The sequence below is a fragment of the Stegodyphus dumicola genome, chromosome 6 (genome assembly GCF_044657685.1).
Source record: "Stegodyphus dumicola isolate Sdum_Otavi_A_Nest chromosome 6, ASM4465768v1".
Taxonomy (NCBI): domain Eukaryota; kingdom Metazoa; phylum Arthropoda; class Arachnida; order Araneae; family Eresidae; genus Stegodyphus; species Stegodyphus dumicola.
Window position 1 is genome coordinate 159057388 of NC_140773.1, and position 72089 is coordinate 159129476.

Consider the following 72089-nt stretch of genomic DNA (forward strand, 5'->3'; position numbering starts at 1 on the left):
GCGCCTCGCGCCGGTTATTACTTCAGTTCATTTCACAACATCCTCCCCCCCCCCTTGAGACTCAGGTTGAGTCTCAAACTCATAACAAACATTATTTAAAAGATCAAGTCTTTTTGGAACTTTTACAAGTCGTCCAGAGGAGGAATATTGTTGCATCACCATTTTATCAGGTGCAATTCCCCTTTTTAACGTACACCAAGCACTAGAATTAGATTCCTCTGCACCCAGTTTCTTATCAGGAATTATGTTTCTATCATTGGACTGTATCTCCAGAGGAAAGATGCGTTGTATTGGTCGTATAACTATTCCATGCCGGGTCTTAAGTTTAACCGTACGAATCTTTCCATCACGTCCAGGGATCAATTCTGTAATTCGGGCTAAAGGCCAAAATAAACGTTTTTTGTTATCATCCCCCATCAGTACTATTTCTCCTACTACAGGTTCCCGAGATCGCTTTTCATTATGCTTTTGATCCAGTTGACTAAGGTATTCTTTTCTAAATCGTTGTCTCAGATCATTTAACAATTTAGTTCTATACTTTAATCTCTTATTAAGACTTGACGAATTTAATTCATCAAGATCATCAACATTGGAATTTCTGTTCTCGATAAGAAACATGGCGGGTGTCAGAGGTACTAATTCTTGCGGATCTTCAGAAACATAAGTTAAGGGTCTAGAATTAATTATAGTTTCACAATCACAAATAATAGTATAAAGTTCTTCAGATGATAACACTGATTTACCTAAAGTACGTTTTAACAATTCTTTTACTGTACGAACCAACCTCTCCCACCAGCCACCCCACCAAGCTGCAGTAGGTGGAATAAATTTCCAGATTATACTTTCAGTTCCCGTTTCCTTTACTACTTTAGTCCAATTTAGTTTTGATAAATCATTAGACGCACCCCGAAAATTTGTCCCGTTATCACTATAGATTATTCTAGGGCGTCCGCGCCTAGCAACAAATCGTCGAAGCGCCAGGAGAAACGCATCAGTAGAAAGAGAATTTACGAGTTCAAGGTGAATGGCACGGTACACAGCGCAGGTGAACAGCGCGATCCACACCTTTCCTCCATTTTTTAAAAACAGCGGTCCGGCCAAATCAATCCCTGTGATTTCAAATGGCGCACAATCCGTAACTCGGTCTGGCGGCAGAGGTGTCGGTTCGCTTGACATGGCCTTAGTTTTAAATCTTTTACAAACGATACAGTTAAAGAGGACATTTTTAATGGTCTTTCTAGCTCTGACTATCCAAAATCTTTCTCGTAATATGCATTGCATCATCTGAAGACCAGCATGACAGTTCTTATTATGCACATTTCTGATTAATAACTTAGTAAAATCACATTTTTCTGGTAACAGTATTGGATACAGAAAAGATTCATAGTCATCTCTATTTAGTATTCTCGTTTTAACTCTTAGAATACCATCATCATCAATGAGCGTTTCAATAAAATTATAAGATTTCTTATCAGTCAGATAATAATTTTGAACCAAACGAATTAAATTTTTCTCAGAATTTTCAATTTCATACTGTGAAAGTTCAATCTTTCCATTCTTTTCAGAACCACCTTTACAATTATTTACAAATCTAAATATCCATGCAAATACTCTAGTCATTTTATCATAATTGGATACACTGATTCGATGCCAAGGGGGTGCGTCTTTTGATAGATCAATATTCACTCTTTTTATCGTTTTTCTCTCCAATTCTACTTCTTCATGCAAATAAATAATCTCACCAGTGGGCCAGTTTTCAGGGCTTTCTCGTAACCACAAGGGGCCTTCCCACCATCTAGACCGAAGCATTTGCTTCGCAAAACATCCGCGCGACAACAAGTCGGCAATATTTAGTTTCCCTGGGATATGTCTCCATGAATGACCTCGCGTCAACTCTCGAATCTCTTTAACCCTATTTTCGACGAAAACGGACCAATTTCCTTGCTCTGTTATCCACCAAAGGGCAGTGGTTGAATCAGACCAGAAGGTAACTTTTAAATCGGGCAAACTGAGAGCTTTGATAATAGAATTTGCAAGTCTAGAACCTATACAACAGGCCATTAATTCTAAGCGAGGAATGCTTAAAGATTTCAAAGGCGATACTCTAGACTTCGGCCGTACGAGATTTATTTTTACTTCAGAATTAAATATTGATCGAACAAAGACGCACGCTGCATACGCCCCCTTGCAAGCATCCACAAATACATGTAGTTCAGACGTGTCATTGATAAACAAGTATCGAGGCAAAGTAACATCTTTCAAAACATTAAGTTCTTTAAACCAGTTCAAAAATATATTTACATCATTCGGAGACAATTCATCATCCCATGCAATTTTCACTTTCCACAATTTTTGCAACAACAGTTTTGGAAGCAATGTAGTTGGCGTTAATAAACCAATAGGATCAAAAATTGTCTGCACAATTGCCAAAATTGTCCTCTTTGTGATTTTTGTATCACAGGTCAATGTATTTGTGTCTGTGCAGCACCTCAGCGTATCATTATCCAAATTCCAAATTACCCCCAAAACGGAAGTATCCCCTGAATGTTTGTCAACATTTGTACCAGCCACATTGCTTTCAAAACCGCGCAAGTTAAAACATCCATTTGACATGATTAATTTGGAATGTTCAATAAAAGTAAACTATTCATCAATACTAAAAACACTAGATAAACAATTATCCACATAAAATGACGATTTCAGTTTTTGAGCAACTTCACTATATTGACGTGGACAGTTTTCTAATAGATGCATTATAGATGCGTTCAACAAGTAGGGGCTCGAAGAAACTCCAAACACAACTCTGCAATGCCTATAAATTAATTGCTCTTCATTGCATGGGAAAAAAAATCTGAGAAAATCTCTATCTTTAGATGCGACGGATAACATTAAAAAAGCCTTTTCAATATCGGCACTAATACCAATCGGATACATTCTAAAACGATCTATAATATCAGGTATTAATTCAATAAGATTTATTCCTTTACACAAACATTCGTTCAAAGAGAGTCTCCCTTTCTCAGATGCAGAAGCGTCAAAAACAGGACGAATTTTCGTGGTTTCACTTCCTAATTTGATTACAGGCCTATGCGGCAAATAATGACATTCATTATTCAATTCGTTTTCTGGTACGCGTTCAATAATATTCAACCTTTCCCATTCCTTGAACACATTTTGATAATCATCGAAAAATTTACTACATCTGAGTTTATAGATCATCTTTTGATACCTTTTCCAGGATAATTCTTTATTATCGGTTAAATGTGTCGTATCACATTTCCACGGAAGTTCTACTTCATATCTTCCATCTGGAAGAATTTTCATTTTGTTCTCAAATTCAGATAAATTAAAACTTTCATTCATTTTAACAGTTTCGTTTGGAGCGCATATTCCTATTTTTTCAGGTTCCCATAACTCATTCAGAGGAATTCTCCTGACATGCATTGAAAATGTTTTCAAAATATTATCCTTTTCACCTGAATTTCGTTTGCCAAATACCGTCCACCCAAGTTTCGTTTCGACAGCCGTTACCCCGGACTGTAATTCAATAGAATTTCCCGTCAATAATTTTCCTATAACATCTGCTCCGATTAAAAGGTTAATTTCAATTTCCTTTCGCAATGGATCAGAAAATTCGATTTCTTTTTCTTTTAATTCATTCAAAATCTCTTTATCTTTAACCTTAGGAATAAAACCGCAAATCTTTTTTCAAACAGTGCATGTATAACTGTCTCCTCCCGAAGTGGAGATGCTTTAAGCTGACTCATCATATTTTCACTAACGTAGCTACTTTGGCTTCCGCTATCAATTATGCAGCGAATAATTTTCTCGCGACCTTGACACCGAATTCGAACGCAAAGCGTTTGCAAAATTACAGTTTCGCTTCTGCTACAGTTAGAAAGAGAACTCTCTTTTGAAACATTTATCTGATCATTATTTTTTAGCTTTTGATTACACATTACATCAAAATGATTACAACTTTTGCAAATAGAACAACTTAACTTACCTTTGAAAGGACAAAATTTACTAATATGACTCGCTCTTTTCAGACAAGAAAAACAAGCACCTTTTTTCAACAACAATTGTTGTTTTTCAGCTAAAGTCATTTTTTTTGCAGAGTAACATTTTTCACTAAAATGTTTCTTTTCACAAAAATTACAGTTCGGAACACTCTTACCTGAATTCTCAAGACTTACTAGAGCTGATGCTGTTACGGGATCATTTTGCTTTACCTGTTCGTGGTTATAATCTTTCTTTCGATGGTTCTGTTGGGAAGCGAAACCAGTTCTTGCGAGGAGAACCATCTCTTCCCCCTTAACTTCCTGTTTTAAGAAATTCATTAAATATTTCAAAGATCGATTCCCTTTAGTTTCAATGGAGTCGTGATTTCTGCTTCTTTCCCATGCCATCAGTACTTCTTCTGGTAAGCAACTTTCCACTAAGAGGGTCAAAAAATCCCCATATTTTTCTTGGGTTCTTCCCAAACTTTCCAACGCTCGCAATTTTCCTTCTAGTTCATCATACAGGGAGGGTAGATCCGTTTTTGCTCTTCCGGTTACAGCGTTCTTCATCACTAGGCTTAACAAGTCTCTCACATAGATTTGCACAAGTAAATCTTCGCGTCCAAAGCGCTCTTTTAGTTGTTCGGATTAGGATAATTAGCTGCCGTTGCCGGGAAGCTAAGGACTAGGCGTTCTGCTTTCGATTTGGGTTCCATGGCCTGCAATAAATACTGCATTTTATCTTCATCGGCGATACTTTTGTCATCGTGGATTTTCTGGAACTGACTCCAAAAAGTCAGGTAATCTTTAGCTTCACCACTGAATTTTTTAAGCTCAATTTTAGGCAATTTAAATTTCCTAGATTCGGAATTATTTGAAGGAGAAGAGGCTTGTATTTCCGCATCTATTTGAGCACACTGTTCTAGAAACTTATCTCGATAATTCTCCGCTTCTTGAAAATCATCACTAAATAATTTTTCTCCATCTTCAGTCTGCAGAATTTGCTGCGATATAGCACTCTGGCATACGTCAAGTCTCTGGAATTTATCACAAAGTTGACACTTCAAAATCGAAAGTATTTTCAAATCTCTTACTTCTTTAGTTAATTCACTTTCGGTTTTCCTTGAGGTTTGCGAAAACGCAATTCTAAGTCCTTTTCTTTGAGCCTTTAAAGCGATCAAATCCATCTTCAAAGTATATTCAAAATCGAAATTCAATAACAAAAGTTCAATCGGAAAATTCTAATTCAAAGCACCCGGTCCCGCCGAGGGTACCACTATGTTACGAAGAACACAGAAAATATATAAATCAAATATATTTAAAACAGTTCGTTCAGTTGCGGGCCTGCCTCTATCCGAGGCTGGGTGCATTATGAATAAAGACAAAAAAATTCTTAATAAATCATTCTTTATTTCCATCAAAACAGTATCACTCTTCCGAGCTCAGCTTTCGTTCGTCCACACTCAAAAAGATTCGAAAACATTCAGCACGCAGGCTGACGTCACAAAACAGCAGCGCCTCGCGCCGGTTATTACTTCAGTTCATTTCACAACAACTAGTATTTAATTACAGTTACATATATTATATTAATTTAAGAATGTAATTTTCTGATAAATTTAATTTTTTTTTATGAAAATAGAACAAAATTTTTAAAAAGTAATCATGTTTGTAAAACTACTTAAAACATATTTCCTGCTCACACACTAAAAATAAATTTAAAGGACCTATAGTTAAAAATACATCAAGATTTACTACTACAATAAAGGATAATAATGGGATCAAAACGATTCATCGAATATTTAAATTAATATTTAACTTCTTAAAAATGTCTAAAAATACAGAATATATTTATCTTACTATAAAGAAAAAACAAAATCATTTATTATTTGGATCATACCATCCAGTTTTTAACATTGGCGCCAAATATCCGATTTGGCGACAATACATCAGAATCAAAACATAGAATGTTACTTTAAATCACCAATCGTACAGTAAAATTAAAGAAAAGAAAAAGGCACATCACATTTCTAACTGAGCACAAAGTTTACATGAAATGTATGATACAAATTTTACAAACGGTATAAACTTTTCACGATAACAAAAGAAACAACATGAAACAACGATATTTTACTGCACAAACACATACACATTCCGCAGTTGATTTTGTACTTATAAAATTAGTTGATAGTCAATAAGTGACAGTTAAATGAAAATACATATTTTAAAGTACCAAGAAGAGTAATTTTTCTAACATTCTATGGAAAAATACGAAGCTGAACTTACCTCACAAAGATACGCTCCTGGGCCCGGGATCCATTGACCTCGACGAGAATTAACTATCCATTTTCTTCGTCTTTCTTCATTTCTAGGGAAACGAAACATCCTAAAGTTATTTTTAGACTGATTCGAACAATTTGGTGCAGCACAACCACCCATTTTTCTGAAAATCGATCCACAAATATGTCAAGAAACCAGTGCTAATCCAATAGCGAATACCAACAAGTTAGCTTCAAAATGGATGATGATTCAGCTCCCCTTTATAGTAGCCTTAGCCTGTACATATCTAGTTGGCCTTGGTTGAACTATTCTATTCTAACCTCCTTGGATTTTTTGCTCATCGGGGCAAAAAGACTTAGCGGGTGCAACAAAAGACATCTGTCTACTTTGTCCGTCTGAAGACTCTATAGTAAGTGCACCAAGTAACTAACCCGGGAGTGTTTATGATTCTGTTATTTGGAAAATTTTCTTGGTGGACCTGGCATTCTGGAAAAATCTCTAAAACCGTCTTTTGAAATTAGCGTTATATGAAGCTTATAATGTTTTCATGAGTTTGTTAACGCTTTTTTATTGGAAACAACGGTATAACGGATTCTGATTTCAAATTTTCCACTCTGTCATTCTGAAAACCGTGTAAATTACAAAATGAATGAAGAACCGCCGTATGTAGTACTTGAAACAACGTAAGTGTTATTTTCTTTTCATAATAATTTAATTAAGTTGCTATAGTTTTATCTTCTGAAAGAGAAAAAAAAAAAAAAAAAAAGAATTATCTGAGAGATCGGGATATGTGAATATTTTACAGAATGTTCTTAGCAGTTGTTAAATCTGTTAAGCTATTCATTATTTAAAGGTTCTTAAATTACTAGTTCAAAATATGTAATACCAGTCTTTGATAGTAAAAGAGGGTATAGTGTAGAATTGGGTGCAAAGTGCAAATAGCTGATGTGTACAGGGACAAAGTCAAGGCAGTGTGCAATGCCAAGTTTGTACAATTCTCTGATATTTTTTTCAAGTGAAAATTGATCGATGTGTACATGGACAACTAGTTTGTGCAATTCTTTGACTTCTTATTTTGGTTTTGTGTAATGACCATCTTGAAATTGGGCCTTCATGACACCTGTCTTGGTGTCAAAAAAGAATCGCCCCCCCAAAAAAAAAGAACAAGAAGCACCTAATTGTAAACTTTTAAAGCAATAAATAAATTCTTAAATTAAAATTGAACTTTGGTTACATCATAATGAGTGTATATGAAGTCCTTGTGAGTGCTAATATTTTTAAGTTTATTACATAATTAATATGTGAAAAATTAATTGTGTAGAAATTTATTAGGGAAGTGCTTGCGTGTTATCATTATAATGTAATTTGTAACAACTGTCATATACGAACCGGGATTACGAAAAATTTCTTGTCAAATATTTTTGCTGAGAAATTCCATGATTTTACTTATCTAAGTTTTTTGTGTACATTTCAAACTTAAAGTCTAAAGTGTCTGAAAAAACGTGGTTTTCGTATGTGCATGCTAAGAGTCTGAAATAAAAACAAACAATTTAGATAAGCATGAAGTTTCTCATCAAAAATGTTTGATGACAAATTTTAAAAATAATAATAAATTCCAAACAATTTCAACACAAATAAAAAAAAATTAAAGCCATGCAACAATTAAAATAACTGTCTACAAAATTAAAATAATAAAAAAGCAAAACGTTAATTTCAAACAAAAACTTATAAGGACAGACATATCACATATAGTAAAAATCCTTTCCTTATTTCAATATAATGGATATTGAACCTTGTAGGAAGAACAAAGCTAAATTTTCAGTATGAACAAAATACTTTTATTTGAATTTTAAAACAGAACCAAAAAAATAAATGCTGCAGCTCTTAACTATCAAAATTTTAAATTCTTAACTACTACAGTTAAAACTCTTATAACTGTTATTATATTAAAATCTTAAACTCTCTAAACAAAATATATAAAAATCTTCTGAATCTTCTTGTTGCCACACCGTAAAATGAAATTTCTTGTCCTATTATTTATATTTCACGTTCTCTTTAAGTCACGATCTTTACACATATGTAAATGTCGTCACGATCTTTACACAATTTACTTTCATTAATAAAACTATGCCAATCACACAAAGCATGTGAACCAAAATGCCATGACTTAGCTATATCAGACATGTTTCTACGATTCAAAATTTCAATGAAAAATGAATTACTGCAGGAAATGCAGATTCAAACCTCAAACTTCATTCAGAGCTACATTCTGTACCCTAAACAATTGTTCTGCAAATCCTCCCAAAACACAATTTTTCTTATGAATCTTCATATTAGAGCCAGACTTCTCATATGTCAAGTTTTGGCTTCAAAAATCCTGTATCCCATAAAAACTGCAAAAAATACGCTTATGTCAGCATGGTGCTTCATTAATAACTCCAACAGCATATCTTCTCGCATTAAATTTAGCTTGAATACACTCTAAAACTTGTGGCTGATATCTCTCCACAACTTCCTTCATGGAATTGTACACCATTATTCAACACGTAACCAAAAAACCACCTCGACAAAATAAAGACCATTATTCAACATGTAACTAAAAAAACACCTGTACAAAATAAAGTGAGGACACTAGTTTGTGTATTGAAACAAATTTCTAATTGAATTTTAATAGTGCTTTTTTAACAAATATTTTTAATAAAATAGATTTAATAGTAGCCATTTAAATCTATAATGACTAAGGGTATCTAATTAGCTAATTTAATTATTTGTAACTAACTGGTCACCCTTAAAAGTTATCTTTGCATAATAAAGTGAGTTATTGCCTTTCATTAATCGCTATTGTGGTCATATACAGCACAAAAATGTAAAACTTAATTCTAACTGGGTTACAACCAGGGCTGTGGAATCTGTAGGAAAAATGGCGGATTCCGACTCCTGGAATTTTAAAGACTCCGACTTCCTCATATGTATATATATATATATATATATATGTGTGTGTAAAACATTAAATGATCTAAAATTCGTTAAATTTGAAAGCAAGTTTTCTAATACTTGGGCAATAGCTGCAAAGTAAGATAATAATAATTTATTTACTCAAATATTGATTATATTATCTCCTAATATAAATTTAATAGAATTTATCAAAAAGAGGGAACCCACATGTAGGATGTTTAATACTAAAAATAGTGTTTTAAAGGAACTTGAATGTAAATCATGAAAAAAACTTCTTAAGGGGACTTGAATTTAAATCATGAATAACAAAATTTCAGGCTTATATTTAGTTGAAAAAAATAAGTAATTATCGCTATTGATCAGAAAACAGTTGATTATTGCTAAGTTGTTGTTTCATTTATCACTAAGTTGTTTGTTTCATTTATCGCCAAGTTGTTGTTTCATTTGTGGTAACCTGAGTAGTTGAATGCTATGGAAATTCTATTATGATGTAACTGTTTGCATGATTGCAGTGAATTTGAGTGATGGGGAAGAGATTTGTAAAGGCTTGTTTGTGTGTCAGATTTTGGATAAGAAGTATGGGTACAACTCTAATATACGCCCTAATTTCACCAAATGTGGCGATATGTGTTCTGCGCTGGTTTTTGGCGCGATTGCGTGTTCTATGGCAACCCTGTTGACGTTGAAAAATCTTTCGCTGGAGCTCGTTGGTTCGCCTCTGTGTCTGAGAAGATGGGAGGGAAAGATAAATTGGTAGTTGTTGAATTAAAGTTCGGCAAAAGGAAATATGATTGTGGCTATCCTGTTGAGAGGTAGTGGGTATTTGGAAGTGTGGAAAGAGGGTCTGGGAGATTATTTTTAATGGCAGTGCATGATAGAAGTAGGGATTTGTAATTTTATTTATTTGTGAACCATAGTATAAATTTTCTGGATAGTGTGTCTGGCTGTAATGTAAATACGATAGTGATTACGTGGAGGCATGTTAAAGGTGGTATGAAATTTATATTTCTGCTATTTGAAAACGCATTAATTCATGGTAAGTGCATTTTATTTTATCCTTATTCTTATTTTGTAGAATGCTATGTTTATTGGTTCTTTAGTATGAATTTCTGTTGTTATTGTTGTTTTTTTTTTTTTAAATTGTTTGAAATTTATTTTAGTTTATTTTGTTGTTTAGTGTCTAGACTGTACAATTCGTAGATGTTTTTTAAAGTTGAAAGAGAATGCTGTGTACATGGTATTATTTGAAATTTATTGTTGTTATGTTATTTTATTAACGCGAGGAGTGCGTAGATCGTAGATTCCTTCCTTGCCTAAATTGTGCAATTCGTAGAATTTTTTAAAGTTTGAACAGGATGCTGTGTACATGGTATTCTTTGAAATTTGTTGTTGTTATGTTAATTTATTAAAGCGAGGTGTGCGTAGTTTGTAGATTCGTTCATTGCCTATATGTGCCATTCGTAGATGTTTTTTTAAGTTAAAACATGTCGCTGTGTACATGGATTCTTGTCAAATATTTTTGGTTAGAAACTTTACGTTTCTGCTATCTAAATTTTTTGTTTTTGTTTCAGATTTTTAGCTAAATTGTGTGTTCAAAACGTAGTTTTTGCGTGTGCGAAAACCGCGTTTTTGGAGACATTTTAGGCTAAAAGTTAAAAATGTAGACAAAAAATTTAGATAGTAATATGGCATCGTGAAGTTTCTCGCCAAAAATATTTGGCGACTTGAGGGCGCATATCAGAGTAGTTCCGAAGTATGTTGTTATTTTGTGGTTTACATGGTAAAATGGCTGAATGTGGTGAGATTAATTTGAAGTTTCTGTACGTTTGAAATGAAAGACAAAAGCATTATTTGACTGGTGTCTAAATGAAGGTTTACGTAGTAGCCGTTATAAGTGTCCTGTTTGTAGGAAGGAAATGTGCATGGTCGAACGTCGGAGGATACCAGCACTATGGAGGATATTTTGACTCTTATTTTTGGGAATTTGTGTGACGACAGCAGCATACAGATTCTAGTTTAGATAACTTTAGGAAGTTTTTGGATGCTGTTAAGGAATTTTGTTCGACTGAAGACACGGAAATTTGTAAATAAGGTAAGTGGATATTTCCTTTGTGTAGTGCTAAGATGTATTTCCTTTTTTATGTTATTTCACTGTTTGATTTAAAATGTGGTTTGTTGTGATTATATATTGTTAGGGATTTGGTATTTAATTAGTTAATGTTAGTAGAATTATAAATAAAATTGTTTTATTCATGCAGTGCAGCGCGTGACGAATATTAAAAGAAAGCTAAGCCGAAAAATTAAAAATGCAAGAGTGCATGCATTTAACATTTAATAAATAAATATCTCTTTTTGATTTTGAGAAAATACCGGAAAATTCTCGTGCAATTAAAAAGCTTATATAAGTGGCATGAAAACCTCCCAATTCATTATTTAGTTATTGTTTTAAGAGTTTGTTTAGAAAACTGCTCTTATTGACTGCAGCGAATTCATAGATTAGCTTTCTCTAGCTGTTTTGAATTAAATTCTGTTTCTCTAGCTGTTTTGAATTAAATTTTGTTGTTTGAGTAGTTAAAAGATAACTACTGTGAGCTATTCTAATACTGTACAAATATCTGAGGAAATTGAAGTATTTTGTTTTATTTGTTGTGATAATAATAAATTTTGTTCATTTTTCATCGGACTTGTGCATTCAATTGAAACGAACCCGTATGCACACAACAATATTTTTTGTTGGCTGCTCCTTTGACTTTTTAAATGAATAAAGATCGATGTGTACATGGATAAAGGGAGTGTGCAGTGCCTAGTTTGTGAAATTCTTTGATTTTTTTAAAAAGGAAAAATAGGTTGATGTGTACATGGATTGCCTAGTTTGTGAAATTCTTTGATTTTTTTTAAAGGAAAAATAGGTTGATGTGTACATGGATACCAAGTTTGTACAATTCTTTGACTTGTTATTTTGGATTTGTATAGCGATTTTATGCGCAAAAAATCGCCGCTACAAAAGAAAGAAACTACAGAAAGCTACTACAGAAAGTCAAAATAGCAGGCAATTGAATTTATTCAGTTCCCATTTGTTGATGGGTCCTTAATTTTCTCATTAATGGTCCTTAAAAGTACTTGATTTCCATGTGCAAGATATGTGTACGAACCCTGTAGTAGTCTGCATTTATTCCTTTGACTGCAGAGGAGATTTTACAGATAAGCTTTCCTGTTTTGCTTGTATACCATCTTTCTTGCCACACACTTATCAGTTGCTTTTGAAATAAGTTTTTTCTCATTTTATCAAGAGTAGACATCTCAGTGTCTGGAACAACTTTTCATTTTCAGAACCTCAGAAATTATACTTGGGTAAGGGTTACATTGCAGCTTTTCAAGTTAGCATCTAGGAAAGAGACAAGATCACAAGAGCTATCATCTGAGTTGTCTTGTTGATGACTGACAATCTTTTCATGAAAAGTCATCTGATACATTTCTTATAGCTCTATATTTCTCAGAATCGTCAAATCTCATAAAGGCCTCAGATAATCATAAGCTTATTTTCCATTAAGATGAATCAAACGTGCTTCTTGAGACATATAGTTTTTGAATAGTCTGCTGAAATAAATGTATCTGTATAAAGTTTTAATGTTAAAATTAATGTTTTTTGCATTTAAAAGTTTATTTATTTATTTATTTTCAGGATGGGAACAATAGAGTTTGAACTTTATTGGAAACATGCTCCTAAAACCTGTAGAAATTTTGCTGAACTTGCAAAACTGGGATATTATAATAATGTTATTTTTCATCGGATAGTATCAGATTTCATGATTCAAGGTGGTGACCCTACAGGAACAGGTAGGGTGCAGGATTAACTTGCTTTTATGCATAATATTTTTTTGGGGGGGTCAAAAATGTTTTAAAGGCATTTTAAATTTTACTGGATAGAGTTTTGTATTCAAAATAGTATTTGATTCTGTATTTTCTGGCTTTATTATGAACTAAATCAACAAAAAGTACTGTTTTTCAAAACAGAAAACAGGTACTTGCATATTAATCTCACATTTTAATTTCTCTCCAAGATTTTTGGAATATACCAAGCTGTGGCAGTCGTGAGCATCACAATTCTTCAGCTTTAACAAGCAGTAGTGACATTTTCCTGTGCATTCTTTTATATTATATTTAAAAAAAAATCATAATGTTTTTGTACTTTGTTATTATCCGCCGAACCTTCTAGAAAAGTCACCAGTTGAAGGTGATTCATTTTTTGGGGGGGCCTACCTAAGACACCAAAGACAACAGCTATTTTAAAAAATGGTACTGCGCTAATATTTACATAAAACAGCAACAAATTAACAAAATTATAAATGTAAGAACTTCCACAATAAAGCACTTACCTTTCCCCCTCCCTCTCTTCTTCCCATGTACACATCCATGTGTGTTACTTAAAAAGACATTCGGTAATTACAGAACTTTGGAAACAGCTATTAACACAATTGCATAAGAATAGTTGATATCCTATTTTGGAGCTGCACAATTACTGTAATCATATACAGTCAACAGAACTCTTCAAAACACAGGGGAAAGATACAATCTCAATTGTATCTTTCCCCGGTGTTTTGAAGAGTTCTGTGTGATATTTGAAATGTTCAAGGTTTAAGCTTATCTCTAGATTTAAGATTGAAATTTATGTGTTTTCAGGTTGGAGATATAAATTAGTTTTCATTTAGTGAGAGATAGCCTGTTAAAGATTTTGTTGTGGATGTGCATAATTAATCGTGATTCTACCAAAACACCAGGGAAGATATCTTTCTTTGATGTCTTTTAGATTTTAAAAGTTTTGATTATGTAAGTACAAAGTTAGAGTAGTAGTTTTTTTTTTTTTTTTTTTTGTCACGGTACCAAGAGAAAAGATAGTTACATGTAAAGAGATAAAAGTTGAGTGAAAAATAATTTTTTTTCCTATGTAACAATTTTTTTTTTTTTTTTTTTTTTTTTTTTTTAAAGGTAATAAACACATTTATTGAAAATTCCCACACATTATAACTTAAGATAGCTGGCCAGACTACCCCTACAAAATCTTTAAAAGTTACTCATAGTTTTTTTTTCATATCAATCTCATATTTAACATTAATCCATTAATACAAAAATCATCGTGAAACACTTCACAGTTCTTAATCATTTTAAGCAGGAACTCAAGAATATTAAACTCATTTAAAAAAACTAATTTAGAATAAAACATATTGAACATAGCACTTAAACATTAAAACAAAGATTCACTTCCTCCAATTAGTTCAATTGACTTCTGACTATTAAACATTAAATAAAAAATTACTATCTCAGCTGGAAATTTGGTAAAAATATTCAATTTTTATCTACTTAACATGTCAACTCTTGCCTTAGTATTAAACATTTCCAAATTAAAATAGATTATGTGTCAAAATAAAAAGTCACTCACGAAATCAGCGTACCACATTTGAGAGACTCAGGGAGCTGCCCAAATCCATTGATCCAATTTCAAATCACCGAAACAATAACTACTAAATCTTCATCGTTGTTTTCCGGAACCGGAGCCTTTTCATAGTTCATAGTTTTCAAATTCCTCCGTTAAGCAGCACATTAACTCAATCAACTTCCCGTTTTCCAAGTTCCACTGGAGATAAGAGAAGGGGGTCGAAACTGGAGACAAAAGACCAAAGCAGACCTCAGGCGATGACGACTTTCCATATTTCCATCTTTTCGAAAGCAAAAATAGATACTCCAGCACGAACGAGCAGTTCAGACTGTTCCACAAATGGGAAGAGAAATCTCAGCGACGAAATTGAAAATAATAGGCCGCAAGAATCGCCGCCGTCAAACATGTCGAGCACCCACACTCTCTCGGACCCTCCATACCCAGAAATCTCGGAGATAAAAACTTAACTGTATACCGCGGTCGACCACCGAAGAACCGCCATGTTTTTCCTCCGCACCATCTCAGCACCTTCTGACCGCAGCCGGCCCCATAGGGGCCGCCGTCCAGGTAGCAAACCCCTAAGGCTCCAAAAACCTCTTAAAAGTCTTCTCTAAAAATCGCTTTTTTTTTTCAAGTCCAAAAGGAGAGAACCCCTGCCTTCCGTGCAACAGCTTAAGAAACCTCAGTTTAACTCTCCAAGAAACGCCTCAAAATTACTATTGGTTCAAACAACACTAAAATTAAAAATTTAGCCAATCTTAAGGAAACTTAGAATCCCTTTCGCCAACTAGAAGAAAGGTCATAAATCGCCACTGAAATTCTCAGAAATTCAGAACTTTCTACAAGAAGACAGACCCTTTCTTTCCCACGCAACAGAAGAATGTTTCCAACCTATAACTCTGTCAAAAAATCGCTGCCCCTTAGAACTATTCGCCTCTGAACGAGAAAAACACGTGTTTTCAACCCCCGCGAAAAAGGGGAAAATGCAGCTGGACAGTGACCTCTAACCTCCAAGGTAGCCGAATCATGAGAAACGGAAATACACCCACGCCCTTTTAACTGTAACACAATTCTGCCAAGCTTAAAGGGAGCTTTGCCGTAAAGTTTAACAATATTAAATATTATACATTAATTTAAAAATAAAGATAATACAAATTCACAGTAAAATAATACGCAAAAATCATACACAACAAAAATACATAAGAATTTTCCATAACGAAATTATGTCTGTTTATAGAATTAAAGAGAAAGTATTATCACATAAAACGAAGACACACAACATTAAACAACTTACATTGAAAGAAATGTTTAATAAAGTAAACAAATAAATATTAAGCTTTTTTTTTGTAAATTTTGATACCCTTCAGATCATAATTGTTCTTTATTTCATAAATTACGGTTTCATATTTTTAATTTTAGAATTTCTGCATGCCATCTTATGCGATTTAAACTGATGATCTATAATCCGAAAAAATCGATAATCCGGAATCGCCGAAGTCCCGACGAGTCCGGATTAACGACTTTTGATTGTACCATAAGAGTTAAATAAAGCTAGTCAGATATGTCATTTTATATGTATCTTTTATGTCCTCGAGTGTAGCATCCAGTGGGTATCAAATTGGTATTCCCCATTACATTTTGGCAAACAGAAGGATGCATGAAATCTTCATTTGTCCTTGAGTGCTGAAAACCATAGCTATGCCCTTGTTAAGTACAAGATTATTTTAGTTTTTTTTAGTGTTTTCTCAAGGAATCATGTAAACACTATAATTTAATATTTTACTGAGGAGTGATTCAGGCAAGTAGTAAGTTTGATAAAATTAGTTCATGCTCCATTGCTAAACCTCACAAAATTTGGGAGTGATTAATACTAAAAAAATATTTGCAGATCAAAATATGATGACTCTTCCATACTTAACCATTTCTGATATTTATGCTTAATTTTAATAGACTTTCATGTGTGTCCTATTAGTTTCATCGGGGTAATCAGTATATATTATTTTAATGGTATCTATGTTCTTTCCTGTTGACTATTTTTTGACCCCCCCCCCCCCAAAAAAAAAAACTATCATTAAACAGTATGATTTATCGCATTAATGGAAAAGTGCGAGATCACAACACATCGGTAAGAGCTCTGCCGTAGTTTTATGTAACTATGATTAATCCTTTGTAAGCCAGTTTATTTTTTTAAAGAAGAATTAACAAATATTCTCTGTTTTTCTCACACATTTTGAAAAAAAATGATTAAAATTTGGGGCTGGGATTTTATGGAACAGTAAATAATGAAGTACGTTCAAATTTACAGAATCCTGGCCATAAAAAAAAAGTGTGTGTTAATGGGCATGATATGGCATTTTATATGAGAATGGATAAACAATGACAGTGCAATAGTTTATCAAGTGCATATCCATATGAAAATCTGATTTATGTCAGGTAGTATAGCTTGTGTATCTTTATTATGTAACTAAGTAAACTGATTTCCATTTCTTTAAACGTTCACTGGCATGATTAGTGTAAGTTTGGTAGGATTTGTGCCAGCATTTTTGATTTACAGGTATTTACATAACTACTGTTTTAACTTAGGTATGTCCATTATGGAATTTTGTCTACAATTCTGGTCCTGTGTGCACTATGTTTTTCTTTTTTAACTTCCTCCTGTATTTCTTTTTATTTCATTTGTAAATTTACATTTATGTAATATATAAAGCTTGTAAATTCATGTATCATATTTTGATGCTTTCTTCTGTTTGTAAGCAATTTAAATTTTTCATAATAAAATATGAATATAAGTACTTTATTGTTGCATCTGTAATTTCAGAATTGTTCATAAGTATTTTGTGTAAATATCATAATCAAGTGTTATTATGAAGATGTTTTGTAAAAGTTACTCTTTTAAATATAATATTGAACAATTAGTGAAATCAATAACACTATTTATGACTTAGCTTATGAATAATTGTATTGTACAAAAGTGTTTTTAACTGTAATAAAGTTATGGATTTTAGGAAAATATTAGTGTAATTAAATAATAAATAAATTTTGTGTTTTTATTCCACTAAAAATTCAGTGTTGTAAATCCATAAATCGTAAACATAATTATTTATTTGTTAGATGGTGCTACAAAAAACACAAATTTTAAATATGAAATTAAAGACAAATAATTAAAAATACATAAAAGAAAATGATTCCATTAATTAATTTAACAATATATTATATTTCTAATTCCATTAAATTTAAAACTCTTCCAGTTTTACATAACAGAAGAGCTGTTTTTGTGAATCATTCAGCCGTATACATTACAAATGTCACATAGTCATGGACCAAAAAATATTAGTCATGTACTTTTAGTAATGGATTTCTGTCATGCTTCTGCAAGAGAATGGGGATAAATTTGTGGTGCAGTACTCTTAAATTTTGATAGCTTCATAATTCAATAACATTAATTTCATAAAATACAAAATTCTATAGCTCTCCTATTTGAACATGTGATAAAATGACCATAAAAAAATGGTTAAAACAATAACCAATTTTAAAGACACTGTCTAAAAAATAAACTAAATTATTAAAAGTAGATGTTTAATAAATTTTAAGAAGTTATTTTAACTTACTAAGAGCAGTAGATAGCATATTACATCATTACCATATTCTCATTTGAAAATGAATAAATAGCTCAATTTTATTTGCATTAAATAACTACTCTAATAATGTACTCTGGGAAGTAGATTTTTTTTACTTATTTATATTTATTTATAATTTTTCACAAATATTTTAAGACAATTTATTGTACACAAATTGTAATGAATGTAAAAAATGTAACAGATACTAAATTTAGGATGATTTGCCATTTATTGTATACATTCTTTCTGGACACATAAAATTATAAAATCTGTATCTTGTTAATTGAAAAATCTTAGCCATTTTCTTAAATTTCTTATGATATTTTAATAGAAATTTTGATTTATTTTACAATTATTGAGATTATACTTCATAATTAAAAAAACAAGAAATAAAATAATGAAAGGGGAAAATTGAGTTCATCTGTTTATTGTGATTTTTATATATCTCTTGGTACTTGAGATTGTAGGAAATTTTCTTCTTTTAAACTATCATTCTTTAAAAGCTGAAGCTAAGAAGTAAGGTGAATTGCAATTCAAACTTTAAAATATTTTTAAAAAACAAACATGTTTTAGAATTTTATTTTCAGAATTGTTTGTAGTTTCAAAATTAAATTTGTACATGAAAATATTTTCATCTACTTATTTTAATTTTAAAAAGGTGACCCAAAATCCTTATTATTTGTTCATTTTTAACTTTGGTGCTTGGAAGACAGGAAGTTATGTAAAAGATGAATGTTAAATTGCTAATTTGTATTAAGTTATCTCATTCTTATGTCTTATTATCATTATTATTGTATTATTATTTGGCTGATAAACTGCATTTATTGCAGTTTTTAATCTTAAGTATTTCATATTCATATGAGTATGTATATTATAGGTAGAGGTGGAAGTTCTATATATGGAAAAAATTTTGAAGATGAAATACATAGTGATTTAAAGCATTCAGGTAAATATTTGATTGTGATTAGAGTATTTCATTGTCATGCTATTTAAGAAAATGGTATGGTATGGTATATTAGATTACGGCAAAGCACTCAAGGGCTATCTGCCTTAAGGGAAGGATGCCTTCGTGGAGGACTTTTTAAGGGAAACTGGCTCGTATACACGTTACACATGGGGAAAACCACGAAAACACCCATGCAGCCAGCCTGTTCGTGAGATTCGAACCTCGGAACGAACTACCAGTGTTCAGCGACGTTACCGCTCGGCCGCTGGTGAGCCCTATTTAAAAAAATGAAATTTTTTCAAAAGATGCTTATAAATGGATAGATAAACGTAATAAAACATAAGTAGATTATTCAAATCAAGACACTCAGAAAAGTTCAGAAATTACAATCTATTTGTTGAAAGCTTTATATTCAACTTATGTAAAAACTCATAGGACTATCGGATAATAAAAAATGAAAAGAAATCTTTGGTAATCAACAGAAGCAAATAGTTCTTCAGGATAAATGATCCAAAAGCTAAAAAAAGCAGATTCATATAATTTTTCAACAGTATCAGGGAATTGGCAGCATACTTGTTTTTTCTAATATGAAAAGTACCAGTTTAAACACTTAATATCTCAAGTTTTGCCCAACTAGGCACTCGCAAGACCCCTGGAAGGGTCTTTCTTCTAGGCAGTTAGTGTGAGGAAACAATACCTGTAAAATCTCATAGTGAAGCTCTGATGTCCCCACACTGTCGCCTGTCGCATGTTTACACATAGCTGGGTGAGTCGTTTCTCATGATACAGTGCATTGATAGTCATGCAGTGATAAAAGCATAAAACAATACATGATCATTCACCAGGTGGTGTCAGTGAAGACTCATCCATGTCTGAAATTAAGAATTGTGATTCTCCACATTTTTTATTATGAAAATATATCCAGTTGGCAGGTGTAAAACATTAATAAAAATGTTACTGGTGATCTAAAGTCTGGATTTTAGATCATTCTGAAGGCTGGATGTCTGGACTTTGTAGTGTATTTATATTTTCTTTTGCAGTGCCCCTTAATATAGCAACATTTGCATTTTTGTTGTAACAGTAGAAATTAAGCAAGCACATAGAAGGAAAAAAAATACCACATGCTTCTGAATAAGGAACCAAAAATTGTTATTTGTGTAGTAAACTTAAATCATTACTCATGCATCAATCAGAAGTAAACTGAAGTACCTGAATTCATGATTAATGCATTATATATTAAATATTATAAATTTTAGAATAAATACAATCTTATGACAAAAGAAACTAATAGAGCTAGCAGCTAAAGATTAAACAAACAATTAATTTAAGCCATTTTTGTGAAATAGAAGTACTTTTAGGATGAACTAATATATAAAGCAAGTAAATATTATAAAATTTCCCACCTGTTGACCAACTGTGGCAAGATTTAAATTCATGATTTGACATTTTAATTGCTGTCCATTCTAAAACATAGAACACAGTTGAAATCAATACAAATTCATTCACTTCTAATAGTTTATCATCAAAGAAATATTCCTTCTGTAATAAAATAGTTGCATGTACTTTTATGAAAATGGTTAAATTTCCAAAATTTGTTTAATGCATCTCTATTTTCAAATTTATTTAAATGATCAAAGGACTAATAGAAAAATAAAAAGTTTTATAGTTCCTTAGCAAAAGCTCTCAAGTCTTCAAGAATAACATAAAATCTCTCAAATGTTTTTTAATTAAAATTCATTTCACCATTCTTTGGAAGAAAATTATGTATATAGCGTAGCAACTTCACTAAATTCGTCGAATTTTTCTTTTCCTCTCCCCCCACCAATAATCCCTGCTTGGCAGTAATTAAAAATTCACAATCTTCTGTATTACTGTGAAATTAGTTCTTGCCATAAACAGCCGTAGTTTCCTAAAACACTTTGAGTAAGTGTTTTTAAGATGTCTTTGTCTGAGTATGCATCAGATATAGACATCTTAATGATGTCTTTGTCTGAGTATGAATTAAATATAGTCATATTCAACAAATTTTTGTTATATTTTTCTATAGTTCCTTCTTTTTCAAAAGAAAATCATTTAAACATTTATTAATCTTAAAAGAGAGAGTTAACTGTGCAGAGAAAACTGCAAATCTTTTTGAATCACCAAACTTTTACTTCAGAGAAGTATATATTTGACTCAAGTAGCTGCTAATTAGTAACTGTTTCAAGCTTTGAATCACTATAGTCGAAAAGGTCACTAGGTGTCTTTATATTCTAAGCCCACATTTCAAGATGCAGCAACACTTATCACCTTAGCATTTTGAAGATGAGTTGTTATGATTATGTCTTGGAATGTATAGGAATCAGTTTGGACTTCTGCATTATTTTTCGAGCATTTGTTTTAAAAACAGTGGAAAACATTTTTATAGAATCTGTTCTAAGAGTGGTGGAAGGAATTCTTGGAAACTTCAGTAGTCATTAACTTCTAGGACCTCATGACCTTTGGTAAAAAATTACCAGGAGTTGGCCTTTTTCTTTTTCTTCATTGCCCCCCCTTTTTTTTTCTTACATAAAAGTGAAAATTTTTTCTCTTGCAAGTTTCTTTTAAAACTTGATTTTGAAACTAATTCATTTTACAAAATTTCAGTGAATTAAATAAAGCCCTAAGTTAACTTATGCGATAAAGACCAGTTAATAATATTCTCTGTCTCAATCAAAGAAAACCTTCTGCAGAACAAACATTCTGTAAAAAGTTCTTTATGTCAAAGAAATTCACTGCTCAATTTCGATGAAATGAATTTATCAAGAACAGATTAAATAGCAATTTCAATCATGCCAATGCTATTTTTAAATTTTAAAACTGATACTTTAACAATGTGATTAAACTGCCAACTAAAACATTCAAATTTCACATACTTTTGCATAATCAAGTTTGGTTATTTTTCTTGTCCCAAATGTATACAGTAAAGCAGTAAAGGTGACATGAATTCCCTTCAAGTGCAACTATGAGTGTGAACTCTTGATCTCTAGGTTACTTTATCAAGAAACAGAAAAGCAGCTTAGGCTTCTCATGCTGAAACAATTTGAAGCAGAATTTTCTTAAGATACTTCTTCAGGGCCTTCCTTTTTTGATTTTAGACATTTCTACTAAGTTGCTTTCTGCTTTTAATTTTCAATCATTTGAAGTTAAGTATACCTTCATTCTATTACACTGAATTTTAAAGGATTATACAAGTAAATTAGAAATATGCAATTAAATCTATATTGTATGGTATATGTAATGGATATATGTTTCATTATAAATCATTGTTATATTTAGCTGTTTATAATTCGCTGAAAATTGATGTTGAAAATGATAGTTATTTAAATTATTCTATTTTTTTTAATCTTAAATCACTACTGCATTGTTTTTAAATTTTTATGTTTTACTCTATGTTAATACTGCCATTTACAGGTGCTGGTATTCTTTCTATGGCTAATTCCGGTCCTGATACCAATGGCAGCCAATTTTTCATAACCTTAGCACCGTGTCAATGGCTTGATGGCAAACATTCTATATTTGGCAGAGTGAACAGTGGCATGCATGTAGTCCAAAGGATTTCAAAAGTTCCTACTGACAGCAATGATCGTCCTTTGGAAGATGTTAAAATTTTGAAATCATATGTAAAAAATTCATATTAAAGATCTTGCTATCTTAATTTGTTTTTAAATGTTATTTACAAAATACTTTTATATTTTTTAAATTTACATGCAGAACAAATATTTTGTCCCCTTTTTTTTTTTTCCATTATTGCCAGCATACAGTTACAACCAAATGGGAAACATGCTAATGTAAAATTTAAAATTGGCCGAAAAGTGACCTTAGTTTGGCAACTTTAAATAAAATTCTATGATGAAGGAACTGTACCCAATCGTTCTCAAAATCTATACTTTTATTATAAATCCACACTAAATAAAGTTTTTTTTTTTTTTTTTTTTTTTTTTTTTTTTTTTTTCCCCCCCCCTAAATTTTGAGTAAAGTTACACGAATTCAATAATGAAGAAACCAATAGGTTAAATAGTATTTTGCAGACATAATCTATGCATCTGCAATATAATGTTCTTTACCATTAAGCAGTGTGTTTAATTTTTCCCCCATATAAGAAGCATATTTAAATTTCTTGAAAGAATCAAATGTTGATAACTGTCCTGTTAATGATTTTCTACAATAAATTGCAATTTGTTAAAATAATAATAGTAACACTTTTATTATGAATTTACTTCAGATATTTACTTTTTATAGCAAATTGTTTAATTTTTTGAAGAAAAGCCTTTTTATATTATATTTATGTATTGTAGAACTATTAATGCATTTCTTAGTTTGAAGTATTATTTTTAAATAAATATTATTATGAAGTAAACAAAAAACAAAGCAAATTTAATTATGAAAGCAATGAATAGCACAAAATTAAAGTAAAATAAAAACAAAACTAAAATTCTCTATTTGCAAATTTGTTGTGGCTCTTTTATATTATTTGTAAATCAAAGTTGCCAACTGTCCTAGTTAAACTGGAATACTCCAGATGATCAATCTCTGGGTTTCTTGGTAAATTTCTAGATCTCCAAGTTTTTAATATAATGTGTCTGAATTTCTAATCATTTGTTTCAAATATAAATTGAGAAGAAATACTGATAACTAAATGTTAAAAGAAAAGAAAATGCTATTTTACTAAGCTAATAACTGTTATTTATGCTGTTAACTAAATGTTGATGGAAAAGAAAATTTGATGATAAATACTTAAAAATATTTAGGATGATGATATTGTCATTTGTTGATGAAATATAATTCATCCTCAATTTTTCCTCAAGTGATTTTCCGAGTAATTTTTCTCATTAATTTTAACTCGATCTAAAATATTTTGGGGCATAAAAAAGATTTGTGAAAGCTTTTATGAAAACTTAAACGATATTTAACCTTTTAAGCGGCAAGGCTGAATACATATATGGCCTAAAATATTTTTTGTGATATCTGTAAGAACGTATATAATATGTCAAAAAAATTGAGGCAATATATCAAACGAAAAAAAATCCAGGTATGAAATACCAGGAGAGTTTTTACATTAAAATAAAAAATAAAAATTTTTTTTAATTGTTCTTATAGTAGTTTTCGGAAAATTTGTGCTTTCTTAGTGAAAACCCTGGCCGCTCAGAGGGTTAATAGGTAAATATTGGTATTTAATTTTGCTTTAAATTTGTAAATAGTACTCTTATTAATTTGATGGCCATGATTATGTACACATTAACTGTTAATTTTATTTTCACTGTGTTAAACATTTTCTTGTCTTCTTGGGTTTTCATAAGTGTATGAAATTAAAGAAAAAAATAATAGTACAGAACCGAATGAAATTTTACTTCAGTATGTTTTACATTAAAATTGTGTTATATCTACTTTAAAAAATCTAATCATACATTTAACTTTAAATCAAATTTGTCAATTTGGAGTTCATTTGATGTTGTGATATGAAAATTTCCCAGTTTCTCATGTTTCAAAGTTAGCAGCTATATTGTAAATCAGAAAAAATAGTTGTAAAATTCAGTATATTACAACGGTTTTTAGTTGTATTATAATATCTTTTTATTGAGTTTTATTTATTTTAGAACAAAAATTTTATTTACTAATATTTATAGAATTTAAATGTTCATTTTACAATACTTCCTCCCCAAAGCAGATTCTGTACATATAAAATTCATTGCACATATTGTACTTATTTATTTTAAATATATTTAATGCAATGTCAAGAGCAAATGTGTTGATTTTATGTGTAGGGGTTGTATTAATTGGCAGTTATACATTTTTCAAGACTAGTTTTGATTTATTAGCAATATGATCTGTTTTAGATGAAAAATACGAGGGCTATCCAGAAAGTAGATTACGTTTTGGAATAAAAAAATAAACAAAGTATAGGAAACAAATTTTATTATATACAGATGAAAGCCACACTCAAATACTACTTTTCTACATAGTCACCATACAAATTAAGGCATTTATCGTAGCGATGTACGAGCTTGGAAATTCCTTCGTCGAAAAATTCGGTCGCCTGCGCCTTCAACCACTTCGTTACTTCTTCTTGCCTTCCATCTTGCACAAAACTTGTGGTAACCAAGCTTTTCGCTGATGATTTCGTGCAACAAACTTCGCGAAATTTGTGGAAAACTCAAAGAAAGTTCCGTTATTGTGAAATTTCGATTTTCACAGACTTTAGCATCGACTTTTTCGAGAAGTTCGGCGGTCACTATGCTGGGTCTCCCACTTCGATCTTCTTCGTGAACATTGGTTCGGCCATTTTGAAATCTTATGACCCACTGACGCACTCCACCTTCAGTGATAATGTTGTCCCCATACACTTCACGAAGCTGCCGATAGATTTCTATCGGTTTACAGTTTTTTGCAGTCAGAAACCTTATTACTGAGCGCACCTCGCAGCTCGCGGGATTTTCAATTAACGCAGACATTTCAAACCGTCACAGTATCTGAACAGAGCACAGCACGAACCTCTCACTAGCACGGCTAGATGCAGACTGAGCTGCGCAACGCTCTGACCCCAAGATGGCCGCGCTAGCCACGCCCCTAGCGGACACAGACGGAAACGTAATCTACTTCCTGGATGGCCCTCGTATTATTTGATATGTAATTCATCTACTAAAAAATATTTAGGTTGTCTATATTGTTGTTTTTGTATAATCTGTAGATATCACAAAAAACATTTAACAATATTTAATTAGAATACAAATATGCTTATAATTTAAAATTGGAGGAGAATGTCAATTCAAGGTTCTCCCCCTTTTCAGATTTTATATTTAATATTATACCTATTTAAAATTTAGGGTATGTATATGAGAAACAATACTAATGAAAAACTAATCATTAATTTATTAATACTATTATTATCAGAAAACTTATATTAAGAACTATTTTCTTTATTTAATTGGTTCTTTTAAGAATTTATCTATTCCATTATTCTATTTATTTTTTACACCCTTAAATATTAATAGCATATAGTTTTATATATAAACTAAGTTTAATATTATTTTACTTAAAATATAAAATGTAGCAAAATAACAGTTTAAAGTAATTAACTTCGTTGCATATAAATAGGTTTTAAGATCTCCTGAATAGATCGGTGAGATAAAAAGAAACTTTAAACTGTTTGTCCAAATTAGTCAAGCAATAATGAGTTTTGGAAATGAAGATTAGCTTAAGACTGCAAGATCTTTGTGGTTGAAAATTCATTAATTCAGAGTATAAAATATGCAACAAAATTGCAAAAACAGGCTTGGAGGTTAAAATCATTCAATATATAAACTTCACAACACTTGAATATAAAATCAAATCTCAAAACCAACTTACAGCCTCTTGTAGAACAGTATTTATTCTCTAACCCAGTGGAAAGGAGCAAAGAGGAAAGGCTACTAGAATACTCTGTGAGAGGGGGAGAGAATAAAATTAATCTTAAGCTCTGGAAACTATGGTTTTTAGAAATTACGAACTTGTCAAAATATTCTTATATTCCCGAAACATTATGAATTTCAAAAGCGGTGGTCATGCAGTAGCAGAGATTGGCTGAGCAGTTTAGCTTATAAATAAGAATTTCCATCAAAGTGTTAGACGTCTTTGAGAAGACAGAATCATTAAGTGCATGATTATTGAAGAAGGTATTTAAAATTTTGTTCCTGTTTCTGATTTTATATTTTACAACATATTAAGAAAGTATTCATGTATTTTAAATAGTATAGAAGAATTTAGAGGTTGAGGACATGGGACATGTTTACTCTTGTCTAAATCAGGCCTTCTTAAACTTCTTTCAGTCGCAACCCCTTTTTATCATTGAGATTTTCTTCGCGACTCCAGGACCCCATAATGTTTATGAAAATTTTGTAGGACCCCATAAGTGTAATATACTGTTGCAGTTTTAGGTCATTAACTTTAATTTCTAATTTTAAGACCATAGAACAGTGTAAAAATTTTAAATAAGTAACATTCAAAATGACAGCGTCACATGCAAAGCAAGCAAAATGAACATTTGTATTATGAAAAGAATGTGTTGAAACATTTTCATTTTTTCTTTGTCTGTATTATCTATATTCAAATAAATTGTGTAAAAATATTTGGTAAAATTATTAAAATATAATAAAAAATATCAAAACTGCTAAAATTTTGGCGATCCACAGTTTAAGAAACTCTGGTCTAAATTATGAACTGGTGAACCCTTATACTTGCAAAAAGAGTAATGAGAGGTGATACAAGATCATTCGATTAAACCTATCTTTCATACTACCTGACCAATGAAAGTTTCTGCACAGTACTTTAAAAAAGAACAGAAATGGAATTTGACCTTTCATCCAAGTAAATAACAAGAATCACTAGAAAACGAAAAACTTAATTCTAATTTCGCAACTACTTACTAAAATAATCTATGGCAACTAAGCTTTTTTTTTTTTTTTTTTGTTTGTTTGTTGTTGCCACTATGTATTTGTGATAATGTCCAAGAATGCTCAAAAGCGATTCTTTCAAATGGTTTTACACACTTTAGTCTTGCAGTCATCCTTGTGTGCAAGTTCACCTTTCAGTGCTCCACACAAGATACATTCATCTGTAAAGTTATTTCAAATGATTAAGTTTTTAGGTCCTATAATTTCGAAGTTAGAGATTGCATATTTCTTGATATTTACATAACAAAAAGGAATATGTTCAGTTTTTAATTTTGTGCCAATCTTTCTTGCAACACATTCTGCAGCAGACAGGACTTCATTTCCAAAATAGCCAGTTTGTAGTGGGAAGAATTATATATTTTAAAATAGACTAAGTTTGTATCCATTACTAGTGTGCTGTGTGCAGTTCAAAGCAGTCTGATGCAGAATTTTAAAGTTTTTCTTTCATACCCTCAGAAATCGACAAATCGAGCTAACCGTGAACTTGGTATTTATCAGTCAATCATTTGTAAGGTTTTGTGGGTGGTGATTGCAAACCATACACTTTGTAGATGTTGCAGCATTTAGAGTTGGATGCATCTTGTACATCACAAAGATGTATAAACCGCTAGCAAAAAGCATTATGAGACAAGGATTTCGCAGCCCGTTTTATATTGTAATGAAGTAACGTTTTCTTTATGCAAAATGGTAAAAACCATCACAATATCCGGGTATGGGGTATAAAAAGTGTTCTTACTGTAATTTGAACAAAAAGCAAGATCTGCCAAAACTAAGCATTTTCTGCACCATTTCACAGAAAAAAATATATATAAGTTCTTTCCTCCCCATCAAGAATAGTATAATAGATATGTTGTATTTTGATTATTTCCTCACAATATAGATAGAGCCGCAACTCGGGTTTTCAGTTCCCAGGGACAACTGAAGTTTTCGTATCTGCTCCTGTTTGCAAAGAATGGAAAACATTTAATTCTAAAATTTCATAACATCAATTAGGCGCCTCCTGAATGCTCTGCCTTCCCTCCCTGCTACGATGTGAATTGCAGATGATTCACAAGATTTCATGTTTCAGCAGTATGAGTTTTTTTTTTTTTTTATGTTAAGCCACCATTATCGCTGTATTTATTGATGTGAAGAAGATCATTTTCAGATTGTCATCAAGGTTCCCGACTTTACACCCAGTGATTATTTCCTTTTGGAGTATGCTAATGATACTGCTGATAGAATACCATGTACACAGCATTCTGTTCCCCACTGCCAGTAATATCAGAGGAACTGCAGGATTGCATTATAGCTGATTATTGGTTTGGTTTATATGATTATGGCAAAGCCTTAAGGGCTATCTGCCTAAAAGGGGAGATGTCTTTGTGGAAAGCTTTCTAAAGGAAACTGGCTAGTATACACGTTACACATGGGAAAACCCCCGAAAATGCTCATTCATGGGATTCAAACCTCTGACCGAACTGCCAGTGTTCAGCGACTTTACCGCTCGGTCGCTCCTAGGCCCTTTGGTAATTATTAGCAAAAAAATGTTACAAGGCATGTGGGCAGAATTCGAATACCAAATCTACCGTTTAAATAGAGGAGCGCACAGTGAATATTTATTGTGTTATTATTAAAATTTTTAAAGCATTTATTTCACGGTATGTAGTTCTCTATTTTTCTTGCAGTAATTTATAAAATACAAACCTGACAAATTCTGCTTGAAAACTATTAAATTATTGTATTAATTTCATATGAACATTAATGAGTTCCGTTGTTGATGTTCATAATGACTAATATTTGTGTATATGTTCTTTTGCCTGATGTAGTCCAAATGCAGTATGTAAACGATTCAGTGGAATGCTCGTAAGACGTTTTCCAGCAAACTGCTCTTCGTTCTTAAAATCTTTATCTTTCTTCTGTACATTATTGAGGCTTCAATGCTCTAAAATTCAATTTCAGTGGTACCCAAATATGCTTGATTAATCTTCCCAGATCCTTGGACGTATACCAGAGGAATTTTTCCATTAAGAAATAAAGGGAAAATGGAACTACTCTTATATGCGCCCTCAGGTCGCCAAACATTTTTGGTGAGAAACTCCACGCCGCCATATTACTGCCTAAATTTTTTGTCTACATTTCGAATTTTAAGCCTAAAATGTCTCCAAAAACCACGCTTTGAAGACACAATTTAAGCTAAACATCCGAAACAAAAAAATTTATATAGCAAAAACGTAAAATTTCTAACCAAAAATATTTGACAAGAATCCATGTACACAGCGATACGTTTTAACTTCAAACAACACCTATGAATTGCACATTCTAGGCAGCGAAGGAATATACGAATTACGCACACCTCGCTTCAATAAATTAACATAACAACAATAAATTTTAAAGAATACCATGTACACAGCATTCTGTTTAAACTTGAAAAAAAAACTACGAATTGCACAATCTAGGCATTGCGCACAAATCAACCAAATAAATTAAACTAAATTACAAACAATTCAAAAAACAACAATAAGAACAGAAATTCATAGTAAAAAAAACAATGAACATGACATTCTACAAAATAAAATGCACTTATCATAATACATTCCTGAATAAAAGTTCGCCAGTCATATTACGTCTCTGAACAAAAGTGCCACGATTTTGCTATATCACATGTCTTTCTGCGATTCAAAATTTCGAAAGTAACGATAAAAACTTCCTCCAAAGTTAACTTACTACACGAAAACCACAATCCAAATCTTAAACTCCGCTGACAGCCACATACTTTAGCAGCAACCATTTAACTGCAAATCCACACAAGAACTATCGGAAATGCCCTTCCTCGTCCGAGTTCTCATAGCAGCTCCGCATTTCGGACTCCGTTCTAAAAGTCCTACAGAAATTCCAAAAAATACACTTCAATCTTCATAAACACACCTGTGAATAAAATACTCGTTAACAACTCCAACATGGTACCGTATAATACTAAATTTACTTTCCACACAATCTAAAATATGCGACTGAAATCTTCCCACAACGTGTATCATTTCAAATGTAGGCTATTTCAAAACACGCACGTCACGAAACAACGAGCAATTAAATCACACCAGCAAAAGATTTTTCAGCGTCAACAGGGTTGCCATACAACACGCAATCGAGCCAAAAACCAGCGCAGAAGACATATCGCCACATTAGGTGATATTAGGGCGCATATAAGAGTAGAGCCAGGAAAATAATTCATTCATTCTTAGAAAATTTTTTTTTGTTATTATTATGACACTGTTTAATACTAAAATATAAATGAGGTGGGTGAAATATGTACTGTATGTAAACGAAGCGCTATACATGATACTAAACATAAATGTTTTTATGCTATCCAAATCAAAAGCCATCTTTCAAGATGATTTAAAGTCTATGTTATTAAGTAATTGATTTCAATCTCCTTTCTATTATTAGCCGATTTAATAGCGTCTTTTTTTTTCACAAGCGTAAGTACCGACGCTCTCGGCATGCAATAGTCAAGTCCCGGATACACATGCCACCTTCATACTTTTAAACAATCTCTTATTTCAGCTCCATTGTGATCTTAACAACTTTCTTCATTGCTCGATTCTTCTCATTAACTTTCCTAAAACTCATTTAATGAGTTTGCAAAATACGCAAGAAAGCACTAGATCACTTGAAAATTTAATTTATAACCAAAACTACCATAAACAAAGGATTCACCTGGCCTTTTTAATAGCTTGAATTAACAAAACACAATGAAGATGAAACATTACAATTAAGGGCGTTATAATCACACATTTAAGTTACAAAGTAAATCTCGGGGAAACAGCATGCTTAGTTCATGACTCCAGTGCACCGACTGAAGGCTATTGTCTTTTTTGGCTGGCGTTTCTTCCAGCGGCCGCTAGGTGGCGCTCATTGAGCCATGGGGTTACAAACTGCTGTTATAGCTCGGTCTTCAAGCTTATCAACTTGGGACTTCCTAGAGAACTCATTCTTCTGATCTTCTCCTTTTTGCAGAACCGCACTTTCTTCGTCGCTCAAGGAAATAAAAAATCCAATTCAAGACCTATAAGATCCAGCGTCCCACAAGGAAGTATTCTCGGTCTAGTGCTATATCTTTTCTACATATCAGATTTTCCTCACCTTGGTTTGGACAATTACTCTCTGTTAGCATTTTATGCCGACGATACGGCGATTGCAATTAAATCCATCCAAGCTAATCATGCAGTTGACAAAATGCAAAATTACCTCTATGCCGTAGAAGACTGGTGCACAAATTGGCGCATAAAAATCAATGCTAGCAAGTCACAACTTTTAATTCTTAACAAAACTAAGAAAAACATTGCGTTTAAAGATCTCTACCTTTTTCAGGAAGCTGTTCCTCTGGTCACAAAAGCCAAATACTTAGGAATTATTTTGAACCAAATGCTCACATGGTCTAACCACATTAATAGTGTCAAGAGCAAAGCCATGGGCATAATATGCAGATTTCTCCCGGTCATTGGAAAATATTCAAATCTTAGCTTGCGTACCAAAAAACATATATATACCCACTTGCATTCGACCGATACTTTGTTATGCTGCTCCTGCTTGGAACACGGTCACTCAAACTCAACTGCATCAATTACAAGTAGTGCAAAACAAACTTCTGCGCATTATTACTGATTCACACTATCTTATTCGCAATAAACTTTTACACAGAGACTTAAACTTTGAGACGATTCCAGATTACATCAGAAGATCTAATGAAAAATTCTTCAGCAAAGCTGTGCAATGTGACTTTGTTAATTACTCCCAAGTCTTTAAGCGTCAGACCACTAGCAGCTCACACCTTCATGGGAGGAGACGACAATTTTTTCACTTAGCTCCTGAATCGGTAGCTGTTTATACTTCCAATGCATCTGATTTTGATTGAAGTTCTTCTGTAGCTTGAATATTATTCTTGGTGAATTATAAAACTAATGCTGTGAGATTTTTCGCATTGATTAGTGTTGTAAATAGGTTGCTTAGGTTGTTGTTGAGTTGCTGTAGTGTATTGCGTTGAATAGTTGTATTAAAATTGTGTTGTATAGTTGTATTGTATTGTGTTGTATTTAGCACTATTGATTGAGGTTGTTTAGTTGAATTTGAATTTGTCATTGGAACTATTCCTGTAGTGTATCTTCTCATATTGTTGTCATTGATTTGCATTGTCTTGGGTCCTCCTTGAAAGCTATGATCGCTTGTCACGTTTTGCGAACTTGTCCGATTGGATTGTTTTGCTCCTTTTGGTACTTCTCTTTTTCCCCTTTTCTCCGTTTTCTCATCTGAAACTTTCTCCACGTCCGGATTTCTTTATGTCAAATGCCCTTGGGCTTTAATTCTGGAACCGGCAACATTGCTCTTCTCAATAACTCGGTCAATTATAGAGTCTAAGTCTAAGGTTGTTTACTGAGTATTTACAGCAGGCGTTTTGACGCTTATGGCCAATTTTTGCAATAGTATCCGAAAGAAGTGAAAGGCATAATGCGCGCATATGTGCCTCCTCGAACTCGAGCCATTTTCCGAACAAAAACTTTCGCATCTAAACAGGACGTATGTCAAGTTGGAGACGTATTTGAAAGGGGACGTACACCGAGGTACCTCTGTACTTATCTTTTAAAGATTTTAGTGATAGCCTCCATTAATTAAATTGCCTTCTTCATTTATGCCATTGCCTTATTATTAACTAGTGGGCGTTGTTGTTAAATGTTATGGGCGATGAACTGATTATACACCTTAATCTTTGAAATTTACACCATTTTTTATAGGCACAATGTTTTAGGACATTTCTATTATAGGCTAAATTTAAAAAAAAAAAAATATAGGCACCTTGTTATAGGTAAGAACTTGAGAAATATCAGCCCTTTCAGGGTTATCTTCGAGAACTAGATCATATTTATGCTCAAAGTGAGAAAAGCCGTATGCAGCAAACGCGGTCAACGGCCACTAATAAAATTCGGAGCCACTCCTTAGTCTTCCGGCGCGGCTGTTTTTCCGTTAATATTTCCCTTTTGAAAGAATCATAAATAATGTAATGGAATTATATATCCATTTGTTAGGATGTAATATTTATTTTGCTTTCTGTGGGAAATAGAGTACTGAATGCTTAAAACTCGTAAACAGGAGTGTAAAGATAAAATTAAAAATCTAGATGAGGATGGAGAATTGTAGGCTTTCGTTATGAGATTGAGGACAAATAAACAAATAGACCAATTCATTCGGACGCAGGTTTTTACCTACACTGATGCGAAGAAGACCGAAGCTTTTGCTGAGCACATTAGGTAACAGTTCAATCAAAATGAAATTCCTGTTGAGCAAAATTTCATTCAGTTTGTTGATTCGTCAACTAAAAATTGGCTCAATCAATCAGTTGCTGATAATATTCCGAATTTTATTCAACCTGCTGAAATTAAAAATATATTTTAAAAGTATTAAATCTCTAAGAACGATGGAACTAAAACATCCACCATTAAATTTCATAATCAAGCTCATGAGTGTTTACAATGAATGTCTTTCACTGTATTAGTTTCCCACTATAGGAAGACTGCTACAGTCACTCTTATTCCTCAAGGTGGAAAAAAACAGGACGAAAATAGATAATTGCAGATCTGTTAGCCTCTTGCCTTCTCTCGGATGTTCTCGAATGCATATGATTAAATTATAGAGTTGACCCCATCTTGGATAACCTTCCACATCGACAATTTGGATTTCGGAAAGAACTATCTACCACGATAGAACTTGTAAATGCTTTCTCAACGAAAGGTTATCACAGTTTAACAATTTTTCTGATTTCCCGGATATTGAAGATAGAGTTCTCCAAGGATCAGCTTGGGGTCCCATTCTTTATCTTATTTACATTAAAAATTTCCCTCTTTTTAACGGAGATCCAAACATAATAACTGCTTTATATGCAGATGACACAGCGGAGCTCTCAAAATCCCTTAACCAGATCACGCGATCATTCGAATACAGTATCGCATGAATAAAACTGAGAATTGGTGGACAAATTGACATACTAGCATAAACCCGTTTAAAACAAAACTGGTGATTGTTAAAAGATATAAATGTCATCCAGTCAATGAAGAATTCCAAAAATACTCATTTTGAAAGTAGTGTTGTTCCCATAGTAACTAATGCACATCATTTTGGAAGTAGTGTTACCATAGTAACTAATGCTACTTATCTTGGTGTTCATCTAAACACTCGATTAGCCTGGAAAGCTCATTCTAAAAATGCATTAAGTAAAGCAATAGAAATTTTTGTCCTCTCAAATGCTTATTAGAAACATCATCTCATCTGAACCTCACAAGAAAAAGAAGATTACATATTTCTATCATAAAGAACTTAGCCTGTTCTACCTAGAGTTCAACTGGCGCAAACTTCAAGCAACTTCAGGTTTTTTAAAGTAATATGCTGAGAAAGATTGCTTGTGCTCCCTGGTTTGTATGAAATGAAATTGAAATTGAAAGATCTGTAAACCGACTATGGTATTGTAGAGACATTAGGATTGTTTGGAAGCAAGAGAGATTGAATAATTAGCAACGCCTTGCCTTCACCGGGAATCGAACCACGGAGCTCTGGAACTCGGCTCAGTGTGCTGACCACTACACCACGAAGGCACGCTAGGAAAGCGGGAGAAATATCTTATATACTCCCCTTTTTAAAGGGCGACTGGGGTTTTAGGGGACACAATCACCAAATCTTGGGTGAGAAGAATCCTCATCCAACACCCTTTTTAGTTTGCGCACCACTGTATTTTTGGAAGCAGAAGAGATGAAAAATGAGCAAACGCCTTCGCCGGGAATCGAACCACGGATCTGTGGAATACCGGCCCAGCGTGCAGAACCACTACACCACGAAGACACGCTAGGAAGGTGGGAGAAACACCTTATAGTATAAAGGACTACATTCATAGTATCAAAAGAAATTTCTGTGACAAAGCCATTAATAGCAATAATGTCAATAATTCTGAAAATTTTAAATAGGTACTGACTTCGCACCCAGACGTTACTACCCACCTCCTATGTGATCTAGCTTTCAGTGATAAGTATAAAATGTTTTTAAAATTTTTTGTACATAACTATGTATATTCATTTTATTTCCTCATTTTTAACCTGAAATTATTCATTGTGTCTGAATTTTTATCTTTTTCCGCTCTTACTCATATGTTAATTTTCCTATATGCTTTTGCAAGTTTGGCCACCGAGGCAAGGGCCTTAATATCTCTTTTGTATCTTCTCACTCGAACATTTCACTAAGTTTGTATACGTAAAGTATCCGCGTCTTTTAGATTATTTGAAAATAGCGCTAAATCTTTAGTGCTCATGCTAGAATAATTTAAATATCTAAGTAGTTAAGATGAATGCCTTAACGTTGTAAAACACACTAATATCGGTGTAGTAAGCATATAGACTGTTTTTTAACGCATGCTATAAAATATATTAAAGCATTATAATTTTTTGCTAGCTTCATTGCATTATAATATATATGTGTTATTTTTTTGCTGCTATAAAAAATTGCTATAGTTGATTTTTACTAATTGAAAAGGTCATTAATAGAATAATTTGTGAATGACATGTTCAGTTGACCGCACATGAACCAAGTAAAATACCGAGAAATTTTGCTGCGGAAATAAATTTATTTTATGATCTCACGCGATCTAATGTTCTTTTTAATAAAGAATTCCCATTTATATCCTGAAGTGTTGAGTTCTTTCAATGCTCATCTTACTTAGAGCACCCAGAGCGAACCTTCAACAGTGCGTGTTTAGAATAAATATGACATGTAAATCTTTCTTTTCTTTTTCAAGAGCAGTTAATTCATAAATAGATGGCAGTTCACTATTTCCTCTGCACGCAAGATATGCTAAATTCATGTTCTGACTAAAAGCGGTTAAACTCTCTTAGAGAATAAATAAATAATCTATTGCAAATATAAATTAGGCGTAAAAAACATACGTTGCTTTGATTTGATATAAAACTATTGATGTGGAGGTCAAATGACAAAGTACATTTTTTTTTTCCTTTAGAAAAAGATGGGCCTAATCGGGGCCGTCGAAATTGATAGCTTTCTATAAAATCTCAATTTAAGCTGGTTTTTCTGGCTAATTTCTCATTTTATATTGGTGTGCTTCTTTTCTCTATAAGTAATTTGCTGGCTAGTATATTTTGCTATAATTTGACCCTCCTGTTAGAAATGAACATATCACTCGCATAATTATGAAACATGCAAATTTATTACTTCGTCACTTCGAAGTACTTGTTTTATTAACTATATTTTGAGACAAACCGTGTCTTTTCTTGTAACCACAATATCGCTCAGCGTCCTGATCAATATGGTGATTAGGGGAGGCTAATTATCTAGCTGATGTATTAGATGTATTAGTATAAGACGTGAAAGACAATTTTCATGACGTCTGCACTCAGCAGTTTGGCTTCCATGTGGGATTCTCCATGAAGAATGTAATTAACGATCTTCTGCATATGCTAATCTGCTACGCGAAACGATTTTTTGGTCGATCACAGCTGACAGGAGACTCTTTCAGCAGGCAAATGCACTTTAGTTGTGACTCATAGAAGCAAATGGTTGTGGCTTCATCTACTATCATAATGATAACATTGTATTAGCGTATAGAGCCTGGTCTTCTTAGGTAGCATAAAATTAGATCAGAATTCCAAATGACAGTGGTGAATTTTCAGTATGTCTTGTAAGTTCCACAGAGGCAGGGAGAGGGTGTAAAGGACTCTTTATTTAACTTAAATAAAGTTTAACAGTCAGCACCATCTCGGGCTCACAGAAGCCAACAGTATTGGCTTAAATCAAAGCTAATGGATGAATTAAAACTAAAGGAATTAAGTATGGCCTAACGGCTTCACAGTATACTAAGACGCAAGCTGAATGTGAAATAAGCCTAATAGCAAGAATAACGCAACGCTGTGGAATACTGCTAATCTCTTCAGAATCAAATTTAGCAACGTGGTCTTCAAGCAGGAAGAACACACTTTCATTTTACTCTCTAAAACCCTTCTTTAAATACTCTCTACTTTCTAGCTCATTTGAATACAGCGCGAGCTAGAAATTTACATTCTGGTAGGGAAATGGAAATTAGGCTTATAATATAAAATAAGTCGTATAATATAATATAAATACTATTTAATATAAAATAAGTAGTTAGAAACTTAAATGGTACTTTATAAGCGTTCCCTGAGAAAGTGCCGAGTTTCCTAACACTACTGCTGTTCAAAGACATTTGAACAAAGTAAATTTTTTCTATGTTTTAAGTTAAAATTATCTTCTTGCATATTTTTTTTTTTTCCATTTTAGTATCCATTAAAATGAGCAAACGAAAATAAATTTTGAAAATTTGTTATTTTTATGAAGAATGGGAAAACTTGATTACTTGTATACATTATGAATGATAGAAGCTGTTGCTTAATATATAATTCCTCCGTAGTGGGAATTTATGAAAGAAACTTTCTTCGAAATTTAAGAGCCACTTTTAAACAATTTTAAAAAAGAGACTAAAATTATTGCTGTAATTAAAGGTCAACCATTGTGTTGAAGTGCTGTAATGCACCGTATTGAGAAAATAAGTGGAAATATAGTTCCGTAAAATTATACAACGACTTATGGTTTTATATTTCCCTTCATTTTGATACAACGATAGATATAAAGATGACACAGCATAATTGCTTATTTCTATTCATATGGTTTTTAAAGATGAAGAATTATTGAGAATGATTTCTTTGAAAGGAAAGGTTATAGGTGTAGGTTTATTCAATTGTTTTAAAAACTCATCATTAATTTGAAACTACCACTTTTTAAATTAATTTTAACAACAACAGATGGTGCAGAAGCAACGATAGACCGCATAAGTGAGTTTATAACTCTATACCAAAATGAAGATGAATTCCCAAGTTTTTTGAGCTACCACTGCATAATTCACCAAGAAGTGTAATAAGCGTTAAACACAGAAAAGAAATAATGGACTTAGCGTTCAAAGTTAATATCACTCGAGAAAGTTTTCTCAAACGGCCTCTCTTCCGATTATAATTTAACGAAGAACATCCAAAATTATTATTACATACCGCTGTAGAGTGGCTCAGTAGAAGTAAATTTTTGAAATGATTTCGTTATCAATAAATAGAATAAAAATATTTTCTCAAATAGTAAGATTATGCAAGTTGAATAATAAAACTAATCATCGTTCCCTGTTTGCTTATTGACATACTGAAGATTCCTTACTATGATCTTTGTCTGGAAATACACCAGTTTGTAAATGCTTTGTTGGAAACAGGCAGACGCAGACTTCTCGTTAATGATAAGATAATAAAATCGACTCTATATTTTTTCTGTGAATCTTTTTCGATTAATAAATATTATTAATAAAATATCATGCTGGTTTAATACCCCCGTTCCATTTATCACTTATTAGAACACAGCACACAAGTTTGAATGTATTGAATGTCGGTAGTTCCCTACACAGTTTTAAGAAAAAAGGCGATCATATATATCTGTACAGAAATTGGCCATCCCTGTTATAGCCGACAGCATAAATTCATTAGCAATCTCGATGAAAATTCAGCAGGCATCTGACTTAACTGTAACGGCTGATTATCATTCTCAGTGTAGTCTCTATTGGTTGTGTTGGCATGTTGATACAGCAGATAGCCTACTATTACATGCATGGATACATGTTTCAAAGGCCACGGACTTCTGTTTGGGACCAACAATGTGGAACTGGTGTCCGATTGATCCATCCACCTGTACGTTAGACATGAGCAAGTCAACATAATCGATTAAACCGACAACTTTATGTTGTTGAGTTGTGACTTATTTCATTTTCTTGACAGTAATATCAAATCAAATTCACATACTTTGTCGAGAACAAGAACCAAAAGTTGAATCTGTCGTTGGCTTAGGCCTTGGACACCTTATAGAGGATAGTACGAATTTGACCAGCTCCATACCAGTTTTGAAAAAGAATCCTCGGGAGTCTCTTCTCCTCTTTCCCTTTTCACAAGTTTTTGACAATATTTAAAGTGGCCCTAATGTTGCAAAAGCACTGTATACTGTATCCATGCTTCTGCCTGGCTTCGAACTCGAATCCGCTTCACTTACCACCATGCCAACAGTGCAGCTGACAACTTTCTTCTCATAAATAAAATTAAACTTACGAGAAAAGCATTAGCCTAACTCATTACCTTTGCTACACTGGCTTATGAAAATGAACTTAAAAATCTTCGAGATGAAGCTTCATATCTTATTTATTAGCCTAACAGGGAACTGATCCACAATCCTGCCTGAGGTTTGAAGGCGTCTTCTCCGAGATGTGCTACAATTACGCCATTTAGATACCATTCTGAGTAAGATCATTTCTTGGATGCCGTATATCTAATTACTGAAATCAGAACCGGTGCGACTCTACGAGGCAGCAGATTTTAAGGGGGACAAAAGTTTTAGAATTCAGTAAAGCACCGAGCAGCAAAATTTAAGGATGGCAAAAGGAATTTGGGGCAGCAAAGTTTTTACAATTTATGAAAACACGGGTAGCAAAATTTAGGACCGGCAAAAGATTGCACCGGGCGGCAAAATGCCTAGTGCCAAACCTGACTGAAACTGAAGATTAGTTAGGTAAGCAACAATTCGCTGCAGATATCAGTGAGTAGGGATATCTTTTCACGTCACCTCCGTACCGAGCTTCATGTGGAGATAGAGCGTGGTCTTGTACAGCATCTTAGTTTGGGGCGTAATACTTACTATTCAGCGAAGTAAGTTCCTGCTTATCATACAGGGCCCGTCAGAAAAATGTACACGCATTTTAATAGATGGTATCTGTGCATTGCTTTCGAAACTGAATTAGCTTTACAGTATGTAGTATAGTGTTTACTCAACATATGTCGGTATACTCTTATGACTCTTTATATGACGTATGATAGTGAATCAAAATGGCCTTGGAGGACCTTGACGGACCTTATTTAGCGCAGAAAATCGGTTATGCCGAAGGGATTTCGTCACAAAATTACAGTAACAATCCCCGCGGACAGTCTGACTAACATTTTTCAAGCAACAGCTTGCACCACCTGTGCTATGCGTTTCACAGCTAATGGCCACCGCTTTAACACTTTCAGCGAATAACTGTAGAGATACAACGCCAATGCCCAGCAAAGAATTTTCTTCTACTAATATATTTTCTTGACGAACCCTGTATATTAGAGGTTACACTTCTAAAGCTGAAGAATGTTCTATATTTAAATCTTTGAAATTAGTCTTTCAAATATATGAATATTACTTTGCTTTCTCTTGCCTTAGCATCTCCAATAACATCCAAAATGGATCACATCTTTCGATAAATAAAGCCTACCGCAAAACATCAGCTGTAGGCCTACATATCTTGGTTGAAAAACTTGTCTGGCTTATGTAGGCTGACTGAAAACGTTTTAAGATTGGTTCTTTTTTTAATTCAGAATTATGTGACTCTGAAGCCCTCGCATTTTAATATTTTTCTAAATAGATTCCTTCAGAATGACTTTCATTTTAAAGCGTTTGATGAAAGTATTATAAGCAGAAAAGACATTATTTTGTAACATCTCTTTTAGAACTGCAGCCGTGGTATTTTTCACATAAGAGAACTTTTATGCATGTAGTTATCTTTTCAATATGGAGAATGTCTAAGATTCCCTTAGTGCTTGAGTCAGGGCTTTACGTAAAACATTCAAATGCTGTCCTATCGATTTCAGGTAATGCCGCCGATGCCATGACAGCAATATATGGCGTGTCATTGTTGTAAGGAAAAAAGCTATTCTTGAGCAATTCCAAACCTTTCTTCTGTTTGGCGTCATACAAATGGGTCTCCAAAACATCTGCATAGTTCCCCCCTCCCCCATGGGTTGGCAGTGTTGATATCCATAACCTCAGTGTGTGCTTGCTTATCTTTGTTGATAAGTTCCATATTACCATCTTCGAAGCGCTTCCGCCATTGAAATATAGAAGTACTGCTACCTATTTCTCACTGTATACATGTCGTAGTGTATCAAGCATTTATTTTCAGTGCGCTGTTTCATCGAAAACTTCAATCAAATCTCCGCCGTGGGGTCAATTCTAGAAATTCAGAATCGTGCATGAGCATTGAAAAATGCTTGAAAATCAAAAATTCTCATCATTAAATTACATAAAAACACAATCTTAGTGAAGAACTGGAGTTGTTTACACAGAGAAGTCCTATATGAAAATGTTTTATTTTTATGAGATATAATAAATATCCTTCAATAGTTTTCTAGCAATATCACATTTATCAAATTTCGTTGCATAAGATAAAGTGAAAAGAGGGATTTTGCTACAGGAATAATGTATTTGATTATTAACTGTGTAGATGTATTGTGTTACAATGTGCATATAATGTGACAGTTATTATTACGTGATGTCTATATATATATATATCACAGCTTCATTATACAGATTTGTGTAGTCCTTATACTTTTTACAATTATGTGTATGTAATGTATTAGTATTGGCATCCACGTTGCAGAATCTCTCTATTTCAGGCTATCTGGATTGATGTGTATATTATGTTACTTTGTATAGCGTTACTTTGTATAGTAATTATTATTCATTCGATGTATTGTTATACACTATTGAACTTTGCATAATTTTATACGCGTGGCTCTTTTAGTTATTTTATTTATTATCAGAGTCCATTTATTTTCTTATATAATACATATCAGTACTTAAACATGCAGTGTTTGATGTTCGACGTACTTTAGCTGTAAAATTCTGTTTTCTGAGATATTGGTTAATGAATTTTTATTGCACGCTTTTGCAAAATTACCTGATGCTGATAATCAACTGTTTGTTTTTTATATGTTGTATATGAAATAGAATTAGCGGTTTTGATCAGTCACTGCAATCAGAATTATATTTAGCTGCAATTTTACGTTGAAAAAGGAGTGCTAAGAAATAGAAACCTCATTACTCTTATTATTACAGTATACTGAAACAGCAAAAAGTGTATAGAGGTTCCCATTTTGTGGTATACAGTCGGTTTGCTTTCATCGCAAACTGATTGCATGTATGTTATTCTTTAAGCATGTATGTTATTCTTTATCCTTCAATAGATTTAAGTAAGTGCTTCGATCTTGGTTTTGCTGCTACTCGATTTACTTCCATGGAGTGTATGTTCGAGGCTTCTTCTCTAAGTTCATTCGGTGATGCCTGTATGTTTTATTTGACTGAATACAGGACAAAGAAAACTGGCTTGTATTTATGTTTCATACGAAGAATTCACTGAAACATCTATGCAGCCAACCCATTCACCGGAATTCGGACCAGGGTCAAACCATCAGTGACTAGTGGTATTACTCACTCTGCCACTGTTGGGTTATTGTAATGAACCGTGTAATGTAGTGTCTTTTAAGGAATTTGCAGACTTAAAATCTATTGCATAAAATTCTTTTTGAGAAGCTGACTGTAGTTTGAAGAGGTTTATAAATGAATATTGTACACAATTCAAGCCAACAGATCTTCTGTATCTAAAATTAATAAATGTTTTATTTCTCATATCCACGTAAAAAATTATATTCTGATAGTTTATTTTAATAACTGAAAACTGGCTTCAATACATAAGTCGATTATATTCTGTAAAATTACTATCTGCCTCAATTAATTATTATTAATAAGGAAGTATTTTCATCTATAAAATTAACATGAATGAAATTTTTTCGGCTTTTGAGACTGTTAAACAAAACTGAAGCAAATGAAGAATTAAGAAAAAAAAAAGGGGGGGGGAATTTCTCACAGAATATAACAGGAAACGATGAAAAGAGCTAAGATAAAGCCAGAAAGCAATAGTAAACTCAAAATCTATAAAATAATCAAAATACTTAGTAAACAAAAAAATTAGCGTGTAATAACAGACAGAGCGCTAAAAGAAAATACCAACCAAATTCTAAATGAATGATTAATAATAAATTGTAAAAAAGAAGAGGGGAAGGGGGTCCAAGTAAAATAACTGGCGGAGAAACTATAAACGAAAACCAAAAATATAAACTACTTACAGTTAAACGTAAACTCTTTACGATTAACTAAAAACAAAATTTATTGCGAATTAACAGGAACTCAAAGCATCTCTTAGTAATGCAAATAAAATAATATGTGAAAATGATTAAGAAAACTGACCGGAAAAACCTTAAAAATTAAATATCAAGAAATAAACACCAGTAGTAGGATATCGAGGAAGTCAGAAACGTCATCAAAACAAAATTACTTGTTTAATTGAATTTATTAAAGGACTCATAGCCTACCTAGAAGGAAGAGTTCTTTCAAGGCGGATTTTCTAAAAAAATCTGGCTCATTTTTACGTTAAACGAGCCGGATATTGATAAAATGCATACGCAACCTATCCACTTGTCAGATTCGAAACCCAAGTCAAACTTCACAACTACCTGTATTCAGGTAGTCTGCCACTGTCTTGTCTACTCGGTTCTTGGTGAACTCCAAATACGGAATTCTCATCTTTAGCCTGTTAATGGCAGTGATAACATACAGAAAAGAAATGCATCAAATTTAAAACTAGGTAACATTTAATTTCATATTGCTTTTTGGTTTTTGATAGAATGAGTGTTATAATCTGACTGTGGAAAAAACATTTTTAAGTTAAAAAAAAATAAAAAAAAAATTATGGAACTGTAATTTGAATTCTTGACGAAAGAAAAGCTGAAAGTAAAAGCTAGAATACGAGAATAATATAGTCTGTTGCTTCAAAATAGGAAATTTCAGGGTCATTTTCCATTGCTTGGATTGCCTTGTAACAATGGGAATGACAACTGCAACAGATAGTTCAAGTCGCTTAATTCTTTTAAGCGTTGTACGTCGATGATGACTGGCGTTAAAATCGTAAATGGAGTGGGTTGGCAACGGTTTGATGTGCGTATTTTAAAGTAACAAATTGTTATATAAAACTGCATTTTATCTAATCAAAAATTTGAATTTTATTTGAACAGTTATGAGCAGTTCGCACCCATCATTAATACTCGTAATTTGTATTGAAGTCAAATAAATTAAAACATTTATAAATCTAAATCCACGAAGAAATTTGTATTTTGTGTTTCTCAAATTAGCTGTAGTAGTATGCAAACCTACAAGATGAAATTGTAAAGTCACAGGAGACATAAAAAATGTGCAATTCCCTCACCAGGACTCGAATCTTGGACCTTGGACCTCTGGAATACGTGTTGAATCTTTGACTTCTGGAATACATGTTGAGTAGGCTTCCAGTTACATCATGAATGCATGCAAGAAGACGGGAAAAATAATCTTATATACTCCCCCTTTTAAAGGGTGTCTGGGGATTAGGAGACCCAATCGCCAAATTCTGGTGAAGACGAGTTATCGTCCACCACCTTTTAGTTCGGGGGTCACTGTAAAGTCATTAAGTTAGTTTGAAGCAGGAGACATGGAAAATGTGCAGTGCTCACGCTGGGATTTGAACCCTGGATCCCTCGAATGCGCGTCGATTGTGCTTCCTGTTACACCCCGAAGGCAAGCGGAAAGGAGGGAGAAAATAACTTAAAGTACACTACTTTTTAAATGATATATTTGAAGAGTGATTAAAATTGGTATATTTAATTGTTGCTGGTATTTCTAACGTTAAGGAATTTAACTATTTTTCAATTTAACTATATTTCTTAGGTTACCGAGATCTGCTTATAAGCCTAAGGAAATAAAACCTTTCTGTGAATAATGATTAACTGCAAGAGCTGACTAAAAGTTTTATTCTGACTATAGTTTTTGACGCTCCATGAAACCAGAATCTAAACTCCTTTAAATCCGATTTTTGACCGGGGTGTTTCCTTTATAATAAGCAATTCAAAATAATCAACACCGTTATATAGAAGATGATGATGGACAAAAAATCTTGTTACTGGTGAACGTAAAATCCCTCAAGCCACGATAAAATGGTTAAGACAGAAGCAAAACAACATTGCGTAGTGTATGGATCATTCAAATTCGATGTAGAGTCTTCAGATGTTTGACAGGCCACTGTCTCAGCATTATATCATTGAGCATTGCAACATTCATCATTATGCATTAAAACAGTTTTGTCAGTTCAGCATAATATTTGTTGCTCATCAGCTAGAATTACGTAGTCTAGGATTCTGGGTTTAGAAGTAATAATAATTAATCAGCCTAAGTAATGAAGAGTGAGTAACTTAGCGATTAAGCCAAAAACCTGCTTTTATGATGAAAGGCGGTCAGTTTCAAAATAATACAGTTTTACATTAGAATCTCTCTTAACTGGTAGCAGTGGGACCTCATTTTTCCGCCTAACTGAATATATATTTCTAAATATATATTTCTAAGCCGCCTATTCATGTTTTGTGATGCCATCTGTAGAAATTGCAAGATGCAAAGTGTATTGAACGTATTGTTCGATCTATCGGTCATTATTAAATAAATAATACCGACAATCATCCAGATTATTTAAAACTAAAACACATACATATGGTTTTATATTTCAGAAAAAACAATTACAAAAGGATATCTTTAAATTAACATATATATTATGAGATAGAAGTTACTATTTTTTAGTGTAATGACATACAACTTCGAATATCTGCTTCCTTACGAGATTGTCTTTGGAGTTTTAAAAATTCCCTGAGTATGAAACAGAGCTTCAAAGCATCATGTACTGACATAGATGGACACTAATTGGCAAATCTTATCAAATTCTGTAATAATTCTTCAGCTTGCCCTTCCACATAATTTTCACGCTTTGCATTTCTTCTTTATTCCCTTCGTCTCCCTCTTCCTTATCATCATTCTCCTTTTCCACAACATGCCCGATTATTTCATCGTCGTCTTGAAAGAATACGACAGAAACAGAATTGTGTACATCCATCTAAGCCTGCACCTTTTCTAACATTAATATTGTCCGAACATGTAACTAAATACAAGTTGTGGGGTACATACGTAGGACGTGTTTTAATACAAAGACAATTTTCGTCATCAACGTCATCAACGATTATGGACCACAGTTTACGCCAACAGCGACGTCAAATGATGTTTTTCGCATTTTTCCAGGAAGAACCGAACCAAGCAAATATGGCACTTTACAATGTAAATTAGTTCTGAAAGTTCATGGATTCATTCCAACATTCGCACATTGACGCATAAAAAGAGATCAGCCGTTCATCTTTACATTCTGAATATTTCATTGGTTATATAAGGAATGTTAAAATGGCGGCAAAATCGTAATGCAAAGGTTTTTCATATTTAAATCTTCATATTGTTAGCCCATTACATATTTTTTACCTGATAGATCTAAATTTCAGATTCAAATTTAGACCTTCAAAATGCCCTCATTGTTATATTACCGGTTACGCGGGTACTTCATTCGATAGCCTAATTTATACATTTTAAAATCTCAGATCATGAAAATGGGTACCTGAACATCAGTCTTATGAAACTAAAGTCAAATATTAATGCTCCTCCGTCAATTCCTTACATTAATGATGTCAAGCGACAAATAAAAAATTAATTTATTTACCATAATGAATAATGTTTTATCTATTTTTGTGGTGATAAACATACTTTAATGACGACATACTCGTACATATGTAATTTTATTAGTTGAAATAATGTAAGTACAAAGAATGTTAAAGACTGTTTAAAGAAAGATGCCGATGTAAGAGGATTGTGTTATAAATATACCAGAGCCTTTATTAGCGACCATTGCCCATGAGTTTTTAAGTAAGTTAAGGAACTGATCAGCATAAATCGGAGATTTTACAAGTAGCAGATGCTAGTGTATTTTTCAAAAATAACAAATAAGTGGAATTAGATATTCAGAGACGAAACATTTAAAAGCAATATAATGCATGCAGAATATAGTTTCCAAAGAATTAAAAAGACAGGTATATTCAGAATTTCAAGATGTCGAAAGTGAAGAAATAGAGTGGGTAAATATAAAGACAGAGCTTAGACAAGGGACAGGTTTCCCTCAGGAAAATGGAGAGGACATTTTTATCTCCAATGAATGATGACAAGGAAGTTCCTGAGAGAAACTCCTCTCTCTCATGAGGAAGAAAAGTTTGATTACGTGACAAGAAGGCCAGAAAGAAGAAGTAGCTTATTCTTCCGGTGGGGGCTATTTCGAAGTTAAAATTAATTCGCCAACCTCGAAGAAAAATCAGGAAACTTGTGGAGAGAAACGTGGCGAGGGGCTTTTAAAAAATTTGATTTCACAATTCAAATTATTACTGGGCTGAAGATATGCATCGGTAAGAAAGAGGGTCCCTTTCTCTAGTAATAAGAACACTGAACCACTAGTAGTTGACCTGGGTTTAAACCCTGGCGGAAACAAATTGGCTGCAAATATATTTTCATGGTTACCCCGATGTGTGTCCTCGAAGCCGTATTTACCGTAAGGCAGATAGCCTTAACCCGTTTTACCCTAACTAAATATTTTGATACAGTACAGTACAATCATTTTCCGTGCTTCTTACTTGAAAACAAGAGGATGACCAAAGTGGTACTTAAGAAGCGCCATGTGATTTCGGTCAAAGTACGCTCAGAGATAATTAAGGAATAGCAAATAGCCATTCTATTAAAAAAAATTTTTTTAATCTGAAAGGTTTCATATTTTAAACTATTTTAAAAGAGGCGTTTTTTTAACTTTTTATGTGTTACCTTTATTTATTAAATATCATGTTCTTTGCCCTTAAACCACAAAATTCAGTAGCAATGTCGCAAAATAATTTTAAAATGAGTGTATATTTAAAGTTTCCGATACACAGTTCCGCGCGCTAGAGATAATTTTTTTTTTTTTTCCCTTAGAGCATTGCCATTGCTCACTTTAAAATCCTTGATTTTGATAATCAAAAATTCGTTAAAGTTTTACAAAGTATGAAATGGATTATAAAACAAATTTCAAATTTCAAATTTGGCCTTCCACATGCCCATATTCGTAGGAGGATTACGTCATTCAAATTCGATGGCTCTATGTACCGTTGTTTTATCACAATGAGAGAAATATACATGCATTTATGCAGATTTTTCATTATTTGATTTCTTCAAATATAATGCAGGACATTTGTTGCAATAGTTTAAAAAGTGAAATGGACATTTATAGTGATTCAACGCAAAATCACAAAACGGAAACAATAGTCCTTCAGGGTTTCGAGAGTTCTGAATCCGTAGCAAACGATGAAGAGAAGATTAAGTGGTCTTTTGTTTTTGTATATTATGTTTCCAGTTATAAAGGAGAGATGAGCTATTCGGAATTATAGTACAGTCAAACAAACAAAGCTCTTAAGATCCACTTTACACAACGAGCTGAAAATGTTATAGAAAATTATCTTACTAAATGAAATAAAACAAACCTTACTCTGATTTAACTAAACAAAAAAGTACAGAAAGTTCTGATGAACTTTATTAGAAGTAGCAGACGAAATAAGCAAGCGAAAATATTATTAGCCAACAATGAAAGTTAAACTAAAAGCATTAAAAATTCCAGAGCCATAAATTTAGAAAATTACTACGATATTGGTTGAAAACTTGTGAGGTAATGTCAGATTCTTTGAAAAGTTTTGGAGTCAGAAAACAGGTATTTATGAAAAATTTTCGCTGATTATGGCTCTTATGAAGCAATCATTGTGGAACTCCTTAGCTTACATCATCCATAGTAAAATGGCGCAGGGGATGAGGGAGTTAATTGCACGGTGCAGGAGATGAGGATGAGGAAGTTGAAGTGGTTGGAAATAATAATTAAAAAGAAACTTGGATGCTTCGCTTACATACACTATTTTCATCATAGCTTATGTTTATTTTGATTATTAGTCTTGAAATAAAATTGAAAACTTTTGATAATAAACATTTCACCTATAAAAGTTTATGATTTTTATAACTGCATTTTTTAAATTAATATACATGAAAACAGACATCGATCTATACCTAGTTGTTACTGGTATTTTTGTGAAAATATATTCATTTAGAATTTTTGCCTGATTTTCAAATTCTTCTACTGGAAGAAAAAGATGAAGGAAGAAAAATAATGAAAATAACCATTTACTGAGCTTGGATGTAAGTTCAAGTTTAGATATAGCTGATGCTATTTAAAGATAATTTATTCGAGAGGATTTTATCTCTTGCGGAGTATTTTCTTGAATAATTCGAAAATATCATCAGCTTAATAAAATACCTTTCACTGAATGCACGTAATTTGTATATTGATAAATATAAGTTCTATATAAATTTTTGCATGTCTCAGCTGTACAACCAACTTGTATATTTCTTAATACAAATTATGCTAATTTGTTTTCTATTAGCTGTTGTCTTTCTTTAAACTTGAAAGAAATTTCGAGATTGTTTGGCAGACAATTATTTAGAATAGAAATTTATCAAAATTTGAGAAATTCTGTAAATATATCATTAGAAAAACCATTGCACTTATGGGTAATGGAACAAATTTAATGCATAGATTTTTTTTTTAGTTTACTGCAAGCATACTTCAATCACAAATATAAATTATTATAGCAATGTTAAGGATCATTCTGCAATATATTGTAGTTGATAAAACTTACCTAGATGAAATTTCCTAAATGAAAATTATTGTGCAAGATAGATAGATGAGTAATTAAACCTGTCATATGCATATACTGAATTTTTCCTGAAGGTTATGAAAAATCGTGTAGAGACATTAGGTTATTTCGAAATAGGTGAGATGAAAAAATGCGCAATGCTCTCGCCGGGACGCTCGACCTCTCGACATACCTCTCGAATACGCGCCGAGTATGCTGACCACTATACCACGAAGGCATATTAAGAAGGCGGGAGTAATACCTTATAATGGATATAGAAGAAAACCTTTTCCCGAGTCAGCTATTAACATCAGTAATGTATCGAAAGTAATTTCTACTGGCAATATTTTTCAGCCTAATTTTCATATTGCGCGAATTTATGCGCATTGAAATACATATGCAAATAAATCAAAACAGATGAGAAACATATAAATATATTTCAATACTTGTAGATATATAAATAATATAGATATAGACATTCAAAACATTTCAACACCTAAATAAATACACAATTGTAGTCTTGGGTTCTCATTTTTAATTACAAGAAAGAGAACTACGTCTTTGTTTGCTACTTTGTCATAAAAACTGAGCATGTGAATTGAGCTGAAACTTTATGTAGTGGATTGATTCTTAAAACATTTCCTTCTTATTAGAAAAAATTAATTTAGATAGGCTACGTCGTTGGCAATACTAATACGGAAAAAAGTGCTCTAAATGACGGCCATAAGGATATTTCTGTGCTGGTCTAGGCTGGTTGTGTTTGTTTGTTTAAAAAAATCTCTGATTGATTACTTCTCGGATGAACGCTCAGTGTAATAGACTTTCAGAACAATACATACTTTCCGCAAATGGTAGGAAATTCTAATAAGATGGTAATGAAAGAGTACAGACATCAAACAATATTATGAATAAATTTTGAAGTCTTGATTTAAATCCCATACAGAATTTAAGATTAATACCAAGACCAGAATTATTTACTAGTATTCAGTAACACTAGATTGCTGAGAAATTTAAGTGAATCTTGTGTGACAGAATTTAATTTTGCCTCACAGAATTTAGTACAGATGAGGCATTAGAATCCTCAAAATGCTACAAGTCTGGGAAAACTACTAAATTAGATGTTCGAAAATCTTCCATTAAATGCAGATTTCAAATTTTGCTTTAATTAAAATGTTTCATATTAACCAAAAGTTTTCTATCTTATTCAGTTTATTATTCTTATATAAACGAGTCAAGAAAAATTTAGGATTCGTTCAATCTCTATAATTTAGTAAAAGAAGTTTAACCAGCGAAGACTCAATTTATTAGAGATTGGAAACGTGATATTTTCATTCATTAAAAATTATGTATGTGGTTTAATAAAAATGAGACATACTTGTATTTTTCAATGTTACATGAAAACCATCCTTTTAATATTCTTTTATAAAGTGCAAAAATGTGTGATTTATTACTTCTGATTGAAGCAAAGCAAAAGAATACCTGTATAACGAATTTATAAAAAAAAAAACCTTTTATATTCTTGCGTTTTTAAAAATTCCACCTGTTTTTTTTTGTTTTCGGGACACGCTTTATAAAGCTATTATACCTTTTGTTATACTGTCAGTCTTATTAAAAATCTTCGAATCCTGTTGTTTAGACCCGAAACCACTTTAGAGTAATAGCCGATGCAACCTGATAGCAAATATTTACAGCAAACGATCTGCTATTTCTGGAGCTTCCTAATTTTGCATGATCATTGTTACGATCTGAAATTATTCTGTTGTTCTGTGGATGATTTTTAAGATAATTGCAGTTTTCTGGCCTGAATCTGCGAATAACAACTTTGACCTACAAACTGTATCATATGTCTGTCTCCTGAAGATATAATACTCTATTTTTCTATATAGATGATGTCCTAAGCTCCAGGAAAGAGCATATTGCTAAATTAACTGAAGACTGAGAAATAGCCGATATTAGAAAAAGGAAATCTTAACCTAGAAGCTTCATTGTCAGTAAATAATTTCGTGTTACGCTTAGCTGCGCACGGTAAAATTAATGGATTGTGTATCGCGAAGTTCTGACTCGCAGTTAATTCTGTCATTACTTAACATTGTTTTTGCGATACAAAGGGAACATAGGGCGTGACTGCGAAATTAATTTTTTACCGGGCATTAAAAATAACATATTGCATTGCTTTATTAAACTAAATAGAATTATAATTCTTAACACAAAATTATTTTTTCTGTATGGATAGCGAGAAATCATTCGTGAAATTAACAGAAAAGAAATTATTTTAATAAAGTATCAAGTGAAAAAAAATTTGTAGCATTATTTTTGTCTTTTATTTATTGATTAGCATTATAAACATATAATGAATTAACAGTTAAAATCAGATATTGGCAGAAGAGAACAAAATAGCAAAAAGGTGGAGGGAGAAAAGATTTCATTTAGTTAGATTTTGAAATGTTTGATATTCAAAAGGTTCAATTTTCTTTAATAATTTGTATTCACAATTGTATTAGCCATAAATGCATTTTGAAACCCTCTTGAGTGGCCAGGGTTTTCGCTAAGAAAGCACAAATTTCCAAAAACTACTAGGAGAACAATTTTTTTTTTTTTTGATTTATGTAAAAACTCTCCTGGAATTTCATACCTGGATTTGTGTACTTTTGATATATTGCCTTAATTTCTTCGGCATATTTTAATATGCACGGATTATACGTTCTTACAGATATCACTAAAGTCGGCTGTATATATTTTAACTTAACTCTTGAAAAATGGTGTGAATTGTATCCTTGCAATATGAAGCTTGTAAGTAGATCAATAAATTGATTTTTTTGATGAAAAGTGATATAACATCAAAAAAAGGTGACATTGATTTTCCTTTCAATGCAAAATATTTGCTTGATCATATCCATAATGTGCAAATTAAACGCGAATTGTAACAGTTTCAAATTCTGCGAACCGAACTTTGCTGAGCTATAAAGCAGCCTGTAACTGTGCAAATAACTTCTTTTCTGTTTTTAAATATAATTAATATCTACAACTATATTTGATAAAATTAAATCTTCACCAATAAATAAAATGAAAAGTTATCTGAAGCAGTATTTGAGTTTTAAAACTTCGTGCGCTTGTTTCTATATTTCATTTTTTAATGTAAAAATATGTGAATAGAAAAGAAATGAAGGATTATTAAAACTAAAGGTGGTATTTAAATAAATATAAAAAGTACTATATAGATGACTGCAATGTATAAATAATAAATTTTGCCTCTACAATTAAGATTTAATTTTGTTGTACCCTTTATATATTGTATTTTTGTTATACTGTGTACCCACGAATTACAATTAAAATTTTTGCAATCGAGATACATATTATATGTCATACGAATAATATAAAATCAGCATAATTAATAAAAGCAGTAATAAATTAATTGCAACAGCTGAAGGTGATACCATTAAAAGGAGCATTATAAGTTTTCCTATAAAAAGTCCATTAAAAGTTTTCTCTAATTGGAGAATCGTAGTTGCTTCGTTTTAATTTCAGCTTGAATTGAAAGGAAATTGAAAGCGAGTGTCAGAGCATTTGTAAATGCAGGGGTGAAATCTTTTGTTATACTGATTAGGCAAGGATGTTAATTCAGTTGAGTGTGCGGATTTTTTTGGCAGTCATGTGTAGCGCCAGAATAGCAGCACTATATGTGATGATCTTGTTTATTACTGTTCGAAAGAGCAGCTTCATTATGTGGTGTTTAAGTCGTGTAGTCTCTTATCGTCTTAAGTGATCGTGATATTTTTGCTATTACAATTTTCTTTTCTTGAAGGTGAGGAATCCAGTTGAATTTTTTGTCGATGGTCAATCCAAGCTACAGCAGCTCAGCCACCAGCTACAGCAGTTCTATAACCTACTTATGGAATAACAAGGAAAATAGACATGAAGGCAGAATATATACAGAGAATATATAATTAGAGATAGAATATATACTTCCGCTGGATGTGAGACTATACAAAGCAAGAGTGCATAAGGTATTTATCCCGTCTTCTTAGCCTGCCTTCGTAGTATAGTGGTCAGCACGCTCGCCGCGTATTCGAGAGGCCCGTGGTTCAAGTCCCGGCGAAGGCGTTGTTCATTTTTCACATCTCCTGTTTCAAAAAATACCTAATGTGTCTACAAGTTTACCGTCTAATGTCCAAAGTCACACGTAAAAATATAATTAGTTCTTCAGTGCATCAGTGATCTAAAAAAAGGGGTACTACAAATTGGGGTACATCAGTGGACTGCAAAAGGGGTAAAGGGATTTAAGTAACCCTTTTATTTCAGTCATAAGCTGAACACAAAGGCACAACTTGCGCTACAGACGAAATTTCCATCACTTGCGGATATTTTATATTAACAGAAAAGACAAAGTCAAACATCGATAACGTAGTCTAAGACTACTCATTAAGTAGAATTATCTGGCTCACGTATTTTACCGGCGCGTATACAAACGCATCGACTAGCGAATCACTTTTAAGCAAAGCTGGCATAAATTGCTATCAGCAAGATGTGATTACAAAAAACTCTCTGAACTAAGGAATTAAAACCCCTTAGCTTATGTACACAAAAAACTACTTTGCATTCTGGGGAGCAATACAGGAAGAAGTTATCGTAAGGATTTAAATTACACTGGTGTGCAAAAATTAAGGACGAAGTCGAAAAATTAGCATATCAGCTGAACGAAGAGGCAGAGCGGACAGAAAGACCAACCAGGAGATTAAGTAAGGTGATGTACGGTAGCACATGCGCAGATATGCAGGTAGACGAAATGGAGGAGTGTCTGAGTAGTATAAAGCATGTTGTCGGTGTAAGATCAGTATTTCTGGCAAAGAGATTGCACGCCGTATAGCAGTTAAAATCACACCGTGTTGCTGCCTCAGCGAGAAATGGCGAATTATCAATCTGTTAGACGACATCTGGATGCTTTTACCCGAGGTCGAATCATTGGGAAGTTGGAGGAAGGCCGCAGTGTGACAAGTGTGGCTGCAGAGTTCGGAATTGCTCACAGCATCGTTTCACGACTTTGGAGACAATTTCAAACTACAGGAACAGCTATCCGGGGGTTTAGTAGTGGTCGTCCACGAGGAACCACACCCGCAGATGACCGGTATATTGCCGTACAGGCCAGAAGAAACAGGCGGCAGACAGCGGGAGAAATTGCTAGACACACGACACAGGCGACTGGACGACCGATATCGCGTTTTACCGTGGCCAGAAGACTGCACGGTGGTGGTCTGTTTGCACGACGCCCTGTACGGTGTGTACCTCTAACGCCTGCTCATCAGAGAAGGCGTTCTCTGTGGTGCCGGGAACACCGGAATTGGAGAGACAATTAATGGGGACGAGTACTCTTTACAGGTGAGAGCAGATTCAGTCTGAGTAGCGATTCTCATCGCATACTCATCTGGAGAGAGCGGGGAAGCCGCAATCATCCCTTGAACATCATTGAAAGGGACAGGTATGTAGGTGGCGGTGTTCTCGTTTGGGGAGGCATCATGCTTGGTAGTCGTACAGACCTTCACATCTTCGACGCAGGTTCAGTCAACGGGACCCGTTATTGTAACGAGATTCTTCTTCCATATGTGCGTCTTTTTAGAGGCGCTATGGGTCCGCAGTTCCTTTTCATGGACGATAATGCACCATGTCATCGCTCAGTAGCTGCCGAACAGCTCTTAGAGAGTGAGGATATTGAACGTATGGATTGGCCGGCACGATCTACGGATCTCAATCCCATCGAGCATGTATGGGATTTTCTAGGCAGACGCTTGGCAGCTCGTACCTTAGCACCAGTAACGATTCCGGAGCTTCGATTGGCGCTGCAAGACGAATGGGCAGCAATGCCTCAACAACTCATTGACACCCTCATTCTCAGCATGGGCAGACGCTGTGAAACCTGCCTAGCAGTCAGGGGAGATCACATCCCCTATTAAAGATCGGATGTTTCTTGCTGGACACCCATCACAGGGATGTTTCGGCCTTCAGTCGCATTGCGCTCCATGCTACTTTTTCAATAAAGCTTCTTTTTATCCCTCTGATTTCTCTTTTAGTAAGTGTTGCTTACATTACTCATGTCCTTACGTATTGGGGATCTTACGGTATTAAATGTGTTGATTTGGAAAGCTTTTGTACAAAGTTATATTGAATAAACCGTCTCGTCCTTAATTTTTGCACACCAGTGTATAGTAACTGTGGTTAATTAACGTAAGATACTTTAAAAGTCTGAGAATTTATTCCTTTAATTGTAGATTATAAGTACTTCATTTTTTTTTTTTTTTTTTTTTTGTTGTTGTTGTTGTCTACCCAATATATTAGAGATCTTTGGGTTTTCTGTGTACAAGCAATATAATGAACAGGTCACATTCTGTGGAAAAGGAAGAGATGCTGATCATTGTATATTACCATTGTCCATTCACCCTACAGACTGTTCCCAGAAAAATACACATGACATTAAAATAATAACTGTTTAGAACAAGAATGGTTTCTCTCAAGGCGAAGTTAACAAACAGCATCAGATGAGTTGCTCCTTTGGAAGGGATATCTGGCAATCAGAAGACTAACCATGTTAACTAATTCTACAAATCTGCACCTATTAGAAATCCCATAAATAAGGATCACAATTCATTATACATTCATAGATTCACTGTACATCAAAGCATCGTAAAAAGTATCTTATTTTTTGCAACGGTATACACAACAAGAAACCGGTTGAATAATTTTGAACAAGGAGATTTAAAAATTAAGTTAAGCAGTTTTGTAAAGTTTTGATAATACTACAAAACTGCATCAATCCATCAAATGCAGTTATTATATTAATTAAAATCAAACCTTTGTCTGCCACTAGAATCTGTGATTTGTTTCTGAAAGCTTGTTGATATTTGTAAATTGTTGTTTGGTTATGTAATTAACGCAAAGCTTCAAGGGCTATCTGCCTAAGGGAAGGGATGCTTTCGTAGGGAGATGTCCGAGGGAAACTGGCTCGTATACACGTTACACAAGGAGAAAACCACGAAAACGCTGATGCATCCAGCCCATTCGCGGGATTACTACCGAACTACCAATCATCAGCGACTTTACCGCTCGACTGCTGGTCGGCTTATATTTGTAAAATCTGAAATAATAGTATTAGAAATCAAAACGAAAAAACTCTGAAAGTTTTCAGATTTTATATTACCTCCAAAGGGTAAAGGTTTTTTTAAACTTTTATGTGTTACCTTTATTTATTAAATATCATGTTCTTTGCACTTAAACCATAAAATTCAATTCAACAGTAATATCACAAAATAATTTAAAAAGAGCATATCTTTAGAATTTCCGATACACGGTCTCGCATGCTTGAGATATTTTTTTTTCACACAGTGTTGCCATTGCTCGCTTTGAAATCGTTGAGTTTGTTAATCGAAAATTCATTAAAGTTTTACAAAATAGGAGATAGATAGCAACACAAATGCCAAATACCAAAGGACTTCGTTATTCAAAATGTAATGGCTCCAAGTACTGTCGTTGTCGAGTGCCTGAAACATACATAAATTCATGCAGATTCTTCATTATTTAATTTCTTTAAATTTAATGCGAGTCGCCCACACCGGTATACTGATTACGGAAGCCTACTACGGTACTGGAAGGCCCCGGTTCGAATCCCGGAGAAGACTTGGATGTTTGTAAATGTATAGTGTCTGTGCGGCATAGCGGCACTCTAAATATGCGGCGAGCTGAAAGTCCTCTAATGTGGATTGGTGGAAGCGAAGAGAGGTGGGAAACTTCCGGATCCCTCTTCGGGATGCTGTCTCTTAAAATTGGGGGTGGGAATAGAAGTCCAACCTGTCTTCGGTATAGGCTATGGCAACCATTGTTCCATGTAATATGGACAAGACAACAACAACAAATATAATGTAGGTCTCTAATACTTGGTGGCAACGATTTGAAAAGTGAAACGCCGTTTGTAGTGAACCAACGCAAAATGCCAAAACCAAATTAATAGCCCTTCTGGGCAAATTGCCCTTTTGGACTAACAATAACAATTATTACAACAATTTACAACTTTTACAAAGATGTCTCATATAAACATGCTCGTATAATATACCCAGCTGTACAGTATTTCATGTACATTTCATTAAACTTAAGACTCTGAATTCTTAGCTCCCAAATAATATTTGAAGCTGGAGCCAAATTTTAATGCTTTCCCTGATAGTTCTAGATAAATAGCTATGAGGTCTACGCCTGATGACCAATGATATAAAAGCTGTGGTTTTCCTGCTAATACCTGTACCGGTTACACTCAGTGTTCAATTATTCCTTAAAATATTTCTGAAACTTTAACTTTTAAAGTCAGTTGCATGTTCTAAACATATTTATTTCATAAATTTAATAAAATGCTCAAACTGAAATTAAGTTTAATAAAATGCTTTAACTGAAATCAGATTTTGAGGTATGTATACACACATTCATACATCTACAAAATATTCATTACGGTGTATTAACAAATAATACAATTTAAATACTCTGTTTACTGTATTAAAATAAAATGCATACCATTTAACACGCGGTGAATCACCGAAATTTATGAAAGGCATACGAAACATTTCATTACAATCCTATGGACATTAAACGCCTTAAAATATAACTTATTCATGACTAATAAATTTCTATAATTTGTATTTCCTGAGAGAAACCCTTCTGAAAGAGTGTATCGCATTAAATTATACTGTATTATACGCAATGGGTGATTCGCTGTTTTGGCAGACATTTTTTAAATATAAAGTGTCGAACTGTTAGTTTCAGCATTCAATAAAATAAATTTTTAGAATATGTTTTCACTAAGCCAGCGTACTTAATATATTAAATTAATTTAAACATTCCCTCATACATTTTGCAAGAGAGAGTAAACATCATGTTTTGAATAATAGTAAATAAATAGAGGTAATCGGAATTCTAATTCTATAAGTGCATCATTTGCAAACTCTATTAAAATTAAATTGATTTTGTTATTATTTAAATTCTTTCATTACTGTTTTTAAATATAATGTTACAAATGGCTCATTATGGTTTTTAATATTATGTTTATTCGTTATCATCTCTAATAATATATCTCTCTACTGATTATAATTTTTAAATAAGTTCCATCAATTGATTATAATGATACCAGAATAAGAAGAAGGCAGCAACAACAGCAAACAAAAAATATAAGCAACTAAAAATTAGTTAACTAAGAACATAATTAGTTACAAGTATTCTCGTATTAGATGTAGATAATTTAAACAGGGCAAGAATATCAGTTTCAAGCATATAAATGCACTCTACATTAAATTCTAAAGCACTCTACATTAAATTCTAAAGCACTCTACATTAAATTCTAAAAATGTAAAGAAAAAGTCTAAATACACTTTTCGGGCGACTGTCAGTTTCTTCTCTGCATGAGTTTATGCTGAAAAAGGAAGCATCGAGCAATAACAATATTTTTGTGCAGCTGTTTTACAACATTCTTAGATATCAGTTTCTTCTTAACTTGAAAAATGAGTTATTTTTCAGTAACTATTTATTTCTAGTCAGATTTGATACAAATTCACTGTTCTTAATGAAAAGTCGTGAAATGGAAAAAAGAAAAAAAAAAAAAAAAACATTGAGAAAGCAGTAAGTAGCTATTCAGTAAATTACCGCGCCACATATCAGCGAAATCAACGAACAAGTATCTTCAGTCTTCCCTCATCACCCATGCATATCATGCGTTATTCTTTCTGCAGCCACTTCTTTTCCATCTCTTTATTGTTCTCGAATGGACGTTCCCGTTTCGTCAACGAAACCACCTTTAATATTGATCTCCGCGGTCAGGAATGCGTGAAGTAAGACCGCCTTACCCAATCAGTGGTCCATGATCTTCAGCGCTTTGGAACCTCAAATTTCCGGTGTTATCTTCAGCAAGTGTATCTTCTGGCCTCCTTTTGGATTAACTAATGCGTTTTAGTTTTCCTTTTTTCCCCCGATGTTTGCAGATGGAGTTTACCAACTGCAATGAGTTTAGGGTGTGGAGCTCTTCCGAGGCTGTCGATAACACTTACTTTTTGCGTTGGATTCTTATCATTCCAAAATGGTGTTGTCCATTCAGAAGACCTGAGTAAAGTCAAAAATTCATACAGATCCATAACAGGTAAGAATATCAAGCAGTCCAATTCTTCCTTTACCTTTTGTGAAGGGAGGGGCAAAGTATTTTTTGTAACTTTTATTTTTTGCTATTTCAGTTTTTTATAATTTCATAATTTATAATCATGTCATAATTTTTCTTCTTATGTATTATATTCTTAATTTTAACTGAAAATCTATTAGGTAATTATATCACATTTGTTTTCTTGTTTTGTAATACTCTATTAATTCATTAGTTAATTAATACAATAGACCTCAGTAAAGGTATTTTGTTGTAATGCATTTTGTTTTGAACACAGTGTCTTCATCCAACTGTTACAGTACCGTATGTAGTTTTATACGATTATACACACTAATGCTGTCTTCGAATAAATGTAAGAGGCAGCGTTGTGGAGGATGAGGCCAGATTACACTCTCTACTTAGCAACTAGAGGAGGTGTCAAATGATCAACAGGAAATAAGAATTAATAATAAAGAAAATTGTAATAAAAAGCAAAATTATTTATGTATGAATAAATTAATTTACATTAGATTTGGCCTTATGAATACTTTATGTAACTAGAATCATATTGTTTAGTGCATAGAATTTTTACTATAATAACACGTGACATTTTAAAAAAGGAATTATGCGGAATTCTGTTTTATAATAAGTCTTTCTTAAGTAACAAGATCCGAAACAGTATCATTTATTCATTCTTAAAAGAGCTGAAAACAAACAAACTTAAAATAATAAGAATTATTTTAAGTCTTTATTTAGTCAAGAAAAAATTATGAAAGTATAAACATTGATTAAATAATTAATCGATTTTGAAAAAATACTAATAATGATTTTACTTCGTTAAAAACTAGAATAATTAATTTATGAAAATTCTTTAAAGTCAATGTACATTTCTTTAATTGTGTAAGCTGTTAATTTTAATATTTCGATGTTATTTATTATTTAGACTGAATTATCAATATTATTGTGCTATTTTTGTTTCTAAAGTAAAAAGCCATTGCAAGTACTAATGTTAACTGCTTATGACTGCTGAATCAGTTGAAACGCGCAAAATAATAGTATGTTTTATTCTTGGCCTATAAGTTTCTAAACTAAATATGTGATTTTTTTCTAAATAAAAATACCCTTTTGAGATTGGTTGTTTTGTGTAAGCCTCGCCTATTTCATATTATAAGAAATTCGGCTTATATGTTACAGAATTATTATTCGTAATTGTTCTTCAGCCTGAGTATGATACGGAATCATAGATACATCCAATAAATAACTGATATACATAACACTCATCCTTTCTGTGTTTAACCAGGTAGTATATGATATATTTCTCTATTATGAGAAATAACAACTTTATAAGTAAACGAAGTGTGCTAATTTTGTTTTAAACCTCCTGTAAAATTCTTCGCAGATGAGAAGACGCTTTGTTTTGCAACACGGGAGCTGCAATGATGAAAACAGAATTTTCTTTGCTGTAAATAAGATTCGTAAAAATCTATGATGCTATTTTTTATATTATGCATCAATTATCTCAATAAGGTATTTAATAACGTTTTTTACTGCTCATTCTTCGAACAAATCAGTGACAAAATTCTGCCAGAAGCGAAAATTGCCCACATGATCTCTTTTGAGATTTATTGCTTCATTAAATAAAATCTTTTCACAAGTTTTTCGTTTTGGAAACAGTTTCATACGTTAAAAATCTAATATGGACACCACATAACTTTATTGTGAAGCCTGTTCAATTATGCACATTTTTTTCCTGTTCTTCATTTAAACTTATTTCCTCGAAACTTATTCTTTAAACTTATTCTAACTTAGTTATACATTTCGTTATTTATTTATTTATTTATTTTTGTTGTTGTTGTTAAATTGATATTGCCAAAACCTGAATATCTTCGTCATTTGAAACATTTTTGTAGCTGAAAGTATATAACTAGGACCAACGATTGAGAAAATAAAGACAGGGTAAGGTTTTAATCCGGGTAAGGGGGGTATACATACCAAACACACACGCACACACACACATACACACACACACACACATATATATATATATACGCTTCGTCGACTACTTCTTATATATAATATATATATTGTTGAGTTCTACGGATTCGTGGTGGATTTGGAGTGATTGATAAAGAAACAAAACACAATTTATTCGTCAGTATTACACAGGAGATTTCCAAAGACACGTTTACAGGTTTACAGCCGTCGAAAACTATGACATACACGCTAAAACAATCAACAACACAGCCTTTAGACTATCAGGCTATAACGGCAAAACACTAAATACTGCTCCCGACTCGGTAGATCGCTCTTGGAGCTCAACGCACTCAAGATACTCTTCACGATAAAACTCACGATACACTCGAAGAATATTTTTTAGGATAAACTCAACAATGTACTACTATTCTGCGTACAGGCAGGGTTTTTATATCTTTTGACCTGCCTTCGGAAACATTATCGGGCAAACCGGCAAGAATTCGTTCTAGAATGGTCTCGCTCCGTCTAAGGTATATCGCCAATTTTGTAGCCAAATGTCGCCAAATGGACGATTTCGTGCCCGATCTGGCAACCCTAAACCCGCTTTGCGGGAAAGCTATCTTACCGCGGCTAGTCATTTCCTAACAATATGTAAATATATATGTACAGTATATATATATAAGTATAAATTTTAACAAAAATGTATATGCGTAGAAAAGCAAATTTAAAGTTAAAATAATGTGCAAACATATAAAAGAATTAATCTTCGAACTAATTTACAATATCATTAAAATTCCCTTCTGAATGTATTTAAATCCATTTTACTATCCGCTTTGGAAAATCACACCTTTATTCTATCCGTACGTACAGACGACACGAAAAAATTGTGCAAATGAATTCGTGTACGGTCAAAATAGATATTTCCATTGAAACTTCCTGAAATTTATCACGATTTCAATACTTCCTTTACTTCTTATAAGAAAATAAAAGGAAGGGAAAAATATCTGAAAAATGAAAAGCTTCATAATGCATAAAAATTATATTTATAAAATCCGTGAGAATTAGATTATTCAAAAATTAGGAAAATTAACTGTTTAATACGGCGAATGACAAGCATGACACTGGCCTAGAGAGAAAGCTCTATAATTTACGAATAGTTTTACCGGAATAATGCTCTCGTGCGCATTCACTAATTACGCATTGAGCTCTCTTCTTAACCATTAGTCTTTCTTTCTGGCCAACAATATCGCACCTTCTTAAATTTACTTGGCTATATTAGACAGAGGGATTAGGGGTTATGAGGCTTGCCTCGACGTATATTTATTGATATATTATAAAATTGAAGGATTATTATTAATTATTTTCTTTAAAACTAAAAGGTTTCTTAAAAACCTTAATCTTTTTATGGCAGTAATATGTGCAATATCTGGTTGTATCGTTGAGGTAAATACGGACAAAAAGAAAATTCTATTTATAAACAGAGAATGTAAGCTCAGGTACATGTAAGTATGCTACAGAAAATGCAATTTTATTTACAATACATTCAAAACTTGAACATCTATTTATTTCAAGGTGCTATGTATTACCTATATGTCCCTATAAGCAAATATGAAATTAACAGGAAAAGCAAAGTAAAACTGACACCTGGGTCTTAGAAGACGAAGAAGATTTTTGCATTAAGATAAATGCTATTAACTATATTATTAGGTTTTTCGGAAAGAAAAATATGAAAAATGAATAGAGCTTTCTGTGTTCTGTGGGATTTGAACAGTGATGTTCAGCTTTGCCAAATGGACATCGTAATCATTTATGTCAGGAGAGCACGCACAAAAGATGCCATAATTCCATACATTCCCTTTCTCCTCTCTCTCCCTTATCCATTTAAAGAAAGACTGGACAAGAATTTGATACCCAGTCGACAAAATCCTAGTGGTCACAAACTATCATTCATCATATTTTATTTTGATGGCCTAATAGCAGGGAAGCCAGCTGCCGTAGTCTTGAATCCGGGTTCGATTTCCAGAAAAGGAAGGGATGTTTGTTAGCGTAAAGTGTCTTTACGAGTCCCTTAAACTACTGCCCAGTCGAAATTTATCTTGAGATGTTGGTGATAGACGCAAAAGTGTAGAATATTTTTAGATCTGTCCTCTGGGATATCCTTCATCAAAACTGGGAACCGAACTTTCCCTTTCTCACAGGTGTAATTCGGTCACTCCCGGAAGTGGATCTTCGGAAGCGTTATCGGTGATGAGGTGGCTAAATGCCCCACAGATTCAGCCATTTCTGACGGATATTTAATATAGCTGAGTATTGTAATACCGAGAGCATTCACTATTTTTTAGCAACTTCATTTTGCTACTTACCTACTTATGACCCTCAAACAGAGCTGGATAAATCATTAAAATAAGCAGGTACTCTGCCACCACCGCAATGGCACCAAAGCTGAAATGTTTTTGACCACCCAACGGCTGGATACTTGCTCTTTAAAGTTTGAAGGATATCCGATAAAAAGTTGAAAATTGGTTTTACATTTATAAGCATATTAATCGAAAAGTTTCAGAAAATAAGGTGATTTACCGCAACGCTATTTTCCTTGCTGAAGTCTAAAAGAAGAGACTACCTTTCAACTCGCTTAAATATCTCAGGCCAATCTCTGTTTCCCACGTTCATAAGTTCGTGACATAGTTAATCCACTTTTACTTCAATAACTTTCATAAATCGGATTACAGATTTTATATGTTTTAGGCAATTTTTCGTCTTAGTTCAGCTCATAGAAATGAAAGCGAAAGGCATGCGCATGTTTTCAGAATCACAGTAAAAGAAAATTTGTTTTAAAGTGATATATACGAAATTGAATGACGCTTTTTAAAGGCATGTTTCACGGCCTTTTATATCAATACCCATTTTTATCAATATCCGATGTATTTATGAAAATTTATGAATTTATTTGAAGTATTTATCTTCTATTTCAGTTCGATTATTTTACTTGAATTCCTAGCATTTTAATGCAAAGGTAGAATTTGCTCTGAATTTTAGTATTTTATATATACACAATTATATGCGTTTACAAAGTTTTTAAGAATAGTTCGTACAAAACTGAAAGTTGAAGAAAACAATATTCTTATGTTTTAATCTTCGCTATGCAATTCTTATAAGTCAATGTAATATTTGGCACGCTCCCCTACCTGACTTGATTCCTTCGTAGAATTCATGTTTGGTACTTTGTTTAAGACTATGTTTACATTTATTTTGTGAATCTTTTCAATGCATATTTATTGGTTTAGAACTTTCTGCAGGCAATGTGTCACGAGTTATTATTAGCATTTTTAATTTTAGGCCCTATTTTAAGCCAGTGCATGCCTCGATGACAGTGACAACACTGCTTTACTGCTGATATCAAATTCACGACTTTTATTTTAAAAAAATTATTTGCTTCTGAGTCATAGCTAGTTACATCATAATATTATAATTGGAATCCGAAAGATTTATATTATTTGATTCCATAACGCGCAAAAACAGAATACAGAACTAGCTCGTTTTCAAAGATAAAAAATCTAGTTACTGTTGCATTTAGTTTTACTATTAAAACTAAAATATCGGGATCTTTTCCGCCGTTATCTCTATTCCTACGTTCAAAAACCATTAGAGAAAAACGCTTTGTTGAGCGGATGTATTTGAAATATAAAAAAATTATTTTAGTAGTCACTTTCGAAGTAACTCTACCGAAACACATCCATCATTCTTGACTTGGTAGCAATGGTAGAATTCCTCTTTTGGTACGCCCTGAATTGGTCGTTGCATCGTTTCGAATAGTTTGAATTGTCTGAAGACATTGACCCCCGTATAACCATCTTCATAAAAGAGAGCAGCGGAATCACAGAAGGAAAGATGAAAAAATGGTTAGAGTTGGACAAAAATTTTTTTCTGATCAGAAAAACCTGAATTTCTTTGCTCAAAATGCAAGATCATGCGAAGGGTTGAAACTGCGTTCGCGCTACATCACAAACTGCGCTACCCACGATAATCTCACTTCGTACTTTTCTTCAATAAATAATGCATTAACGTCGTCCTCTAACAGCCAGATTCAATTATTTCAAATTCTACTTTTGTAACATGACTTTTCTGCGAACCTTTTATACCGAGGAATATGAGCTGAATTGCGGAATACCTATTTCTCTTAAAGTTTGAGCCCTGAAATATTAGAATTTTAGTAACGGGAGTAGACATCTCTGAACTTGCTACTGACAGGAGCGAGTTCAGAGGTTAAGAGATTTTAGTACGATGCCACGGTACAGCATCTCCAAGTATAGATTATTAACATAAATTACTAATTGGAAAATTTACTAAATTACTACTCGGAATACTGCTACTAATTGAGTAATTTTGTAAGTTCCTTCTATTTCATCAATACTCATCAAATAGAGATAGGGGGAAAAACTACAAACTGAACATCGGAATTGTGAGATCCATTTCTGGCATTCGATTTTCGTTAACTTCCAATTATTCATGTGAAAAACTAGCCGAGCATCGTTCCCTCCCCTTCCCCCCCAAAAAAAACCTTTTTTTTTTTTTTTTTTTTTTTAAATTTAATGGTGCGTGTGAGAGAGATAGATAAAGCTTTAAAATACAAGTAAAATCCCTTTATGGATGCTGTAGCATATTTATCAGATTTTCATTTTTTTGTTTTTATTAATTTTGAAGATAAAAACAGTTTTATGATTTTCGTAATCGTAAAAGTATGGGAGCATAATGTTTATGTTTATCAACTTAGGCACAATATCAGTTATTTCCGGGATGGTTTTCTTGCAGCTTAGGACAACAGAGGTCCAATCAAGTAAAATGATTTTCTAGTAGGATTTCTATTGTTCGATATTTTAAGTTTCATCAGAAGATTATTATTTGTAAAGATTTGCTTCAGTTTTAAGTAATACTACATTTAAAATATTTCCGCGTGTGTATTTTAATCTAAGAATAAATTAACTTAAGCAACTATTTAAACTGTAGAGTTTATTAGGCATTTAACCTCGGAGCAGGAGACTTAAAAAATGTGCAATGTCCACGCAGGGATTCGAACTCCGGAATTTCTTCCGATTGCTAGCTGGATGTGCTTCCATTACATTACAAAAGGGAGAAAATACCTTACGAAACGATGCAAATTTAGTTTAACAAGTGAATAAAACTTAAATGCAATTGCTAAAAGGAAAATTAGTTCACAATTTGGCTAAAGTGGGGTGTTAGTGTTCAATCTATATGCGACTTCAAGAAACAGAGAAAAAAAAAAAAAAAAAAAATTCATGAACTTTGCAAAACTGAAGCTGCGACAAATACAAGGAAGTTAGTTAAATTTTATTTAATCGAAAACCTTAATTTAGTTGAAAGAACAAAAGAGAAGAAGATATTCCTATCTTAAGCCCCAAAAATAGATGTTACTTAATGCAAAAATGTTACATATCATAAATGTTTATTAGAATTTTTGCAAGTGAACAAGAAAAGAGGATGTAGCAGCAGACGTTGCTGAAACAATTGCTGGTGTTCTTAATTTTAAAATATAAATGAAGAAAGCTTAAAAGAATTTCTGGAAAATGCAAAAATGGTGAATGTTGTAAATTCTACTCAGATCAAGACATTGTTTCAAAAAATGGAATTAAAGAATATTGTAAAGAATATTGTATTCTTTTAGCATTTTGTGTCATTCTTGACCTACTTGCCCATAACAAAGGCTTAATTAGCCCGGATAATCATGAACTGGATATATATGAGAACATTTATGATATGTAACATTTTTACATTAAGTAACATCTATTTTATTTATAATTTTCATGATTTTGTATACTTTCAGAATTAATTGAGATTTAGATTTCAGAATCTCAACTATTTCATATAATACCATTGAATACCATATACGGTATTTCCTCCTTCCTTTCTGCATGTCTTCATCGTGTAACGGTAGCACACTCGGCGCGTATTCGAGAGGTCCAGGCTTGACTCCCGGCGAGGGCATTGCAAATTTTTCATGTCTTCTGCTTCAAAATAACCTAATAGACTTTAAAACTAGACATTGATTTACTACAGTCCTTTCCACTTAATATTACTAGAACCTTAATTTATATAATTCTTTTTATCTTAACAAGAGGCTCTGCCCGGTGAAAAGTCGTTTCTTACTAACTGTACTAATCTTTCTATATTACACAATCTTTCTCTTACAGACTTCTTTATGTAGTATTTTTGTCTTCCAAAGAACATGAAATGAAAGTGAGAAAAGCATATTTTTTATTAAAGGAAATCATCTCTAGCATAACATCATTTTCATTTCAGCAGTTTATGAAAGTGGCCATTCTAGTTGCTATAGTAAGAATTTCGAGAGAAATGTTTAGATTTGAAATCTGGGTGTTTAGGAAGAAATTCGCGTATTTAGAATGTAAGATAAATCTTAAGCTTATTTAGCATTACATGTTTCAGCAAAGAGGATCTAATGAAAAAAAATGAAGCGCTTATTTATAGGTCACGGTGCAAAAAATCTATAAAGATTTTCAAAAATTTGGTTTTATTCATCGAAAGGAAGACTTTTTATTATATTTATGCCAGGGTACTGAGATTACTTTAAATAAATAAAAAGAGTTTTCCTTACTTTCCCTGTTCATTAGTTTTTTTTTTTTTTTTTTTTTTTTTTTTCGGGGGAGGGGGAGGTAAATTTTCCTCATTTATGAGAAAATGAGAAATAAAAAAATAATATAATTGCGATTTTTCGATTTTTTTGTGCAATATATCATATAGGAATTCGCTTTTCAGTATAAAATGGTGATAGTCGTATTGTCAGCAGCTTCTGCAACTATTTATCAGGCAGTTTTAATAAACCTTCTATTTTAAAGTCCTGATAAATCTTATGAGATAAATTCAGAAATTAAACGTATATTGTAATCAAGGTTAAACAGATGTAAAAGAACTCGTATTTCTTATTTAGTCTTGTGGGAAACTAAAACATATCAAGGTAACCATTATTAACCTAAGCTGCGTGGAACAGTGAAGGTTAATGATTCAATAGTTTTTCAAAGCAAATGCTTTTTTATTTTAATAATTTTGTTTACAAAATTATGATAAGTTAGTATATGAATTCCAAATTTTGCTTGCAACCTCTTCAGTTATTTCTTGGCTTAACGATAGAGTATATATAGGTATAGAGTATAGAGTATGTATAGATATAAATTTTCTTTCGTTACCGAAATTTCTAGGTAACTTCAAAGAGGAGATGTAGTGTCTTACGTTATTATTGAAAATTTTGTTTTCTTCTTAAACGTCTGAAGGAAGTTATCCAGATATTTGTTTCCTTGATTACGTTATTCAGCTCCGTCAAAACAAGTCTCTTTAGAATAAATTTCTCTTTAGAACAGAATCAAGTTTCAGAACTATCAGAAAACATAAACAGAATAACTTCTCAACGTTTGGTGGGAAGAATATATCTAATAAAAAAAACTGGAGAAAAAATGTAACAAATAATTATTTTCCTTCTATGTAACGTATTGAAAGATTTTCTTTTATTGCGAACGTTAACACAAATCTTCCATACCGAAATCGGTTAGAGATATAAGTGTTTCAAACGTAGTACAAGAAACTGTACATATAATTGTAAAGTAGCACACATTTCCAGAGGAAGCAGAAATAGCTATAAAAAATATTGCAATCACAATATTTTAGATAATAAACAAAGCTAATTATTGCAGCATTTGCAAACTAAAATGAGACTGTAGCTACTTGCAGAGTTAAAAAAATAGCCTATATATTTGAAGATATTTCTGTAATACTAAGCAAAAATTTATAGTTAGAGATCCAGTAAAATGCACATCATGTAAAAATGGTCCTCAAATTTGTAAAATTTAATAATTGCTACCTTAAGGTACAACACTTGAATTGAATGGAAATCGAGTGGTAATTTTGTACTTGAATTCTGTTTCAGCACATCTTCATCTCTTGCATCAATGTCGCCGACAGATTACATTTTTAGCATCAATTGCCTTAGGGGCTTTCATTACAAAAGTCATCAAAGATTCACCGCTGACTCCTTTACCCATGCCACCAGTAGAAGAACCAGTGCACTGGAATCTTGTCAAAATACCACTTCATGTGCCCTCACATGTTGTTCAGTGGATGCCGCTACCTTCTACATCGATGTCGATAAATCAGGTATTTTTAATAATTGTCTCATTCTTTTAATGGGAATTGTAACATAAGTAATATAGACTGTTTAATATAAAATTCAATCCATCCATTAAAATTATATTTGGATTAATACCGAAAATTTTAGAGTATTCTTTCTTTGATTGGCGATGGAAGTTGAGACAAATTTTTGTACAGATACATTATTGGTAATATTAAAACTGATAGGTTAAAAATGGACAAAAAGTATTAAAAAAGATTTTACTCATTTACATTTACCAAAAATTTTAATGTGGATAAAACTAAAATTTATGGCAACTGTTCCGGATACAGAGAAAATTAATATTCACAAATTTGACATTATAATTATAAAATTAAAAGATCTTATTGCACTAGCAGAGTCTTGAAAGATTAAAAGAAAAGTAGCCCCGAAGTCTAGAGGAACTCGTCGGGTCTAGAGAGGTCGGGGTCAAGAAGATAATGCTAATTTGAATTAACTAAGACCATAAGTTTAACAGTTTTCTAACAAGATAAAGAAAACATTTCGATGTACCAATTTCAGTTACTAAGCGCCTTATCATTTTTCAAAGTAAGGCAGTCAGTCAGTCTGAAATCACATTACTGTTCTTGTGACCCCTTTACCATTTTACGTTGCTTCTTGTAAACAGAGGCTATGTACCTGAATTTCATTTTGTTGTTAAGTCTAAATAAGTTTAAATCTAAATAAGTTAAGTTTTTGTTTAAGTTTAAATAAGAACCCATTATTCTGGATACTTACGAAAAATAGATTCTGGGGTTCGGATTATAACAATTCAGACAATAATAAATTAGAAGGCATATCGAAATAAGCTTCAAAGAGAAAATGTTAAAATATGTTATTATCATATGGACATGTATGACGGGTGTCTTTGATGGTCCTTGGTCGTCACTGGGGTACTTAAAATCAATTAGGGCCGCTGTGTTCGATATATTGGTTAGCGTTGCTACCTGGCATTTCTCTGGGCTCGGGTTAGAATCCTACAGAATGCTTGGTTTTGTAGAATTTATAGCACAGTGGAATTTAAAGAACACAGCGAGGCGAAAATTCTGTCTAGTGGCCTGATGGTAGAGGAAGAAGAATGATTGGCCTCGGGGCTTCTCAAAACTGGTGCGAAACTGGGAAGATCACAGATTACCCAATGTTCATATCAGCAACATACGCAATCCTACACCTCTAGCCACTATAAAATTTCGAAGATTTGCTCTGAGTTTTCTGTCAGGCAAGTTAGATAAATCAGAACACAATTATTCGAACCAGTCCACTTGATCTTATTAAAATACCACTTCTTATGCGTTACATGCTGTTTAACAAGAGCAGCAAATTTATGCAACATCAATGTCCATAAATAAGTTTTTATAATAATTGTCTGATTCTTTTGGTTCCATATTCAGCGTTTATTTTATTTCGTGTTGTGTACATATATTTACTAAGCCGCAATATAGTACAAAGTATTCTGTAATTTGCTAACATAAAAATGAAAAATAAACTATAAGATATCCAAGTTATTATTTGAAATTTAATGT

The 72089-nt window shown here is 32.8% G+C and overlaps 2 protein-coding genes across 3 annotated transcripts in view; both read left to right on the top strand.

The window, feature by feature from the left end:
- Positions 1-6665: 6665 nt before the first annotated feature.
- Positions 6666-22906, top strand: Cypl (peptidyl-prolyl cis-trans isomerase-like 1 Cypl). Of its 2 annotated transcripts, XM_085819121.1 has the most exons (5): positions 6666-6961; positions 11143-11325; positions 12916-13070; positions 19162-19230; positions 22663-22906. In XM_085819121.1, exons 3-5 carry the CDS (start codon positions 12917-12919, stop codon positions 22887-22889), a joined length of 450 nt encoding a protein of 149 aa, XP_085675247.1. In that variant the 5' UTR covers positions 6666-6961; positions 11143-11325; position 12916; the 3' UTR covers positions 22890-22906. The 2 variants fall into 2 exon arrangements, with proteins under 2 accessions (XP_085675247.1, XP_035221856.1); XM_035365965.2 differs by lacking the exon at positions 11143-11325 and having other exon boundaries at positions 6669-6961.
- Positions 22907-60001: 37095 nt separating this feature from the next.
- Positions 60002-72089, top strand: part of LOC118194757 (uncharacterized) — a 19681-nt gene continuing 7593 nt past the window's right edge. Inside the window, exons 1-2 of the mRNA XM_035365959.2 lie at positions 60002-60407; positions 70327-70553. Of these exons, the coding sequence (XP_035221850.1) occupies positions 60272-60407; positions 70327-70553 (363 nt within the window). The 5' untranslated portion in view covers positions 60002-60271. The remainder of the gene's footprint in view (positions 60408-70326; positions 70554-72089) is intronic.

Excerpts from the sequence above, each read along its gene's own strand:
- Cypl (XM_035365965.2), top strand. The coding sequence starts at position 6,924 with ATGAATGAAGAACCGCCGTATGTAGTACTTGAAACAAC. Across the intron at positions 6,962-12,915 it reads TATGTAGTACTTGAAACAAC|GATGGGAACAATAGAGTTTG; the intron begins GTAAGTGTTATT and ends ATTTATTTTCAG. Across the intron at positions 19,231-22,662 it reads TAGTGATTTAAAGCATTCAG|GTGCTGGTATTCTTTCTATG; the intron begins GTAAATATTTGA and ends TGCCATTTACAG.